This window comes from Cornus florida, unplaced genomic scaffold (assembly GCF_030987335.1).
Source record: "Cornus florida cultivar Cherokee Brave unplaced genomic scaffold, ASM3098733v1 CherokeeBrave_3.0.0_Hap2_Chr03, whole genome shotgun sequence".
Lineage (NCBI taxonomy): Eukaryota > Viridiplantae > Streptophyta > Magnoliopsida > Cornales > Cornaceae > Cornus > Cornus florida.
Window position 1 is genome coordinate 41536278 of NW_026775573.1, and position 68372 is coordinate 41604649.

General features: G+C 34.5%; 4 protein-coding genes and 1 pseudogene across 5 annotated transcripts; all 5 read left to right on the plus strand.

Moving 5' to 3' along the window:
• The first annotated feature begins 2316 nt into the window (after window positions 1-2316).
• Window positions 2317-16952, plus strand: LOC132300361 (tRNase Z TRZ1-like). Of its 2 annotated transcripts, none has more exons than XM_059797399.1 (9): window positions 2317-2661; window positions 8609-8771; window positions 8876-8946; window positions 9064-9159; window positions 9956-10069; window positions 14477-14545; window positions 14680-14754; window positions 15305-16617; window positions 16720-16952. In XM_059797399.1, the coding sequence occupies exons 1-8, from the start codon at window positions 2398-2400 to the stop codon at window positions 15377-15379; spliced, it is 927 nt and encodes a 308-aa protein (XP_059653382.1). In that variant the 5' UTR covers window positions 2317-2397; the 3' UTR covers window positions 15380-16617; window positions 16720-16952. The 2 variants fall into 2 exon arrangements, with proteins under 2 accessions (XP_059653382.1, XP_059653383.1); XM_059797400.1 differs by having other exon boundaries at window positions 16747-16952.
• Window positions 16953-25402: 8450 nt separating this feature from the next.
• LOC132301505 (uncharacterized) lies at window positions 25403-26488 on the plus strand. Its single transcript, XM_059798754.1, has one exon. The coding sequence runs from the start codon at window positions 25403-25405 to the stop codon at window positions 26486-26488; it is 1086 nt and encodes a 361-aa protein (XP_059654737.1).
• A 9-nt stretch (window positions 26489-26497) lies between these two features.
• LOC132301506 (uncharacterized) lies at window positions 26498-27742 on the plus strand. Its single transcript, XM_059798755.1, has one exon. The coding sequence runs from the start codon at window positions 26498-26500 to the stop codon at window positions 27740-27742; it is 1245 nt and encodes a 414-aa protein (XP_059654738.1).
• Window positions 27743-37131: 9389 nt separating this feature from the next.
• On the plus strand, window positions 37132-40591 carry LOC132301507 (WAT1-related protein At1g68170-like). Its single transcript, XM_059798756.1, has 7 exons — window positions 37132-37334; window positions 37918-37980; window positions 38600-38716; window positions 38878-39133; window positions 39224-39382; window positions 39884-40035; window positions 40288-40591. Exons 1-7 carry the CDS (start codon window positions 37132-37134, stop codon window positions 40589-40591), a joined length of 1254 nt encoding a protein of 417 aa, XP_059654739.1.
• A 2913-nt stretch (window positions 40592-43504) lies between these two features.
• Window positions 43505-56948, plus strand: LOC132301508 (WAT1-related protein At1g25270-like; annotated as a pseudogene).
• The last annotated feature ends 11424 nt before the right edge of the window (window positions 56949-68372 follow it).

The window sequence follows — 68372 nt, forward strand, 5'->3', positions numbered from 1 at the left end:
GCTTTCGCATGATTTATACATAATTATTTATTAATTTCTTTTGGAAGAGGAGTTTATCAAATTAATTGGAACTTTGGAAGGCGATCAAATTATGGAGGGTTTTATCTTTCATGATTTGGTTGCAATTTTTTTTGGAAAGATACGCATTAACTTAATTTATTTATGACTGAGAAAAAACATATATATACAAGGGGTAATCAAGAATTAAAGTTTCAACTTTCAAGTTCTTTTATTTATGATGGATCAGGTATGATCTACACCACTTCTAAAATTTATCTTTCATGATTTTTTTGTGTATTAAAATTATGTCATATTTATGATGGATCAAGATAAGATCTACACTACTTCTGAAGTCTATATTTCACAAATTTTGTGTATTAAAATTAAATCCCAATGAAAAAAATTAGAATATTATGTTTTTCATGAATCTAATTGGCATAAGAATAGAATTCTCAATTTTATTATTTCTTTCTTCTTCTTTTTTTTTTTTTTCTTTTTTAAATGTAAGTTCTCAATTTTGATGCCTAAAAGCCATATGAACTTTCTGAGCTTCTCTGTAACTTAATTTGGTGGCTGATTTGTAAAAGCCAACTAGTGATTCATGTTAATGATTATTAATTCCACAATAATTGATTAGTTGATTGATTCACATTATGAATCATTCAAATTAGTCCAAAATGGAGAGTTAATACTTCAAATTGTTGTACCTTTGTGAAATATTAAGCCATATCCAGTGAATTAAGAACAGGATTATCCAACACAGGGTCACCACTATGTATGGTTGAATGAAATGATCGAGATCGATGATTTTCTGTCCAACAGTTATAAACTTTCGTAGGAAATATGTCATAGTTTGTCTTAAATCTTTTGAAAGACATCACTGATTGTTGTTCAGCCCAACTGGAAGATTATAATTGCATTGTCGGTTTGTTACAATGATATGTTGAATCTAATGATTTTATGGTCTCTTAGTGGAGAAAGACCTTCCAGGGATAAGAGACATAGGGCTAAAGAGAGAGCCTAAAAAGGATCTTTCGTGTATAATCCTACATAATCTCGAATATTATCGGTTTCGGTTTATAAACCAAATTCCTAAATTCATGGAGATATAGAACAACACCTGGAAACCTATTACATTTAGTGATTCCTCATCTGGTATTGAGCTCAAAGTGGTTACTTGGGAGCACCCTTATACTTAAGATAATGACAATGAAATATAATGATCCAAGTGGTGTTCGTGAAAATCTTTAAAGTAATTCTTGTTCACTCCATTATGTCTTTTCTTTCGGTGCAATTTACTCCAATAAAAATAAATTATAAGAAAGAGAAGTGGAAGATGAGCGAGGTAATTAAACCTCGGATATATGGGTCGGATATATTCGCACATTTCATTTAAACTCTGGTGTTTTTGTACATAATGAGAATCAACTCAGAACGTTCAAATTTACAATTCGCCCCTTGAGATCCCTTAACCACATGGCACTTGGTTTATACATAGTCATTCTTATTTTAAGTAAGGTTCCATGAGAAAGGTTTGTCCAGGTTTCAGTCTAGAAAACTAAAGGTAAACTCGAATTCTAGATGTTCCACTAAACACTTGATTGTTTGAGTGTCACGAAGGAGGTGTCAATGTTATATAAACATAAATGGTAGAGTTAGTGTGTGTAATTTTTGAAAACACAAGAACATCTTATGTAATTTTAGTTTCGTGAAAAGGTGAGTGTAATTTTTCCATAATATTTTCCCCCAAGTATCTGCTATTTCTCATCCAAATATCGTAAATGTGCCATGTATCACACACTTGTTTAACTATATACCATGTTATGATTTTATCTATAATTTAATTCCAAAAAAAAAAAAAAAAAAAGATGGTGTGGTGTTTGTTTAATCGTTGAATATGATTAATAATTAAATATTCTAAATCATAAGTCATGTAATAATATAGGCGAATCAAAATATATTGGACTATACTACTATGATTTAAGATTATTTAATAATTTTTTTTTTTATTAAATATAGATCTAAAATACTAAGAGAGAAAATTATTTGAGAACATCAACACAAAAAAATATATAAAAAATAAAAAATAAAAGGAGAAGAATATCCAACGAGAGTGTGATGTCACATATGTGAGTTCCAGACTTCCAGAGAGTGCAGTTCCTTTTTAACTTTTTTATGTTTCTCAAAAATAATTTAATAATTTTTCGGTTGCAACAAGTGTCAAAAATATATACTGGGGCCGACTGTGATGCCACCGAGACCCTGGGCCGAGTCGGAATAGAAGGACTCTTGTAAACCGGTCGGTTTACAACTGATAGTAAGACGCCTATTTCTAAGTTTCAATTTTCACAGACCTAAAAATTCTCTGGTTTTGGCACTTGTGGTGGTGGTTCAGACATGGAATCGAAGACGAAGAAGAGTTCCGATTCAGCAGAGAAACGCGATGATTTGAATTCAAAATCAACGGAGGAGGAGGAGAAGAAGAAGCAGCAAAAGGGGATGAAGATTGAAGGGTACCAAATAGAGGGTTTGTCGATTGCTGGGCATGAAACGTGCGTAATCCTCCCAACGCTCAATTTAGCATTCGACATCGGCAAATGCCCCCAACGCGCCATTTCCCAGCAGTTCCTCTTCATCTCTCACGGTCACATGGATCACATTGTGAGTCTCTGCTTACCCTGTTACATTTATATACATTCATATATATATATATATATATATCTATATATATATATATAATGGATTTTTATGGGTTTGTCTAATTATTGCATTCTTGATGTGATATAAAATCTAATCTTTCGGGATTTAGTTTGGTTTTGAAGTAATAGAGAATATGATTATGAGTATTTTTTAAGTTTTTTGAACTGAGTCAAATATATGGAATTAAAGGGTCAATTTTGTTGAGTTGTTTAAATTTGTGCTCCTACATATTTTTTTTACAATAATGAGAATCATTACTTTGTATCTGAATAATTATAAAGACCCTATCACTGCTATTTTTTTTGCGACAACCCATGATGCTCATGGTTTTAATTGGTTGGACTAAAGAGAGAGGCCACTCACTTTGGTGTGTGTTTATTGAGTGTAAATTTGTTGTGGATTTTTTCTAGTGTAAGCTGTAAATAACCCAATTTTCAACACATATAATTCAGAGTATAATATATTGTCAATGCAATGTCTTGAATTAATGTGTAAGAGATATACAAAACCAAGAGGGGCATGCCCCTTTGTACAAGAACAGCAGTCAGCTTAAGGCATATTGGAGATAATAAAAAGCCAAAAATTAAAGAATAACAGTACAAACAGCCCTGAGAACATCAAAATAATACTACAAAATGACAAAATGGCCATATAAAGTGCGGCATGAAACTCACAAGCAACCCACAAATTAAAACTCCAAAGCTGCAAAAACAAACTGAAGCAACGTGAAGAGAGCAACGACAACTAGCATGAAGAAATGCAGAAGGACATAGACAAAAATAAAAATAAAAAATTGTGGGCACTGAACCAGCTTCCATGTAACTTGTGTGAGTGTGTGTTAAGACACCAAAAATGGACTGGGCCGGGCACGATCCAGATTGCTAATAACGGGTCGGGTCAGAGCAACCGCTCCGAACCAAGCCTTCACTAGACAAGCCCAGGACCGGAAAATCATGTTGGAAGCCCGATTTCAGATAAAAGGAATTGGGCCCATAACCAAGAGAAGCCCAGAAGGTTTGCCCAATGCAAGGAGTTAGTTAGGAAGCTTCTAGAAGATTTGTAACAATCTATAAATAGACTGAAAATAGAGGGAAGGGGGGGTTGGAAAATTTCTTGAAGTGTAGAATTATTCTTTCTAAATAGAGAGTATTTTTCCTGCATCTTCAATGGCGCCGTCTGAACGGGAGAGCTGATGGTTTCGTGCGTTCGGAAGAAGAAGAAGCAGCTAATGTAAGGAAGACGTCAATAGTCTCTACGGAGGAGAAGTCCAAAACCAAGATCCGGCAAAAACAAGCTCCACCACAACGTCAGACCTTCTGGAAAGCAGAGAAGAGGCCTAGAGAGGAGGAGTCGGTCACTCCACTTAAAGTCACTCTGGCAAGGTTATATCAGGAGAAAAAAGATAAGTTTCATTCTCCCCTACTAATTAGACAACCTCTCGAATAGAGAGATCAATCTAAACATTGTGCTTTCTATAGTGATTTTGGTCATCAGACTAATGAATGCAGGAACTTAAGGAGGCAAGTGGAAATGCTGATAGCAAAGGGCGAGTTTGCAGGATATATTCAAGGGCCGACAGTGGAGCAGAACCGACCGGCAGAGCAAGTGAAGGGAAATCTAAAGCCAAGCTACCATAACGCTCAGCCTGTTCAGATAATAAATACAATCCATGGCCGACCTGAGCCGACCGAGGAGTCGGAAGAACTACTTTGAACGCGCCTCCAGCAAGCGCAGATGAAAAGAAGGATAGGTAGTGTAAACACTCTACACCAGCCGAGCACATCAGTTCAGATAAAGTTCGCCAGAACGGATCTGTGACGCAAGGATATTTTTGACCGAACATGTCACGAGATGTAGAAGAATTCTCTAGAAGATGCGATAAGTGCCAAAGGTCTGGACCACTAATCCACCAACCACCTGAAGACTTGCACGTAATGACCAAACCATGGCCTTTCGCGCAATAGTGGATGGATGTGGTTGGCCCTCTCCCGACCGCGAGATCGCAGAACAAATACGTTCTGCGTGCAACAGATTATTTCACCAAATGGATAGAGGCATAATAGAACCGTACCCCAGTGTGACCCAGACTCAATAAGCAATTGAGGGAGTTGTTGGAGGAGAATGGAGTCAATCAGAAGTTGGCGGCGGTTAGCCATCCGCAGGCGAACGGTCAAGCTGAAATTACTAACAGAACAATCTTTGCTTGCATCAAAAAGAAGCTTGAGGACGAGAAGGGTAAGTGGTTGGATGAACTTCCGAGCGTCTTGTGGGTTTATAGAACAACCCCTAGACGGCCAACTAAAGAAAGCCCGTTCGCTCAACTAAAGAAAGCCCGTTCGCTCAACTAAAGAAAGCCCGTTTGCTATGGCATGCGGCATTAAAGCAGTAATACCGGTTGAACATTTAGTTCTAACCGTTCGGAGTTCGGCATGGAATAAAGAGCAGAACGATAGTATGTTGAAATTTAATCTCGATTTGCTGGAAGAGAAAAGAGATGTAGCGGCTGTAAGGCTTGCGTCATATCAGCAAACTTTTATGAATAGTCACAACAAAAAGGTGAAGCATAGAGGCTTTACGCCTAGCGATTTAGTTCTAAAAAAGAAGGTGGGAATTGTTAAGAAGATGATGTCACCCTGGGAAGGTCCATACAGAGTTGCAAAGGCCATAGGAAAGGGGGCATACAATTTAGAGGCCATGGCTGGGAGGTTGGTCAACAAACCATAGAATGCCACATCTCTAAAAGGTACTATCAGTAAAGGTTGAATTTCATTCTGAACAATGTTGATTTAGAATTACGCTTTTACAAATGTACGTACTCTCCGAGCCAAGTAAGTGGCAAATAGCACTACGAGCCCAACGCCAAACACTTGCATATAATAAAAGTCAAGTGGCAAGTGACATTCTAGCCGAGCGTCAGACACTTAGCCAAGTAAGTGACAAATGGCACTACGACTCGAACGCCAAACACTTGCACCAAATAAAAGCCAAGTAAGTGGCAAGTGGCATTCTAGCCGAGTGCCAGATGCTTAGCCAAGTAAGTGGCAAGTGGCATTCTAGCCGAGCGCCAGACGCTTAGCCAAGTAAGTGGCAAATGGCACTATGAGTTGAACGCCAAACATTCACACAAAATAAGAGCCAAGTGGCAAGTGGCATTCTAGTCGAGCGCTAGGCACTTAGCCAAGTGAGTAGCAAATGGCACTACGAGCCGAACGCCAAACACTTGCACAAAATAAAAGCCAAGTGGCAAGTGGCAAGTGGCAAGTGGCATTCTAGCTGAGCGCCAAGCACTTAGCCAAGTAAGTGGCAAGTGGCACTATGAGCCGAACGCCAAACACTTGCGAAAAATAAGTGGCAAGTGACATTCTAGCCGGGCGCCAAACACTTAGCCAAGTAAGTGGCAAATGGCACTACGAGCCAAACGCCAAACACGCAGAATAAATAAGCTAGATGACAAGTAGCATTCTAGCCGAGCGCTAGGTACTCAGCCGAGTGAGTAGCAAATGGCACTACTAGCCGAACGCCAAACACTTGCGCAAAATGAAAATCAAATAGAGAAGTTAAACTGTCAGTTCATTTAAGCACAGGTTGGAGTATGGAAGCTTTGCAAAAGAAAGTCATCATTTCATTCATCATCATAAAATATTCCTTGAAGTACAGGAAATGACACAGAAATAAGAAAGTAATACAAAAGACAGCAGAGCATTATTCTATTATATCCTCCCCTGCGCCTGATCCATTGCCTGTTCCATCATCCTTGGCTGCCTCATCATCACCGATTGGCTCATTGCCTCCCTCTTCATCATTGGTTGCTTCATCACTTCTGGAGGGAGAATCAAGATGGATGATCTCCTCAGTTGGTAAAGTTCTGTCAGTAGCAACGGCTGTGAGAGGAACAACGGTGGTGAGGGGAGGAACATTCAGAGGACGGACAGGTGGAATGACCCCAGAAGTTGTAATCTCATTGCACTCAACAAAGATATTTTCAGCAGGAGCAGGGGATGGATCCTTGTACACGCTTGGTGGGACAATGTCCAGAGAGGCATCCAGCTCATCCGGACCTGCGCATGAGCTTGATTTGCCTTCAGGAGGAGAACGGTCAATAAAACCATCTCTATATCCCTCAGCGTATCTGATAGCCCCGATCCTGGAAAAGTGCGCGTGAAGAGCCCTCATGTTCAGCAGAGCGGTGCGCTCGTTCGAGAATCTCTTCACAGAAACAGAATGGGTCAACCGTTCAGCAATAAGAGTGCGTTGAATATCCCCCTTCTCAGCCTTCATAGCATCCCTTCCTGTCTGCGCAACGTTCTTCTTTGTCTTCAGAATGTCTATTTCACCTTGGAGAGAATCCCGCTCGGCCTTTAGAGCGTTCCTCTCAGCCCTCATAGCGTCGATCTCCTTATCTTATTCATTCAGCCTGACCAACAGTGGTGTATTTTTAGCCTTTGCTTCTTGCTCAGCTTTGACGGATCTGTTGAGACCGGTAGAGGGAACTTTAAGCTTTTCTTTCAAAGTTTCAATACCTTTTTGGAAGGTGAACATCCCAAATAGAGTCTGCACAAAGACACAGATGTTCGGATAAGTACAAGTGTCAAATAATCAGAACGGGAAAAACAGAAGGTGAAAAGGAGAGGAAGAATTACCTCAACAGCAGTTGCTAGGAAGCGTTGGTACATCTCATTGAAGGTCATTTTGTTCTGAACCTCTACGTCTGAGCAAGGGACGCCATGGAGTGGCAGAGGTTCTGGCTACTTCACCCTCTGGAATGGTTACCTGAGGGGAAGGAAGAGTCATGGTGATCCTGAAAGACCGAGCCCTTTGGGCCGGAGGAAAAACGCTTTGATCATGGCCACCTTCAGGTTGAGGCCTCTTGCCCAGGCTCTTCTCTGAAACACGAGTTCAGGCAACGGGAGAACTCACAGCACTTGGAGAAGAACCCTCAACGCCCAATAAACCACGGTAGTAATGGTGCAGCAAATCTCAAAGCACCGTTCTCTGAACTAACCGTTCGCTTCCCCACGTCATCACCTCGAGCTGTCACATCATGATTATGTCTTTTCGATAATCTCACCCTAATTAATTAGGGACAGATTATGGGGGCAGATGAAGACACCAAAAATGGATTGGGCCGGGCGCGATCCAGATTGCTAATAACGGGTCGGGCAAGAGCAACCGTTCCAAACCAAGTTTTCACTAGTCAAGTCCAGGACCGGAAAATCATGTTGGAAGCCTGATTTCAGATAAAAGGAATTGGGCCCATAACCAAGAGAAGCCCAAAAGGTCAGCCCAACGCAAGGAGTTAGTTAGGAAGCTTCTAGAAGATTTGTAACAGTCTATAAATAGACTGAAAATAGAGGGAAGGGGGTTGGAAGATTTCTTGAAGTGTAGAATTATTCTTTCTAAATAGAGAGTATTTTTCCTGCATCTTCAGTGTGTGCTTGCGTGTGTATATATGAGGTTAGGAATTGGGTTCAACCATTAAAGTTAGATTTGGATTGCTTAAAGATTGGGTTGGTCTGCCAAGTTGCACCCTTAATTGAAACATTCTAGAATTCTGTTTAAACTAAAAAGTATATCTGGATTGAGTCTTGTCTTATTGGGCTTCCCCACAATTTTTTGTTTTTTTAGCATCACAAATTCACAATCTCATTGTTATATATTTCTCACTTCTCCCCACCAGCTCCTGGTACACAGAGTTCACTCACAATTTTTTTGTTATTTCAGCATCACAATTGTCATTGTTATATAATTTATCACTTTCCCCACCTTGTTGGACATTTTCCCCCACAAATTTTCTACCCACTTAATTCTTCAGTTAACCATGGTATGCAAACCACTTTTCTTATACAGCAAAAATGATATCTTCCTTCCTTGTGGGAATCTATTTGTGACATAAGTTTTCATTCCTTAGGGAGGATTGCCCATGTATGTTGCAACTCGTGGCTTGTATAGAATGACGCCCCCTACTATTTTTGTACCAACAGCTATAAAAGAAAGTGTAGAAAAACTCTTTGAGGTGCACAGGGCAATGGACCAATCAGAGCTGAAGCATCAGCTAATTGGCTTGAATGTGGGTAATGTCCACTTTCTCATTGTATTTTGTCATTAGATTTCTTCTTGTGCTCATTTCTATTGGTATATTGTATTTGCTTAACTTTAGACTTTGTTATATTTTCAGGAGAAGAATTTTATTTAAGAAAGGACCTTAAAGTAAGAGCATTTAGGACCTATCATGTCATACCAAGCCAGGTGATATTATGATGTTATATTTTATTCTGTATCCATAATGACATCTCTGAAAATTGAAATGATATATTCCCAGAGTCCTCTTTTGCATTGACGGATTTTGCAAATATATTATGGCAGGGTTATATAATTTACTCCATCAGACATAAACTTAAGCAGGAGTATATTGGTCTTCCAGGGAATGAGATTAAGAGCTTGAAGTCATCAGGTGTGGAGGTCTGTCTCAGTTGTTGTATCTGTATCCCTGTTAGAAGTACAAGTTCATTTTAGTACACCTATATTGAAAGAATTGAAGGAAAGTACAGGAAAATGATTAATTCCTTTAAAGTGTTTTCCTTTGATTTCCTCTTTCTTTCCTCGATCTAAATGGACCTTAGCGAAAGTTTTAATATTTACTTTCTGTCAATTGTCGGGCCTCTAGAAGTATCACTTCAGGATTTTTTTTTTTTTTTTTGGTAAAAGAGTTTGGTTTTTGTTAGTTAATTCTTTATTAGTTGTCAATTTTATACATCGAAGGTTTTTTGAATTTTTGTTTTAAAGAAATTTTGTGAGGTAGAAGTTGAATTTTAGTACTTGATGAAGCATAATGTTGAATTTCAGAACTTATTTTATTTTATTTTATTAAATGAAAGAGAATGAAGAATGGAATTTGTAAATTTATGCTTTAACAATAGTTCTAAAATGGCAGGACAAGATAAAATATTTTGGGTAAATTATCAACACCATAGATCTCCGTAACTGTATATTTGGTGGATCTTATATGCAGTCAAAATTTGTTTGACTTTTTTCATATCTGTGATTCACCCTTCCTGCTTTCTGAAGTCCTTTTCCGTCATCTCCAAACACCACTGTCCTGTTTAAAGGAATATTTATTTTAATTAATTATACTTGTCAAAAAAAAAAAAATTTTTATTTTAATTAATTAATTATATATTTTTGGGGGAGAGGGGTACATTGTTGTTTTCTTGTTAGTTAGCTTATATGTTACATGCTTGGTTTTTCATATTCGCAGATTACATACCCTATTACCTCGCCTGAAATTGCTTTTACGGGAGACACCATGTCCGACTTCATCACTGATGATTCTAATACTGATGTTTTGAAAGCAAAGATTCTTATTATGGAGGTACAACACGTGAAATGTTACTAATTCTTTGTTATTTGCCTCTCTACCTCTGGTATTCTCTTTTTTAATACAGAAACAATTTACTTACATCTTAGTAACATGGACACAATAGAGTAGAATAAAACAAAGTAGGAACTTCAGCCAAGCACATAGTTACCTTATAAATGTGTACATCTTTGTGATTTTTGTTCTGGAACACAAGTTCGAGGGCACCTTACAGTTTAAAATTTGAAAACTAAATTTACTTTTTTCTTTATAACAGGTAAGTAACAATGAATTAAAATCTAACAAAATTGTTCTTTCTAAAGGAAAAGATTTAAGTAGAATGCCCTAACAATGTGTTCTATGTAACAGAGGATGGTGTGAACCACTTATTGTGTTTGGTTGACTAATAAAGGAAAAGAAAGAAAAGTATGGTAATCATGTTTGGGGAAGTAAAGGAAAGGAAAATATTTTAATGAATTTACCACCATACCCTTTTCCATTGATTTTAACTATTATAAAAATAAGGGCAAAATTGGAAGGATAACAAAAACAACTCATCAAGCTTTAATATATCCCTCCAAACCCTCCAAATCCTTCCATTCCCTTTCTTTTCCTTCCAAAGTTTTAATACCAAACACAAATAACCATGTCCCTCCAATTTCTTTCTTTTCTTTTCCTTCCATTTCTTTCCAACCAAACTGGCCTAAGTTTATGTTTTACCATAACTAATTTTAATATCACAAATTAAAAAATAAAAAATAAAAACGGAGAACTTGTATGTTTTGAGAAAAGTACATATCATTCATCATCACTTGTTAAAAGAAAATCACTCTCATTTGTAAGTAACTTAACGCTTTCAACTATGCGATTTAATAAATGTATCCCTACCTTACTACATGTTTGAATATGTGGCTTAACACTTGCTTGTACTCAGTCCATAAACCAAAACAATGTGTTCTATGTAACAGAGGTTAGCAATTGACAACATGCAAAGTGTTCTTGGATTTAGGACCTTTCTGTTTGCTAAATTTATGATTTGTGGTAATTTTGATCTAATATTTTGGCATTTAATTTTTTTTTTTTTTCACTTGTGTTCTTCAAATATCATGCCCCATGGCAGTGGTGATTGTGGAAGAATGCGACTCTAGTTACATGCTACACATTAAGTTCTCAAGTTCGCAAACTGCATTAGATTATGCAATGATATGCTTAGACGCTGTGAATTATGTTTTCCATTATCTTATGTGATGGGCTAACGCCTAAAAGGATGTATATGGATTCGTGATAGATACAGGAGATCTGATGGTTTTCTAAATTGCTGAAAATGGATTGTTGGATTTTCTCAACAGCTACCGTAGGGTTACCAAAGTGTTTCTAGGAATTATGGAGATTTTTATGTGTATATAGTGTAAAAGGACCACTCAGTCACTTTCGCTAGCATTACCAAGACAAATAACAAATAGATATGATGCAATACAAGTAAAATATGCTTGAATTATTCCTAGAGACAAAATTCCGTCAATAAGAAATTAATCAATCTATAATTGTTGAGAACTTACAACCCATTTCATATCACAGATAAAATATCATCATTTTTATTTTTTTATTTATTTGGGGGGGGGGGGGGGGGGTGCATTCAATTTGCTGTTTACATAATACAAATAGAAAGCTCATAAAAGGAAATAATTTGCTTGCCAGCCGTGGAAAATACATAAAAACTAAGCAGCTTTCAATTAGCTGTTTAAATAATACAAATAGACAGCTCAAAGAGATATCTATATAAGGAAATAATTTGCTTGCCGGCCGTGGAAAATACATAAAAACTAAGCAGCTTTAGCCCACACAGAAAAATATCAGACAGGAACAACAGAAAATAAAGCTAGAAAAAACACAACCCCCCAACCCCCCCCCCCCCCCCCCTCTCTCTCTCTCTCATATTACTGTAAAAAATTTAAATTATACTATTTAAAAGATCTGACAAAATAGATGAACAATCACTAATGACGTTAATTCAGTTATCTGCCCACAGATAATATCACTTATTAGCATGTTTCTTTCAGCCAAGAACCTTTCTAAGGACAATTGCAAGGAAAATAAGCTAACATTCAAAATTTAAACAAAACAAATTCAATCAATAGTATCATAAGAACAATATAACCTAGCCAAAAAAGATCCTATTATCACTACCATGTACTCTCAAACGTCCCATCAGTAACCATCCGCCCATGACAAAACTCATAAGTACCACAATCAAAGATGACGCAAACATCTCCAAATTGGTCAGTCAAATCCAAAATAAATAAAGAATTCTGATGCATATAATATAAAAAAAGTACTAATATGCATTACCTGCAGTTGGAAGCTATGGCGGCGAGGCCCTCTGTGGTGAACCCTTCACAGCAAACCAAAACCAAAGACTTGAAATTTAGGAAGGATCGAGAAAGCAGCTCAAGGCTCTCATTGGAGACCACTATCCCCTTCAACCTAAGCTCCTCCAAATTCAGACCACTCTTGGCCATGGCCTCAATCCATGTATGAAACTTAAAGCACCAAAAAGGGTCTTTCCTTTTGAGCGTAAGCGACCTAACCCTGGAAACCTGGCGATGAACCTCTCCGGACTGACTCTGTAGAAATTCCATATGAATACCTCTTCCCTGCTAAACCTCTTCACTATATACCATGACTTGCATACCAAAGACACCACATTCCGGTCTCAGTGAGACGTCAAGAAATTGAATACATGCTTTAAAACATCCTCAGGAAGGATATTCATCCTTTTACAGAAACAAATAAGAATGATAGATACTAAGGATTGTATGCATGTGTGTTTGTGATTTTATGTTTGTTTGTGTGTTCGGTCACTCACTGTTCAAGTGTCGGTAAATTGGGTAGAGTATGTGTATTTGTTTGGGATTGTATGCGTGTGTGTTTGTGTGTTCACTCACTCAGGTTCAAGTGTCGAGTATCCATCATTATTATTTGTTTATGTAGAAGGATGTATATCCTTCCTGAGGATGTTTTAGAGTACTTACTCAATTTCTTGACATATCACCAAGACCGGAATGTGTTGTCATTAGTATGCAACTTGTGGTATATAGTGAAGAGGTTTAGCACGGAAAAAGTAGTCATAGGAACTTTCTACGTAGTCAGTCCGGACTCCAGAGAGGTTCATCACCAGGTTTCCTCAGGTTAGGTCGCTTACACTCAAAGGAAAGCCCCTTTTTGCTGCTTTAAGTTTCGTACCCAAGGATTGGGGATGGTTTGTTCACCCTTGGATTGAGGCCATGGCCAAGAGTGGTCTGAAGTTGGAGGAGCTTTAGATTGAAGGGGATGGTGGTCTCTGATGAGAGCCTTGAGCTGCTTTCTTGATCCTTCTTAAATTTCTAGTCTTTGATTTTGGTTCGCTGTGAAGGGTTTACCATGGAGGGCCTTGCTGCCATAGCCTCCAACTGCAGGTATACATAATACTACTTTTTTATGTGGATATGTCTTTATTACATGCATCAGAATTCTTTATTTATTTTGCATTTGACTGACCAATTTGGAGATGTTTGCGCCATCTTTGATTGTGGTACTTGTGAGCTTTATCATGATCAGATAGTTACTGATGGGGTTGTTTGACCGTTAGTGTGTACACGGTAGTGATAATAGGATCTTTTTCGGTTGTTATATTGATTTGATGATTTTTTTGATTGAATTTGGTTTGTTTAGATTTTGAGTGTTAGCTTTTCCTTGCAAATGTCTTTTTCGGTTATGTTGTATTGATCTGTAGTTCCTGTTTGATAGTTTCTCTGTGGGCTAAAGATGCTTAATTTTTATGTATTTTCCATGGCTGGCAAGCAAATTATTTCGTTATACATATCTCTTTGAGCTGTCTATTTGTATTATTTAAACAGCTAATTGAATGCTATAAATACTGTCATCAATTCCCTAACCCCGTCTTGTCGTGTCGTCACAGGTATGTTGAGGGGAACAGGAGAGTCTAGGTAACTTAGTTAATCCCATATCCATGTCTGAGTGTAATATGGCAGAGAACGATACTTCACATACTTTTGAAGGGTCTATGTAATATAGCTTCGAGTTAAAGTGAGGTGAGCTTGAACTTGTGCATTTACTTGGCTTGGTTTGGTTTGCTTGCAGCTCTTGATGATGAAAAAATTGTTACATGTGCATATACTGTTTTGAACTTTGGAAGTAAAATGCTTGAGAAACAGATGTTTTTCTGCTTCTGGTGTAAAAATATTAATAAAAAAGGGAATTAAAATAAAAGAAGTCCTAAAAACATGATCGGATCAGTCAGGAATACTCGAACTAATTTTTCTTTTGCTTTGATTTGGCACAAACTAATTTTTATCCATATTATAGCCATGCCACCATGAAGTTTTAAATGCATTATTCATAGTGTAATGTATTTCTTCTCAGAGCACCTATGTTAACAACATGATGACAGTGGAGGATGCAAGAGAATATGGACACACACATTTGTCTGAGGTCAAGTATCTTGAGCTTTTCTGTAATTTTTTTTTTCTTTGTGCCATCTCTTGTCAGTCTAATAGTATATGTATCCTTTTAGACTCCTGACATGTTCTTATTTTCATTGGTTGTATTTCAATGAGCTTTTTCAGATTGTCAGTTATGCAGATAGATTCAAGAATAAAGCAATTCTTCTGATCCACTTTTCAGCTAGGTATCAAGCGGATGTAAGTTGCGTCTTTCCTTCCTATTATTGTCATTACTTTGTTTGTGCCATTTATCCTGTATTAGGGTTTTACTCAAAGAATATGATATGATATAATAATTCAGTAATGATTCTAATGGATTAAGTTACAATATTTACAAAAACTACAAAGCAAGTGTGTGTGTGTGTTTCCCAACTGATATATTGAAGTCTTGTAATGCTAGTTTAGACCAGCTCCTAGTCAAACAACTATTTATCCATCATTTGGGGGAAAAAAAGCTATTTCTCCATTATTATTATTATTATTTTGAACTTCTAATTGTCCGCTATTTCTTATTCTTTTCTTTTCTTATTTTTTATGGGGTGTCACAATCAAAGTCCTTGCTGTGATTTAATCCCAAAGATTTTCCCTGATTCAATAGATTATGCCAGGGTTGGTGAATCATCGAGTGTTATAAATAATATGGGTTGTTGGGTTCGTTTTGTATTGACTGTCTCTGGTCTGTTTATATGCTTCTTTAGTTTCTATTCTGTCATAACTAAGTCATCCTACTCTGCTTATTTTCTATCAGGAAATTCAAGATGCTGTTTCAGCATTGCCACGTCCTTTGGCAGGTCGAGTTTTTATGCTTACAGAAGGTTTCTGATTAGCATTATAGCTCAAAAGTAGGTTAACCACTGATTTTCGTGAAATTTTGCTTTTCCTTTTGGTGAAATATATTATTCCCTTTTCCCAAGTCTTGTTGGGAAGAGAATACATTTTCTTCATGTTGACTTATCTATGGCCACAAAAACTTTTTTTAAGATGGTTTTCATACTAATTGTATACAAATAAGAGTTATTTTGGAAGTGTTGGCCTATACGAACTTGAAAGATATCCAGATGGGTTGCTTTTATAATTTTGTTTTGATTGAAGTCAAGTAGCCTTAGCAGAACATGCTCAAGCTCAGAGGCACCCCATCCAATTGTCTTTTAGGGTTTGAGATTGTCTGCTTCTGTTTATATTTTAGCAGTTTGGCCGTCATTGTCATTCTTGCCATATGCTATGTTACATGGACTTGGGTACCGGTGTCGGACGCGGGTATGTATCCATGCGTTGGACGTATCAAATCTCTAAAAGAAGGACACACGTACACGACTAAATATTCATTTTATTAATTATTTTATTTTATTTTTTAGAATAAAGTAATGTTTTTATTTAATATAATGTTCAATATAGTCGTTTAACTCATTTTAAAGTAATAATATAATGTAATTGAATGATTGAATATACTTTTTAAGTACATGTCCAACTAAAAGTGTCGGACACATATTCCATACTCATGTTCGAGGGATACGTGTTCGACACGGGTACTTCACTATTTTTAAAGAGTCTGTGTAACAGAGTCCATATGAATGGAGCCGGTTACATGAATTCTTTATCTCGGTTCCTTTCTATTACCCTCCGTCATGATGAGATTAATTCAAGGGTCTTAAGAATTATATTTTAAATTTTCACTTTCTAAATTGTTTTTCAATCTATTCATACATTATTAAAATCTATGATAGAAAAATCATTATAATTGCGGTTGAACCCTGGAAAATCTGCTTCCCTATTTCACCGGAGACCATTGGATGGATGTGTATTATATATATATTGGCAGGTGTATGTTATATATAAACAATTGTAGGTGCACAATTTTGAAACTACAGGGATAGTCTTTGAACACTTTAGTGTTATTTGCACACTTTTGAAAACAGATAGGGGTGCAGTTGAAAACTATTCCCAAAGTGAGAGTCAGGAATGGTTTTAGGTGCGGCTTTTCAACATCAAAGTCTGTCACAAGAAAGACAAAGAAATGGGTGCTTGTGACTGGATTCGGTGATTCATTGGCCCTGCGACAAGGTAGAATTTCAACAATGTATTATTACCATATAATTTCCCCAGCCCAATGTGTTTTTTTTTTTTTTTTTAGTTAGTACTAACACACGTATACCTCTTCTGAAGTTTGAACTCCTAATCTCTTCCCTATAGAAAGTTGGAGCCTGGTACTGCTAAGCCATTGGTCTATTGGTTATCCCAATCCAATGTTGAGAGCCTCCAGGGCATTCTTCTCGGGACGGGGATGGGCAGCCAACTGCATTGATTTCGGAGTTTCGGCCGGCAATCACAGCGGTGCGGTGGAAGGAGCTGAACCATCAAGTCCTCTTGTACAAAAGAAAATAAAATAAAATAAAATAGATTCTCTCTCTCTCTTCCCACTGTTGAATTAGGATTTGTTCTCTTTGTGGCTTTATTGGGTTACTGAGAAAATAAAAATTGGGTCAGAAAACATATAATCTGGATTAACCAAAAATTTTCAATCCCGTGATGTTGTAAGATTTTTAAGTTTTGATTTGTTTTCTTTTCTTTTCCTCCCGATTTTGTTCACTATCATAAAATTTAAGCTTAACAAATAATTGTTCAAAGTTTTCAGACAAGTATTTGCTTTCAAACAACCGGTTCTAATTGTTTGTTAATTGAAATTTATAATTTTATCAATTAATGAAGCACCAATTGTTATAAAATTAAAGGAGTGATATTTTTCTAGTCCAAATAGTGTATATACTTCATAGTTCTTACGGTGAATGAGAAGAAAAAAAAATATTGAAAGAGAAATTATACAGAGACAAAGAGCCCTTAGAGAGAGAGAAAATAAAAATAGTTAATTTATAGAAAGAAAATTAATTAAATAAGGGTATTATTATATATATTATAATATATAGATATGAGGGAGAAAATGAGTAAAGGGTAGTTTGGGTATTTCAAAAGGGCATTGTTGGTATTAAAGATTATTTTTGGTCACATGACCTGCACATGTCAATTTTGGGGGTCAGAAGTTCTTATTTGCACACTTTTAAAACTACAGGGTAGGATTTGGACATGATGAGTGTTATTTATATACTTTTGAAATAATAAAGGTATTTTTTGTACTTTACCCTATAAACAAGTGACACTATTGTTGTTGTTATTTTTTGTTTTTCTCACTTTCTATCCTAAATTAATTCAAAATATGTGGTATGAGAGTGATTTCAGGATCCTCTTCTGAATAACTTATGTTGTATGTCAATTGTGCATTTAAATTGACAACGCAACAACTTTAAATCGTTATCAAAATAATTTAGCTTAGCAACGTAATTATTAGGTAAAACATATTGAATTCCTGCATAATATGTTGTAGAGTGTCACAATGTAAATGTATTGTATGAACTTTACTGTTTGAAAGATAACGCCAATATGTGCTCAATGTTATTAGGGTTATATCCATTTTTGTTTAGTCATCTAATCCCCCGGTTGTATCCATTTTTGTTTAGCATTCTCTCTTGTTTTCTTCTCTTTTATTTCTTTAATGCATAAGATAAATGAACTGCAAGAAAAGCTTACCAAAAGATTATTATAATTGAGCACTATGTGTGACTTGTACAAATTGAACACTAAGAAGAGAAAATTTCCCATTAGAGGATTTGTGACAAACTTAGGAATGATAGACAAAAACGTCATTATTATGTCTCTTTGATTGTGCGCAAGAGGCATTGTAGTTGCGTGGTTGATTTTTGGATGGATAGTGATTTTGCATTTTCACCTTTGGAAAAGTTTTTCATAATGGAGATCATAATTATCTGATTTTTTTTTTTTGCATTCCTTGAAAGTGATCAATATATACCTTTGGAAAAGTTTTTCAGATAATTATGATCTCCATCATGAAAAACTTTTTCAAAGGTCAAAATGCAAAATCTACAAAATTGTTCACTTGCTTTTTGATGTGTAAGAAAAATGTATGAACACTTTAAATATTAACCATTAGATTCAATTAAACAGTAAAAAATGTAGTTTATTATTTTATATCTATACCATTCATATGTCATTCTCAGACAAATATTAAATGATAATTAGTAAATGATTCTGGACCGTGTGGTCTGATCAATTCAACTAAGAAAAGGGATTCATCAAAATCTAAAAAATAAAAGTTAATATAAATAAGGAATAATTACACCTTCTTCCCATGTAGATTGCCTAAATAATATGACATCTCATTTACTTTAAAATATAACATTGACTTCAGGTTTGAGTAACACTGTCCCTTGTCATAAAATTTGACGTTCTTATCTACTGATGTCGTGATTAAAATTTATTTAACACCCAAAAATACCTTTTGAAAGTTTGAAAATGTTATTTTGTCCATAGTATAATGGATATAATAATTATTTAGTACCAACGGGTTAGTGATTTAGCGGTATCGGTTTCTTACCTATCAAAGAGAGGTCAAAGGTTAAAGTCTCAAAAAAGACATGTGTGTGTGAGTACCAATTAGAAAAAAATATAATAATTATTTAACAAATTTGGGTCATGGTCAATACTGACCGAGGAGGTCAGTGTTATATTTGAAAGTAGAGGTGAGGTTCCTATTATTTAAACAATCTATAGGGGAGGTAAAGTGTATATATCTTTATTATATTTTTTTGTTGAATTGAATCACCTAGTGACATATGGTTTTTTGTTGAATTATTGTTTATGGAGTTTCTAAGATTTCACTATAATGAAGAAAAACGAAATTACAGAATTTGATCTGTTTACACATAATAAGATTTACAGTATTATCAGACTCTACACTTTTATAATTGTACCTAACTACATGTTTGGACGCATGAAAACGGTCTGTCTGTTTTTTTTTCTTCATGAAAACGGTCTCTTGATGATTCTAGTTCCAACAAGCATAAGTTAAATGCAAGTGATAACATTAAAAGAAGAAGCAATGCGATTTGTATACAAAGTTTTGCATTGTCGGTTGAAAATCATTATGTGATCGTCATTGATTTCTATTTGAACTTGGACAAATCTGAGAAGTAGTACACGCATACAAATTCTATTTTTTTTATAAATTAATTATGAACTTAGGTTGTTCTAGTTATGCCCAAGTGGAACGTACTTGAACTATGGTTATTATTATTAGTATTATTTGTGTGCATATGTGAATGAATGAATAATTAACTAATGCACTTCCATTTTGGGAAAAATTAAGTTTTCAAAGTGGCTATAATTGAAGCAGACCACATCAAATATGTCATAGAAGGTACTCGTCATGTCCCAAAAGCATCAAGTTGTCCACTATCCACATGTTTTATTTTCATACATGCATGCATACATATGCGCACACACAATTTAGTACTAAGGTCAAAATAGTGCAAACCACTAGCCAATTTTTTTTATAGATAAATGCTATTCATTGACAAATGTGTATTATGAGCTCCAACGCTCACTTTCCTTTCACAAATGTCCGTTAGGTGTTCAAACTCCTCACATTCTCTTTAATTAAGAGAAGAGAAACCACCGCTATTCACCTACAAATTTTGTTCTTGTGAAGTGAGTGGGCAAGTATCTAGCCCGACCCATATTCCAGATGTTTTTGTGAGCGACCCAAGTGCAAATTTCATTGAAGTATCAGTCCAATCCTCGTGGATTGTGGACGTGTAAAGGCCAAGATAGGTTTCTCATAATACAAGGCATGGACCCACCACCTCCCGAGCCTTCACTTTCTTAGTCCACTCTTGCTTCACCCTTTGAAAGCTAGTAAAGCTTGGGGACATGAAAAACAAATCGACCATGCTATGGACAAACGCTTCAATAGCCATCTTTGGTGTGATGCAGCGTTGGTGCCTGTTACTTTCATTCCCCATATCTTCTTGTTGTTATTGTGTACTTATGTTGTTTTGTTTCTCTAGTGGTGTTTGTTTGTTTGTTTGTCAAGGAAAAAACCAAAAAAAAAAAAAAAACACACACACACACACAAGAAGAAGAAGTGAGTGACCTAATTGTATTAGCTAAATATTTTACAAACTATGATTCACTATATCAGCAAATACGCACACTGCTTATCGGTCAGTTTGTAACCCATTTTCAAAGGTTCGATACTATTGCATACCTTTATGAATCTACCGATTTATTCGCCCGAGTCTACTACGATTGCAATGCACAAACATATAGATCCCGTTTGGGGAGCTTTCTGGAGCCTCAAAAAGTCCTTCCAAGCTTGAAAAGTCCATTTGAAAAAAATTGTAACTTTGGTTACACATATGTTAAACACTTTCTTGAAAATCAAATGGCCAAGAAACCCATTTCAAACAATTAAGAAAATATTACTTTTGAAAACTCTTTTTAAGAAGCCAATTTTTTTTCAACGATAAATTTATTATTTTACTAATTTGTACATGTACTTTTTATAAATTGACAAGATTATCCTATATTCTATCTTAGTCCTCCGTTCCACCCCACCACCACTAACTTCTACCACCGGCACCATCACCCTTCACTACCACCTTCCACCACCATCACCTTCCACAACCGCCACCATTACCCTTCACTACCACTACCACTACCACCAACCACTACCACCGTGACCTTTACCACAACCATTGCCACCACCGCCACCACCACCTTCCACCACCATCACCATTTTCACCTCCACCATCACCCTCCACTACCATTGCCATCGCCACCTTCTAGGCTTCCACCACTACCATTGCTGCCACCGCAACCCTCAACCGTGACCTTCCACCACCGTCGACGTCATCACATTCCACCACCAACCTCCTCAACCGCCACCTTCCACCACTACCATCGCAATTACTTTCTGCCACCACCACTATATATTAGCATTGTCATCGCCTTTCATTACTGCCGCCTTCACACTTTTTTATTAAAGGGTTGCAATAATTGTTAAGGATAACGGATATTATTGTCAAGAAAAAAATAATTTAAAAGTTAAACTAAATTTAAAAAATGTTTTCGTCAAACGTTTTTTCATATAAATTCATTACAATAAAATTCTTTTCACAAATACCTTTATTAATAAAGGATTTTTAATACGAGGAAGCTCTCCAAACGGGATTACAATCTTTATTTATATAAAATTGTCTGTTTATTTTCAAATCTGGTCAAAGATCATATATTATATTAGTAAAGTGTTGACACGAGGTATAGAATAGAGAGTACGATTGAGAGATCACTTTCAAAAAATAATAATAAATAAAACCGAGGCTGCTGGGCCATCACCCTCAACTTTAATAAGAAAACAGTGAACCTGCAAGCAATATTGTCTATATTACCTGAAACAAAGTTGTCGAAAGTTGGACACAATATCATATAAACACATTGGTTGAAGGCTGCATATACTTAGTGGCCGAAACCAATTGATATTATTGGGTAATGCCTTTTAGTGGCCGAAACCAATTCATTTAATTAGGTATACCTTTTGTAAGGTGTTCCCTTTCTTTGGACTTGCAGTTGTATCAATTTAATTAAGTACACGTTTCTACAAACAATTTGACAACCCACTAGTAGTTGTAGTACCCTTTCCTTGACATTCCTTTTGCTTCAATTCAATCCAAGAAAATTAATTGATACAAATGTAGTACGGGACATGGTGGTTTTCACCCAATTTTGTGTATGTGGCCAAATTCTAAATAAAGAATTTTTCATTAGAAAATTATTTTCATACAATAGAATGTGGTATTTTTTTTTTTTTAATCTTCTTTATTTATTTATTTATTTATTTTGTATACGTAATGATAAAAAGTTTGATGGTCGGATTCAACTAATTTCATATCAATGGTGACACCATCAAAAATATTATTAATATTATGATGACGTCAATTTCTATTCACATAAATTAATAAGGCCTAATTTTGTATGTAGGAATGAAATAAATCTAGAAATGAAATAAGAATGGGAATACAATGGAATAGTCATTTTCATTATATTGTTTAATTGTAAATATGAAATAATATAAGAATGAAATAATACTCCCAATTAAAAAACTGTTGCACTCCACTCATTTAGAAGCTCATGAAATTCTAATGAGTGGTAATATACCGTCCGAATCAAACTGCTTAGTATTTTCCAATTTTAATTATTTGTTTGACATTTTATTTTTCCACTAAGCACAAATGCATATAGGGCATTTCTTTCTTTTTAATGGGCCGCGAAGGTACACCATTAGTATTGGTTGGAAGGAAAAGAAAATTTAGGGTTGCATGTCTTATCAACAGGTGCAGATACAATTCAACTATTGCTGAAGTGATCTAAAATGAATTACGTACACTAGACTTAAGGAATTTATGTAGTTTTAATAATACCATACTTTTTATTTTTTTTATTATTATTTTTTTTGGTGTCACTTTAATGGCGTTCAAAGCTTCTACAATCATCTAATTGCGTTCTAATTGCGTTCTATGTTTTTTGGCGTTCTAATTGCGTTCTATTTTTTGCGTTCAAAGCTTCTAGAATCACTTTAATTGCGTTCTATTTTTTTTGGTGTCACTTTAATTGCGTTCTAATTGCGTTCAAAGCCAATAGAGCGATCTAATTGCGTTCAAAGCTTCTAGAATCATGAAAACATACACTTTTTAAACCTAAAAAGACACACACTTTTTTAACCTAAAAAGCAATATAAACATGAAAAACATTGTTTCTCATCTTAATTTCCCAAATCAATCTAGAAAAAGCTAGAAGCAGCAAAATGTTGGTGCAACAGTCTGCGTAATGTCAATCGTGATTGTGCCACTTTGTTTTGTCGTGAGATTCTTATGAAATGATGCATCTCCTGACGTGGAACTTTCTAAAATAATGATCAATTAAGCCTACGCAGCCACATAAATAAATATTATAAAATAAAGCAAGTAAAGTAAAATTTGAGATATGGTATCTAATATTTAACTAAAAGTCTTAATTGGTAAAAATTAACCAATCATTTATGAAAAATCTTGGTGACTCTACTGTATCGAGCAAAACAATCCATTATATTTGAAGCAAGGTACAATAGATTCTGACTCAAACTCATAGATTTTCGTTCTACCAAAAATCAATTGTTGATTGTCCGTAACTTTGCAACTCCCCTGTTCAACAACTCTCGACCTCAAGCTTACTTTGGATCTCTCTAGAAAGATCACTGGTAGATCAACCAACGCTCCACAAATGTCTTTGATTCATTCAAAGTATAATCGAAACCTCCTCTTCCTTCAAATCTGAATTTTGTAAAGTTTTGCAGAAATTAAATCTGTTGTTTTGATAAACTTGTAATCTAATGTAGACTTTATTAGAAAATATATGCTTCATATGATATTTAAAATATAACCAACCTTATATTAATATGTCATGAGATAATTAATAATATGCTAAAAATAATTAATTAATTAATCAACTCGATATTTAATTAAATATGCAAATTAAATCAATAAAATAACAATAATAAATAAAGAACCTGGACCGAGGCTAGTATTGGATACTATGTTATTAAGACAATCTATGTCCTTAAGATAATTTACGTCACGTAAGGTTGAGTGTCCTCATGGATATTGTGAACTTGTAATGAAAGTTCATGGTGAACTTTCAGAGTCACGGTTCGTTGACTGGTGTGAACTTGCAATGAAGTGAACACAACCAAGTACAGAAAAAACGGCTCTTTTTCTACTCTCTCTCTTAAAAAGTTTTTCCCTCATGAGAGTCTCCTCATCCAACGGTCTCCCTCACCGGAAAACCACACCCAACCACTTAAAACCACTATTTCTCCCACTCAAATTCCCTCCGTAGGCATGTTCCACCTATGTCACTCAAAACCCATCCAACCTCAACCCCAAAAGCCCACCTTCAAATCACCTAAAAACCCCCTTTAAGCCACAGAGATCAACTAAAACCCATCCCCAGCAGCAACCCATCACCATTCTAAAACGACCTGCTAATCAACCACCTATCAAAACCCATACCAAAGCACAACCCAATCCAAAGCAGAAAAGGGTCGTCACGTTTTCTGATCATACAACTAATCACTTCCCAACTAATCATGAGCCACACCAGCAAATCAAGCATATTTATAAAGATGACTATAACCAAATTCTTATTGACCTTGACCCATCAAACACACAGGCCATGATTGATGAAATCTATAGGCTCCGAGTTGAAGTTGTTGAGTTTAGGAGCAATTACAGGTATTCTTATCTTCTTGAAGAGGTTGAATGGCTTAGGGACCTCATTGGGAGAGGTCAAGAATCTCAAAGAGTCCTTAGAGCAAGGGTCACGGAACTGAGTGATCAAATTATTCTCCTTAACCACAACTCAATCACTACTGAGGCTCAGAGCTGTTTCAAGGATTCAGATCCACCTTCAGATGTAGTTGTGCCAGAACCACCCCCATTGACCACTCTATTGACCGGACCATACTATCCCACCAAACCAAACACCAGCCAAACATTTCAAAATTCAAATCCTCTACATCATCACATCACTCTGACATATCACAGCCCATTGAGGATAGCTCCTTACACCAAAATAGCACCCTACCCCCAGTTAAAGTCTCCTTAGTCAAAAACCATTCTGTATGCACTCCTATTGTATCACACACCCCTACTACAGCCAGCACATATCCTATTCCCCAAAACCACCAACCAAACATTACCCCCCCCCTCCAAAACCGCAGCCACAAAACAACCTTAACAATCAAACCACCACTTCCCTTCTAAACAACCCTTCTTCTCCAACCACTCTTCCATACATTCCAATCCCCCCAATCATCCCTCCTACACCACAAACACTCAATCCCCCTAAACAGAGGCCAGAATCACTCACTTGGGCTTCAGTTGTGAGGGATTCCAAAACTAAAATGACATTCAAGCACCATCAAGATTCTGTAACTGGAGATTTAATTCTTTCCTCACCAGAAATTGAACATGCAGGCATTTCAGCACTGAGGTCTAGTCTCATAGGATTCTTTGTACACAAAAGTCTTCATTTTGGCCTTATCCAAACCCTCTCAACTAAGTACTGGAGTGACAAAGGTCTTCTCAAGGTTACAAGCTCTGTCAAAGGTTTTTTTGAATTTCACTTCTCCTCTTCAGCCATGTGTGACCTTATTCTGGCTGAAGGACCATGGTTCTTTGCTGGTAAAGCCATTACACTCAAGAAATGGGACCCCGAATTCAGGTACAACCACCATGTCTCCTCCTTACCTATTTGGGTCAAGATCTTTGGGCTTCCTCTGCATTACTGGACTAGTTCAGGATTTAGTCTTGTTGTAAGTGCCATCGGTAAACCCATTTTTGCTAACATCTACACAGAGGAAAAATCCAAGACCAGGTTTGTAAAGCTTTGTATTGAGATCAACACTAACTCCCACTTCCCTGCTACACTGAACCTACAGCTTAACTCAGGGATAATGGCCTCATTAAGGTTTGAATACCTGCACTGTCCTCCAAGCTGCTCATTATGTCAATGCTTTGGACATAATCTTCAAACCTGCCCTTCCTCACCTTCCAAAACCCCTACCCATTCTCTTCACAATCCCAATGATTGGCAAATTGTACCATTCTCCAGGAATTCCCATGAAAATCACACCCTTCTCACTCAACCACCTCAACCAGCCACCCTTAAAAACACTGTTACTCATTTTTTCAGTGATAATGACAAACTTGTCATTAACTTTACTCCTCTGAGACCTCTTGCTACTTATGATGCCACATATAAGGCCCTCATTATTAAGGATACAACATCTATTCCAAACCCTTTTTCTCCACTTTCTGACACTGAAGAGAGCACATCAGGCTCAGAACCTACTACCACATTACCCACACCTTCTGACCCAAGCTCCAGTTTACATAAACCACAAACACCAAAAAAAAAAAAAGAAGAAATCCATGAACCAATCAGCACCAAACAGAGGGATCATCCTCCCATGTGGAAAGCTCTTTAACAGTGTTAAATGGTCATAGCCATATGGAATATTAGAGGCCTAAATGGCCTTGACAAGCAGGATGAGGTTCGTAACCTCATAAGGGAACATAAGGTTAATGTTATGTTAATCATTGAGACCAAAATCAACCAAGTCAATATTGATTTAGTACACAGACCCTTGGCAAAATCTTGGAGCCTACACCACAACTATCAGCACTCCCCTCTTGGCAGAATTTGGATTCAAAGGAATCACAATTCCATTGATATTAAAGTTTTGCAAGAAACCAGGCAAATGATCCACTGTTCCGCTACATTATTGAGGTGTAGAACATCTTTCTTCATATCCTTTGTTTATGGAGCTAATGCTGCAGATGAAAGAAGAACCCTGTGGAGTGATATCACAAGACTCTCCACCAATCTCAGTTCTTCCCCATGGATTTTAGCAGGTGATTTCAACATTATTAAGTCTTCACATGAGAATTTTGGTGGCTCTAGCAGAACCACTCAAGCTCAAGCCATGGTTGAATTCTGTGAGTGCCTTCATGAGGCCAATCTTGAGGACCTGAGGTTTACAGGCATTTTTTTCACTTGGTCCAACAAAAGCTTGGATGTTGCAAATATATCAAGGAAGCTTGATAGAGTGCTCATCAATGGCTCCTGGAATGCATCATTTTCCCTTTCCCACTGCAATTTTTTGCCCTTTGGAATTTCTGACCATGGCCCTATGATCATCACCCTTGGCACACCCAGTCCAAGAAAGAAGGTTCCTTTTAGGTTTTTCAATTGTTGGAGCTCACATGACAGCTTTATTCCTATTGTCAAGTCAATTTGGGATAACCCTATTAGAGGTTTCACTATGTTCCAAGTCACTTCTAAGCTTAAATGTCTTAAGGGTCCTCTCAAGCAACAACTTGCCAAAGAATTCAGTGAGATTACCATGAAAGTCCAACTGACCAAGGAAAAGCTATCCCTTTGCCAAACTGCTTTGGATAATGTCCCAAATGATCCTGTCCTTCGAACACAAAAGAGAGAGATCCTTGCATCATATAAGAAACTCAAAGAAGTAGAAGAACTCACCTACAGGCAAAAATCTAGGTTTCAATGGCTCAAGGAGGGGGATTCCAACACTGCTTATTTTTTCAAGACCATATCATCAAGATTCAATAGAAATAAAATTACCAGTCTCTTGGATGCCACTGGTCATGTCATTGACACTGAAGTACTTATCAAGCAAGAAGTCCTCTTACATTTCCAAACCGCACTTGGACAGTAACACCACAACTACCCAGGTACTGCATCACTTGCACCATTCATTTCCAATGTGGTTAAACCTGAATGTATACCTGCTCCGGTAGCAATACATTCTAATGAGGACATCTACCATTACATGTTCTCACTAAACAATGATAAGCCCCAGGACCTGATGGCTTTAATGTTCTCTTTTTCAAAAAGCATGGCCTGTAATTGGGTATGATATCACCCAAGCCATTAAAGAATTCTTCATCATAGGGAAGATACTTAAAGAAATTAACAACTCCTCAATCACACTTGTACCCAAAGTCACAAACCCCATATCACTTAATGAGTTTAGACCCATAACATGTTGAACTACCATCTACAAATGTGTCTCAAAACTCATTGCCAACAAACTCAGACCAATCCTCCCATCCATCATAAGCCCATCCCAGTCAGCTTTTATCCATGGTAGGCATATTGAGGATAACATCCTTATGGCACAGGAACTCCTCAATGGCTACCACAGATTCACTGGTTCACCTAGGTGTATAATGAAAATTGACCTAAGAAAGGCCTTTGATACCATCAATTGGGACTTTATCTTGGACACTCTTAGGTTATTGGGTTTCCCTACTATTTTCATAACTTGGGTGGAATCATGTATAACCACTACTTCATTCACCATATCCCTTAATGGCGAATTCCATGGCCATTTCAAAGGAGTCAAGGGGCTAAGACAGGGTGACCCCTTATGTGATACCCCTCGATTCTAGAGCCACGGGTGATCAAGTCCGAGCACAGATCCGAGGGATACCAACTGTCAATATGTAAACAAACAGGAATACAAAACGAAATAAAAGAAAATAAATAATAAGCTGAGTAGAAATCTAAATACGAAAAACCTCCAAATAAAAGTTTAATAAAATTTAAACCTTTAAATTTTCGTACAACTCGGGAATCCAACTAATGGACCCCTAATAATCCCAAATGATAAAACTTTACAGAATTAAAATCCAAAACTAAAGTCAGAAAGAAAATCCTATTTAATCGGAAGAGTGAGTGACTGTATCTGCATCCCCACGAACAAGCTCTAAACCTGGTACTGTCAAACATCTGAAAAATAAGGGTAGGTTAGGCCCACATGCAAGTTTCGTACTACTACAATCCATACATAAACCCGATACGCAGATACATCCTAATATAGCTCAACAATAGCTAAAGTAGTCCATATAGATATAAGTACACACTATAGGACGTTCACCAGCCCACATAATCTGTCTCAACCCAAGTAGAACAACTAGGGAAATATCATCAGGCCTGGTTATCAATCCTAGGCGATATACGTACCCTACCCGTGATCAGGAGACTCAAGCTCATATCACGGTACCATAAGTATATATATAAATTCCTTCTTAGTGCAGAAAGATAAAACAAATATCCATTATGTCGTTCAACTGTTTTAATTGACAGGACATGCATCCATGTAGGATTTAACTGTTTTAGTTAATCCATTCCTTATGTATGAATGGGTTAGAATTAGCGTTTTGATCTAATCCATCCTTCCATATGTCACCGTCCCATACCGGTACATACATGCATATGATCCACAGATGATGCACATTCAAATGGACATCAAATAAATCCAGAAACCAGCATAATAGAAAACAGATATTATTAAGATCCTATACATCCAGTATATGATTATAATCATAGATCCTCCTTTTAAATTGTTAAAGTAATGGCAAACAATTTAAACCGTCCATTTCCATATAATTAACAGAACAAAAATTAAAACAGTTCAGCAATTAACAACCATAGCACGATATAATGCTAAACAGAATTGTAACTAAACACATTATACCAGAATGCCAAAAACAATACGTCCATATTAGTCCATGTACTTTGCTAAAGCAACCCTAGCAATTAAATCCTCCTCAATCCTTGACGACATGCAAATTAATATTCAAATTTCATAACGTCATTTAATCCTCAAATATAAATCCAGAGCATAATATATTGAGACATAGAAGTATAAACTGAACACATTATATTTGAGTGCCAAAACTACCTCCATACTAGTCCATTTAGTTTTCTAAAGCGAGACTAGCAAATACAACTTCCACTATTCCTTACAGTATATAATTTAGTATCTAAATTTCATGATGTCTATAACTATAGTAGAAACCAACATTCCTGGGACTTAATAATGTTATATAAATCATTGATATAAAATCCCAAAATTACCTTTCAATTCAGTCTATTTAATTTGCTAAACAACTAGTAATTAAATCTTCCTCCTTCTTTGACAGCATGAATATTATTTTCTATATTTCATGATGTCCATTCCCATAGCCTACACCAATATGCCTAGGTCTTTAATGTGTTATAAACATCATTTAAGAACCCCCATCAAAGTTCAGACTTGCCTTTTAACCCCTGGAGTAACAAAAATCTCAAAATTCTACGTACTGGGCACTTTATAAAATTGGAGCCGCCTCCAATTTTAGGTTGAGCCGGCTCCACACATATTGGAGCCGCCTCAACACTTTGTGGAGCCGGCTCCACTTCAATGGAGCAGCCTCCATTGAAGTGTAGAGCCGCCTCCACTTCCCCAACCTCCGTTTTTCCTTCTCTACTTCCTCTGTGTTGCCTTCTTCGTGTCCGGCAAAGCCTCAGCCCTCTGTCCCACCTTTTGTTAAAGATTTTTAAGGTTCAAATTAAGTCCTAACAATCCTAGAAACTTATCCAACTCCAGAATGAATTACTTGACACAGGCTTAAACTATGAACGAAACAATTTATGCTTCATCTGTTTATCTTCTTCTTCGCTTCCGGCGAAGTTCAATCCTCTGTTCCAAATGTTCTTAAGGTTCAATATAAGTCTCAATAAGCCTAGAAACTCTTCAAATTTTACTGTGAATTTATTGACAGAAGTTTAAATAAAAAACAACCCCATTTATACAAGAAACGATTTCAGATATTTAAACGTAACAAGTTACAGTCCATTATAACATGCATCAACTATCACTTTTAAAAATTTAATTAATCCCTGGAGTCTATATAGAATGCACAGAACACAAGTTTACAGGAATGAGATAGAATAAAACTTGCCTTTAGGTTTCGGTTTGAAACCTTACAACGCCGTTTATGGAGTTTCTGACGAACTCCTATTGCTCAGTTCTATCTCACAGTAACCATACTTTCCTCCTTGACATGAACTTCAATCCAAAGCCCTTTCCCAGTTCCCTTCATGTTTTCCCCTCAACCTCTCTGTTTTTCCTCTCTCCAGACACTACGTGAATAGGGTTTTCTCCAACCCTTACAGACACATATATTGTTTTATATATAGACTTTTATTTAAACCTACGTCTAATTCCAATATGACTTAAAAGTCGGCTAAACCTAACTTCTTAACCCAACGTGAATACATAAAATATAAAACCCTAATTCAAAGAGGTAAATAAAACAAAGAAAATAAATGAACAAATTTTATAGCTACAAATTAAAAATTACCAAATATAAGCTACTAAATACACGTCAAATAAAACATCAATAATCAATTAACAATTAACTTAGAACAAACTCAATTTAAACAATTAAACTAAAATAAATACACGCTTAATTAATTAAGCAAATAATAAAAGAAAATCACCATTAATCAATTAAAAAAACAAAACACATACGTCATATAAAAACAATGCAATAAAAACCAAAATTTAATTTCCATTCCCATTTCATCCTTTTAAAAACTAAGGGTATTACACCTTATCACCATCACTGTTTGTAATTGCTACGCAAGTCCTATCCTCAATCCTTAGCAAGACAATTTCATCAAATCCCTTCAAATACCATTGGAGATGCAAATAACTTACCCTTACCCATTTGATATTTGTTGATGATGTTATGCTCTTTTGCCATGGAAGTGTTCCCTCTGTACAAACACTACTTAGAGCCATTGAAATTTTCTCAAACCTGTCCGGGCTCCATGTTAACCAAGGCAAGAGTCAAATCTTCCTCTCTGGTATGGCCCCTGAAGTTGAATCTGCCATTCTTAACCTTGTTGGATTTGAACAAGGATGTTTACCCATAAGATACCTAGGGGTTCCTCTGATTTCCACCATGTTGAAAACTGTGGATTGCAAAGCACTCACTGATAAGGTTACAGTAAGAATAAGACATTGGTCCAGTAAGATTCTCTCCATTGCAGGAAGGGTTCAACTCATAAAATCTATCCTCTTCAGCACTCAAACCTACTGGTGTACCAAATTCATCCTCCCCGTGAGGATTATTAATGAACTCACAAGCATATTCAGAGCCTTTTTATGGTCTAGACTCGAGCTTAAGAAGGATGGTGCTAAGGTGAAATGGGCTCTTGTGTGCCTCCCAAAAAGGTCTGGTGGTTTAGGCATTCCTGTCCTGAACTGCACTCATGGAATAGGACTGCTATTTTAAAGCACCTTTGGAACATCATCAAGTCTAAGGAAAACATGCTATGGATCACTTGGATCAATACATACTTGCTGAAAGGGAGGAGTATTTAGGAGGTTGGTACTCCAAGCCAATGTTCTTGGACATGGAGGAAGTTGATCCAGCTCAAACATGCTATCAGACTACTTGTCAAGCTCGAAATTGGAAATGGTATGAACTCCAATTTTTGGTTTGACAGTTGGTCACACCTTGGCCCTTTGCATCTTAGAGTTATTTGTCAACAAATATCCTCATCATCATTTGACAATATGACTAAGGTAAGTGTTTTCATCACTGATTCTTCATAGTCATTCCCAACCACCATCACAAACATCATTCCCCAACTCTCCCTCCACAACTTGTTACCCCAGCCAAATTATCTAATTCCTGACAAACTACACTGGATCCCATCACCAACAGGCAAATTTTCTATTGCCCACACCCTTAAATACTTTACCCAGCATATTCCTTCCCTCCCTTGGACCCATCTAGTTTGGACTAAACCAATGATCCCAAAACATTCATTTATCCTTTGGCTTGCCATCCAATCCAGATTGGCGACACTAGATAGGGGTTGCACCTCCTACCTGAATTTGCCAAACCTGTGCCCACTGTGCAATCTGATACCAGAATCACACAACCATCTATTCTTTCAATGCTCTTTCTATTCACCCATTTGGACATTTTTGCAAGCACGCTGTGGCTTTCACATTCTTCCCTCCTTATGGAATGAATTGATAGCTTGGGCTACTCACCATTGGAAGGGCAAAACATTGGACTCCAGGCCACACATTTCAAGGTTAGCACTTACAGCCCTGGTCTACAACATCTGGACAGAACGTAATCGAAGGGTATTTAAGAGGAAAAGGCTCTTTACGAACTCCATCTTGAACAATTTGGAGGAATCAATTCACCTTAAACTCATTGCTGACCCTCCACTGGACTCTCCAATTAACAGGCGAATTATATCTGATTGGAATATTTTTTGGTCCGTGCTGCGTCCACCACTGCGACCTCCAGACTAGGATTGGAGACAGAAGCCCCATCTTCTTAGATTGCTTCATCTTTTGCCTAAATGGCTGCTCACTGGATTCGCGACTAACTATTATGTTCATGTTTGTATTTGTGGGCTTTTCAGCCTTGTAAGCTATCTCCTTGCTTGGGCCGTCCTATTTGGACTTGGTCTTTGTAATTGCCTATCTCAGGCTTCTTATTTATATAAATTTACTTTAACTTTCAAAAAAAAAAAAAAAATTATGTCACGTATGGTGCTGACGGACTCTGTGGCGTTTGTCTCTTAGGATACAACAGTCTACATCTACCAGTAGTAGCACTACAAACTCGTGGATACGGCAAACTTCCTCCGTGTAATACTCTCTCTGACTAAAAAATGCATCTATACTATATAAATGCTAAATTGGATGCAATCCGAACTAAATGGTTCAGACCAATCTTAATATGATTCGATGAAATTGGATTAGGGTCTAAGTGACTCGAACCACTTGACCTATGGTTTAAACCTACTTGGGTTGGGTTCAAGTCTAGAGAGGGAGAGAGAAGAAATTGAATTGAACAATTTGCAAATGGCAGCCCAAGGGGGTATTTATTGAAATAGAAATGCCTTTTCGGATTAGGTGTGACTCTTTATCGTTGGACACAACCATTTATATGTGTCTCTTCATCACTGGACACAACCATTCCAATTGGCTGTAATGGTTCACATGGTATTTGTTCATCAATAGACACATCCACTGCAATAGGTTACAATGGTTCACATGGTGTCTGTTTACCACTAAACACATCCACTCCAATAGGTTATGTATGTTTGTTTTAAGTTGCATCTTTTCATCCTATAACTAATCAGTAATCACACATGTTCAATCAAAGACATCTAAAACTTTGATTTTTTCAATTGAAGCAATCAATTTCTCGTACCTCTCTACTAGGGTTTGTGAAGGACGTTATATATATAGTATAGAGTCCTTACAACAGGTAAAACGAGCTTTTAAAATCGTGTAAGGATTGCCCTACAAATTTGGGTAAAAATAGGAAACTAAAAAGTTACCAAAATCTGATTTTTCGTACATTCAGGAAAGTGCAATCCGTTGGACTTCAGAGTACAATCAGTTGGAAAAGTGCAACCTGTTCTACTTGAAAATGCAATGGATTGTATTTATCCCGAGTACAATTTTTATATAGGAAATGCAACTAGTTCGGCTTTCAAATGCAACTAGTTGGATTTTGCTGAATGCTATTTCCAACCTCTACTCTTCTACCCAATTTTAAAAATACTCACAAGTGTTCCCCACTCACTTAATTGTTCTAATTGATGTTTTCAACGGATTTAACGGTAAGAAGCACTTGTGCTTCAACTCCATAAGTCCGAGACTCAAGATAAACAAAATTACAACTATATCAGCAAATTTTGACCCTGTAATTCATCACTATTACAAATTTCTATCCACACAAAACATCTTTAAATAACCACTTCTTATAGGATTCAGAGTTAAACATTAATGACACTTTAATCACGATATGAAACCTGTTGGGGATAATTAACTCCCTCCAACCCATTCAACGGTCGACTATTGTTAAGAGTTAAATTTTTTCCTTCATCACATATAGCGGAAGCATCATCACATCATATTAACACAAGCATATATGGAGATAACAATCACACACATCCACGTACAATATAATATTTTACATGGTTCACCAAACTCTAAAATTATGTCTATGGGAGAGAGAGAGATTTCACTATTATGAATTAAGGACGAGAATATACAACCACATGTCAAAACCACACTTACTCACTCATCATCTCTTTTGAGGCTACATGTATACACTCGAAAATTACATATACTCTTTCCTCTCTTCACAACACTCACTCTTAAATCGTAACATATTTTCTCTCTTCTCTCTCTCTCTAAACCTCTCATACCCATTTTTATTTATAGTCGTTAAATCCAATTCTTTGTTGGACAAGTATTCCCCAACTTGTTTACAAGAAATTACCATAATGATCAAAACTCTGAAATAGAAACATAATGGGATATAATTTCCTCTACGAATTGCAACTTTCTAAAACGAAAAAGGAAACTAATTTTCTGCACACGAATTTTGAGTAATAAACCCAACAAAACCGGCTTAAGACAGCTTCAAAGCATTCCTCTGTCAAGTTCATGCCTCCAACCAGTCCTCTCCACCTCAAAAATTATTTTGTAATATATCACTGAAGAGAATAGGAAGAAGACTACTATTTTGAAGAGAAATTTCCAAGCCTTGAAGGTTTAAGCACGTTAGTTAAAGAAACTAGAAAGCTTTCAACTTCAAAGTTTGTTTACTGACACAATGTAGGCTTCATATACCCTCCCTTTCGTATATGCATAATTAGAGCATATTCATTCGAATGTTCAATTCCTAGGTGATGCATTCAACAGATAATTTTAACATAGAAATTTCCTCTGTCCTAGTAGTCAAATGTCTAATTATCATTTGGCATAAAATCATATATGTCATATTTAGCATACAACTTTTTGATTTGCCAAATGAATTATTCCTATTATTTAATATATGAATTCCACATATTATTAAAACTTGATCGAGAAAAAACTTTGACAGATTTTCACCAATAATGATTTTGTTTATAAATTTGAATTTGTCCATAATAAATTTGACATACAAGTAGAGTTCTTTTAGATATGCCAAAAATTCGGGTGGAAATGCTCGATTTTCTTTACTTGCCTCTTTCTCCTAGTAAACTCGGATGTTGCCAAGTCTTACTTGATTCCTTATTATTTTTACTTCAAAGTTATTTTAATGTGTGTGCATTCATAACATTATATATTTTTTTATTTATATGTTAAAAGCATCACAATTAATCAAATCAGTATGTTTAAAACTACAATAATTGTAAGAAAACTTTGCTTAATTAAAATTTAAAATCACTAATTTAATCAATATGGGTAGAACCGTAGAATTTCTATTAGATTTTAGGTATAGTTAATTATTAGCATCATGCACTTTTTAGAAAACATGCATTAGGTTCGGTCTTAAGACACTGCCATTATTTTGCTGAAATTTTGAAGAAACTCAAAAAAATTTACACACTTTTCAAAATTATGTTTTTTTTAGAAAAAGGGGCTTACATGGTATTTTCAGACGAGTTCCATAAATCAGTTGAAAAAAAAAAAAAAAAAAAAAAAAAAAAAAAAAAACATTAGATCATGTTTTAGTAGGTCAATTCATGTCAGTACTTTGCCCGAGCAGACACATAAAAAAAAGTTAATGAAACTACATGCATCCCACCTAATAGGTTTGAATTTAGTTCTTAACAATATGTCTAATCTCATTTCCGAAATGCTTAGAGCTTTCACGGAAACGTTGACAGCTTTCTTGAAAAGTCTTGTTTTGTTCATCTTATTTCCACTAAGCCACATGACGAATGATATCACCCCAGCCCTCGCGACCGTACACGTGTCCATGATCATTTACTCCTCCTCACCACTAATTACTTCTTAACTTCTCTTCAACCACTTTCATTTAGTGGAGTTAAACGTAGGCTGTGACGTGCGGTTAATCTCACAACCCATGCAAAAACTGAGGACGTGTCTGGAACTTGCACGAGTGCGTCCTCGCACGTGTCACCACTGCTGCTTACACGTGCGCACACTAGAACAACTTAGGGAAATAGCACAGCCTCGGAATCTTAATTACATTAAATAGCCTTCCATTCCATTTAATTAACCCTTTCACTTTTCTCACTCAACCTCCTTATTTTAGCTCCAAGAACTCTCTCTCTCTTAATATATTTGTCTATATATACAGTCTAATATACTTGTTTCAAGAACACCACAAGTCTCTCTCTTTCTCAAGAAACAAGCAAGAAGAAGGGTCTTGATCTTCTTGCTAGCTTGTTTTCTCTCTCTAAAAAAAACACACACACACACACACTCTCTGTATGGCTGTAATGGGGAAGATATGCAACTTTATACATGGGTCCAGGCCAACGATAATGATGGTGGTGGTTCAGATAGCATTTGCAGGAATGAATGTTTTCTACAAGCTTGCAGCAAATGATGGAATGAATATGAGGGTTTTAGTTGCTTACCGCTTTATGTTCGCCGCTGCTTTTATAGTCCCTCTTGCTCTCTACGTTGAAAGGTTCTATTAATTATATCATTTCCTAATTTATTTTCCCTTTAATATATATATATATATATATATATACACACACACACACACACACATATTTATGTACGTATATGCTATTCTAGAAATTGTTTTTTAAAGAATTTTTTTTAGTCCATTGATATTCACAGAATTTCAATATCTGGGTATTAATTAAAATCGACATGTACTTCTTAATTACTTTTTTTTATTTAATTTAAATTTTAGTTTACAGTTGAACTGTGGTCTAGCGGTATCAGCCCCTACTTTCTAAAGAAAGGGATTCGAATCTTGTGAAAATATATGTGTGTGAGTACTAACTAAAAAAAAATCTTTTGCGAGTCTGTTGTCTAATTGTGGGCGTGGCTAAATGGTCCTAAAGAATTTAGAAGGTTCTCCACTTTGCTCTATTACTATTGGATCATTCATAACTATATCTTAAAATTAAGAAGTAAAATTCCATTTTAATTACTTGGACAAAAAGGTTTTATACAGTTTATATATATGTGTGTGTGTATATATATATGTATGTATTTAATATTATTATTTTAACATGTTATTGATTTTGTTTTCACAGGAACAGAAGGCCAAAGCTGACATGGATGGTAGTGTTACAAGCATTTCTCTGTGGGTTATTTGGGTAAGTTGCATATATATATGTAGGGTATAGTGGTCATTGTGTCTACATGCACGTATGCATTATCTCTAAGTTAATTACTTAGCAACGTAATATCTATTAATAGCCATATATTTCTTTTTAAATTAATTTCTCTCAATAAACTTGTTTTCTTCTAGCTAGAGTCTTAGACTCATCAAAGCAATCTAGCCAATCTCACTCCACAAAAAGTAACAAAGAGTTGGTAGATTTTCGAAATCACAACAATGCCTGTTCAAACGTTACCACCTAATTAAATGAGCAAAATTCATGCACATAAAAAAACAAAACTGTATTCTGGACGCATTAAATTACCTTTATGCATGTGTTCATCAAATATGATGACATCATTGTAGACGTCATTTCTTAAGTCTCGAGCATCCGAAAAAGTGCTTCCCTACTCGGGTCGAGTAAGTCACTACAGGGATAGCAGAAACTAACCACAAAGAACACCCAACGAAACTCGGACCCCAGACTTAGGTTTGTTAAGTTTCAAAATCAAGCAAGTAAATCGTTGGGTCATATCCAAAATGAATTATTTTCAAGTAGTTACTAATTAATAATTGTCTTTTTTCAAAAGTTACTAATTAATTATACTTTACAGAGGATCGTTGGCTCAAAATTTATACGCCGAGAGCTTAGTCTTAACCTCAGCAACATTTGTTTCTGCTATGATCAATCTCGTCCCTGCCATCACCTTTGTCATGGCGATATCAATTGGGTACGTGTGTATATGTATACATATATATATAGGTCACGTGACTCATGTGCAGTTTATTGAATCATATTCGTTTGATTTGAGTTATATGTGTAACTGCCACCTGACTAACTTGTAGTGTATTTAATGATAGCTGTTTGATTTGGGTTCTATGTTGGGTTCAGGTTGGAGAGGTTGGGATTCGGTACGGCCGCGGGTAAAGCAAAGTTGGTGGGGACAGTGATAGGGATAAGTGGGGCCATGCTTCTGACGTTTTATAAGGGAGTTGAAATCAACTTGTGGTCAACGAATTTTGACCTTTTGCATCATCATGATGGACACGTGGCAGTACAGGGGCACCCAAAGTCTGGTAATCGAGTTTTGGGTGCTTTTTTGGTTGTGTGCAGTTGTTTCTCTATTGCACTGGGGTTGATCATTCAGGTCAGGATCTTGCAAGGAATTCTCTACTGATATTCCCATATTGCCCTTTACTAATATTTTTATTTCCATTTTTGTACATTGGTGGGCCAGGCTAAGATGGTTCAGAAGTATCCCTGTCACTACTCCAGCACCGCTCTGATCTCTGTGATGGGGGCAATCCAGGCCACTATTTTTGCCCTCTGCGTGGAGAAAGATTGGACTCAATGGAAGTTGGGTTGGAACATTAGACTAATGACAATATTTTACTCGGTATGTTTTTCTAATTAGACATGAAACATACGGATTTTGAAGAAACTTTAAATTTAAATTCATATTTTATTTTTGAATTCATATTTGAATTGGAATCGGATCCTATTGACATAATTCACTTTCAATAATGCTTGTCTCATAAATTTATGGTACAAGTGGAGAAAACTTCTTAATTTTTACAGCTAATGTGCCATGATATAACTAATTGAATCACTTTTATATAAGTTGGACGAGCATTTAAAAAAATAAGAAGGTTATTTATTTATTTTTTTTACAAAGGAATAAACACAGTTTGTAAGGAGGTGGTTCCTCCTAATACCTCTCACGAGGCAAGTATGTCGTCCTAGCTGGATTACATCTCTACTTAATTACATAGATTTGAGATATTTATTCAAATTGTACTGGATTAATTTTCAAATCAACCTTGTTCCAATTCATGCCCAAATTAATTAGTTGGTTATTATGATTAAATTTTCATGTGCTTGTGGAATTGTGTTGTAGGGAATTGTGGCCACTGGACTAACGATTACTCTCACTGCATGGTGTGTACGTATGAGGGGTCCACTTTTTGCATCAGTTTTTAGTCCTTTGATGCTTGTGCTCGTAGCAATTGCTTGTTCTTTACTTTTGGATGAGAAGCTACACTTGGGAAGGTAAATGACTCTTGTCACCCTCCAAAGTATAGTTGGTAGTTGGTGATTATATTAATTTATTTTAAACATGTCACCGTAGGTCGTAAAGTATTGTTCCGATTACATGAATTCATTTAAAATGTAATTTTTGTGATTAACTGATTCCTACAGGATAAGATAATTCACTTAACATATGCCATGTACCTAGCCAGGCTCTTAAGTCCTGTTTGGATGACATGAATCCATTTAACATATAATTTTTGTGATTAACAGCGTACTAGGAGCTGTAGTGATAGTGTTTGGATTATACGTTGTGTTATGGGGAAAAGGAAAAGAGATGAAAAGGAACGCTCAACTCATGCCATCCAGAAGCTCCAACGAAGCCGAACGTATCGATATCATCCTCCAATCTTCATCAGAAAACAACAACATTGACAACAAAAATGACAATATTAGTAGCAACGGGATGGAGGTTAATCCCAAAACTCTTCCGATAATGCGTAATAATATTCTACCCGGAAATGTCTTAACGGTAAAGAATAAGGGTGGTGAGGGAGGAGATGAATATCCAAGCTGAATAAGATCGAATGTGTAGACCTGTTTATATATGTGTGTGCGTGCACGCATGAGATACAGATGCAAGAACTTATATATATATATATATATATATATATATATATATATGTATATATATACACGTAATACGTACTTAGTACCATCAATTATAGAAAACTGAGTGTGGCCATTCCAACTACCCATAAAGTCGGGTTTTTTTTTGGTAGGGTTGGAGTTGCATGGCAGGCATTATTGTTTTCTTGTAATGGTGTTCTTTCCATTGTACTAATACTAATGTTATCCTAAAAATGAAATGTATGATAATGACAACTTAATTTCGATGTTTTATTTTATCATATGTTGTTTTACGTTAATGTTGTTTGAAATTAATCTGCAACACATTTTCTTAAAAATGGAATGTATGTTATTTTCAAATTTGGCTGTTAACTATATATTAATTTTATGATGAAGTTACTTAGCTAGATATGATGATAGTTACTTTATTTTATGCCATTGTCCTACCGCCGCTGTCACCTCTACCGCAGCTGCCACCACCTCCCCCACCACATGCACCACTCCACCACCACCACGCGACCACCACCTCCACCACCACTGTTACACCACCACCACTTCCACCAGACAGATGCGTGTGATGGCAACTTTTAGCTAATTAAGAATTCCCAAGTCTTCAAGTTAATTGATACCAGATTGACAACTATAAGCCAAGTGATTAAGACTTTAAGAGAATGCATCTTTAAACTCACAAGAACCTGATAGATCGGAAAAACCTGTCGTGATCGAGAATGTATCTTTAAACTCGGTTCATATATAATTATTTGTGTAGGTGGTGGTGGGTGTGGTGGGGGAAGTGGTTGTCACAGTGGCTAGTGGTGGAAAGGAGTGTAGTTAAAGTTAAATCAGATTAAAAAAATTAATTTTTTTTTTTTTTTTTTTTTTTCAATACAGTATCTATTATAGTCATTTCACTATTAATGGCTAACTAAACTAATGAATTTTTTTAAAAATTAACTAATTTTTCAAATAGCAGTGGGATTAGATTAAAGGTTTACAACTAAAAGTGAGCAATTGATCGATACTCCCTATATTTATATATGTGTGTATTCGTATATATATCTAAAAATAGAGATAAAATTCGGAATGAGAGAGAAACTGGATTTTATAAGTATCTCAGAGAGTGACCAGTATATGTATATATGTATTTTTATAGAGAGAAAACCGGCTTGCAAGCATTTTTTTTTGTAAATCAATTCATTGATGGAGACAAAAACTGTGCAAAGCAAAAATAGGCAACCATCCAACCAACAGGATGAAAACCCATTGTAGACACCCATTTTGTCTCTTCCCGTCTGTAGGGCATTTCGAAAAAAATTCAAATGAAGTTCGTCTTTCAATAACACTAATTAATTTGGAAAAATTAGAAAAATCAAAAAATTCAATCATCATATAGTAGATTAATGAACATTACCATTGGGTCCGGAATTCCCCAAAATATTGGGATACACCTAGAGTGAAGTTAGCACTTGATCGAGAAGGGGTAAAATTGTAATTTCACACTCCTCACCTGGGCCCCAATATTTCGGAACATATTACTTTAAGAGCATAAGAGCATATCTAGCAATGTGTTAAAAGATGCTTTTGTATAAAATATACACAATGGGTAAAAAAATTTTTTTTTTTATCTCCTATGTCAAAATACATCACCAAGAACATTTTTTTTTTTTAATCTTTGGAGGGTGACGAGGAATCTACATAGCCAGAAGCTTCAAACCTTCTCTCAGAAGTAAAGCTTCACCAACCTTGGTACTAGCAACTGTAGAGAAGAAAAAAGAATTAAGCAATACGAACAGAACATCCTCTATGAGTTCTCAACACTACTACATGCAACAACAAATGTTTTAGGTAGATGATGAAAGGCTGCATCAATGTTGAATTTTAGTCTTCCTTCCACTGGAGCAACCCTAGCCGATGTGGGAGGAGCTGAGGAATCTGAATCCAAATAATCTAATAGTCGCATTTGGAATTGCGTATACTCGCAACTTTCATACGCTCGATCTTCTCTAAAAATAAATGGGTCGTATTACTCAGGTAATTAGTTAAAATCAAAATTTACAAAATTAAGTGCTTACTGGCCAAGCATAGCAGCACTATAAATAGGATCTACTTGACACACAAAAGACACATAGACACGCACAAGCCACACACACAGATGCACCAATTAAGCATCAACCCTAGAGCTTGGTGAATCATTCTTAATATTCCGATAAGCCTCCAACAATGTACAAGCATCCAAAAAGAGTCGAAACTCTAGCCGATAACCTTCCAAAAGGTGAAAGGTATCCAAGCGGGTAGGCAGTACGTGGCTCGCGGATGTGTCAAAATTAAGTGCAGATCAGATTTTATTTATTTATTTGGCTGTTCATGTTTATAGTAGCAATACTTTTTTCAATAAGAATTCTGCAGTCACTAGGTTAATCAGCAAACTCTAAACCTCAGAAGAAATACCATAAGTGAATAAGAAGCTTTTAGCTTGATTAGGTATGAGTCCAAAGAGATAGGAGAATGTACTCAGATCATTGGTAAGAACAGAAAGAGAATGAGGGTCACTGTGTCAGAACAACATAAGGTCATTTGTAAATGTAGTGTGAGTGAGACTGTTCTTCTTAGATTTCCAATGGTATCTGAACTGAGAATCATTCTCAGTAACCTTATATATGATTCATTAAATCACATCCGTAACTATCACAAATAGGAAAGGGGACAGAGGGTCTACTTGCCTTAAACCATTAGTGCCTTGGAAATATCTAGTCAATTCCTTATTCAAAGAGATAGCTAGAGAAAGCGCGAGTGGTAATTCAAGCATGGGCTCTCTGAATTAGTTCAACCTTAAGAGTACTTTTGGAATGTGAGAGGAAGAATGGTAGTCCTTCATGAGCTCTTGTACAAGGGAAACACTATCACCAATCCTCCTGTCTTTGATGAAGGTAGCTTGATTCAGAAATAATACTAGGCCACACACATTTAAGTTGTTAGCTAGCAGCTAAGAACTAACTTTGTAGATTGTGTTAAAGCAAGCTATGCGTCTAAACTCATTTACAGTGGAAAGGTTAGGGACTTTAGGAATGAGAGCAAGCTAGGTTGAATTTATTTCTTGCAGCAGCCTCCTATTAACAAAGAAGTCCCTTACGGTTTTAGACACATCCTCACCAATCACTGGCCAAGCTTTCTAAAAAAAAAACGCATTGTAACCATCTATCCCTGAAGATTTGTTGATTTTTAGAAAGAAAAAACAAGTTTTGATTTCCTCAAGAGAATGAATGGCGCTAAGAGATTCATAAAAGTATGAAGGAACAACTTTAGCATTTGAGTTTTGAGAGCATCCATGGCAGGGTAATCACTAGGTCTATTGCCTAATATATTGCTAAACCGATTCACTGTCTCATCTTTGATGACTTGTATGTTGTTAGTAGTTTCCCCATTGGAGAGATTGAGTCTCATAATCTTTTTTTTTTTTTTAGTATTACATTTAAAGGCGTTCATGAAAAATTTAGTGTTTTGGTCACCTTATATACTCATCCAATTGACTCTGGATTTCTGAATGTTGAATTGTTGTTGCCAGATTTTCATAGCTCAATCTGTGACAACACTTTTTCACTTTGCCTGAGTTGCTAATTATTTGAAGGGTTACTATCTAGGTTCTTTTGACAAGGTATACAATGATCCGGTAAATAAGACGTATCAGATGAAAAAAAAAAAAAAAAAAAAAAAGAGGTATGATTGTGTTTCTATTGAGAGAAGTAAGGGTGGAAATGTCTTTGTAACATTTCAAGGGAAAATGTGGTATTCATGTGTTGGGATTTATATGCCTGACATAGCAAATCCTTATTTGAATTATAGCGACATACGTTCCTGACATATCTAAAATATTTATGATTTATATAATTGGTGAATTCAATGTATTATGTTTCAATTCATTATGGAATTGATAGTGTCCACTTGATTACAAGAGATATTTATATATGTATGTGATAGCGATCAATACATGAATATAAATAGTAATCATAAATTGTTCATAGTCGATAATTATGGATGGACTCATTATTAACTAAGACTTGAACTGGATCTGCGTTAGTTTGAGATAAATTACGAGAGCGGTTGTATGCAATTGCTCCCTTTCATTGTCATGGCATTTGACTCTTAAGTATGAGAGAAGTATAGACTTTTTTTTTTTATTAATTAGTAATTACTTTGATTTGTTCGGCGGAATATTCGGAATTCTTAAACTGGTATTTTGGGTAATTATGTAATTAATAGTTAGAGAGTTATATTTTCAATATTTGTATCATTACTACTTGTATTTATTTTGTATTGATTATGCTTGATCATAAAGTAAATTCGAATGCCTTCGTATGTTTTAGACAAAATGTTTTCTATATATTTATTTAGTAAATTATTATTTTTTGTCAAACAAACTTTTATTGTGATCAAGGTGGAAATAGTCAAAGGTAACAAAATAATTATATTAATTATGTTTTCGGATTGATGGTTTTATAATTCGATAAATAATTATGCATAGAGGGGTCAAAGTGCAATATTGACTTAGAGGTTATTTACTATTTAATTGGAGTGCAATTAATTTCTTTTAGTGGAGTAGAAATTAATTTATATTAATTGAATTGGGTCCATAGTTTAATGGACCAGACCAATTATTAATTTATAGTAGGCAAGAAAATAGTAAGCCCAAAGGATTCTCACCCATAGCCCAAGTTGATATTGGAGTCCTATTAGAATGGAGATATGTGAATTAGAAATTGAGAAGGATTTATTATTTCATTTCCTTATCTTTATGTTGCCTATATATACATGGGTCCATATATATTTTAAGATAGATTTTTGAAAGAAAAGAAAGGATATATTATATATTTTATCTCTCTAGTTTTTTAGGGTTTGCTTTCTCTTCTAAAGGAGGCTACCATAAGCCTTGCCTCCAAGATCATTCATCGAGATATATTGGTGATTCCTAAAGTAAAGATTACTATAAAAAAGAAGGAGAAATGATCTTACTAAGGGATCTACAATAAGTGAGAATATTAATTCACTTTAGAGGAAAGATTTAAAGGTTTACTCAAACTTTTGATGTAAGTATTCAATCTATTAATTGAATGATACATCATATTTTATTTTTACATAAAACTTGTCTCTATGTGATGAATCAAGATCTATATATGTAAATCCCTCAAAAAGTTTTTAAACTTGTACGTTTCCCAATAGTAGTATCAGAGCATGATTTGATTCATTACTAGAAATCATGTTTTTATGAAAATCATCATTCATGGATCCAAATTTATATATGTATATGTATATTTTAATATATGATTATGATATATGTATATTTGTGATTGGATGATGTTGATGTATGTTTGGGCTATGGATGAAGCTTATAGGTTAAATAAATGTAATTTTATCTTTGGATGAATGTAATTAAGGCTTTAATTTATCCATTTGAAAGTTCAATGATGTAATTTAATTTTTTTCATTGTATTTCAAATTGTAAAATTTATTTAAAGTTATGTAATCTTCATCAAAGGATGCTATGAAGCTTCAAGAAGATCCAAAAAGGTTAAATTAGGTTTCAGGAATTTTCTGGAATTTTTCAGAATTTTTTAGGAATTTTTTGTGCTTAATTTAATTTTCTGGAAATTTTTAAAAAAATTTCTAAAATTTTCGGCATTTTTTCGGCGGCTGGAGCATTGCTGCCGACGAAGTCGGCACTGGAAAAGAGGACGGCCGATCCCATGCTTTGCGGTGCACCATCATACGATGCAACCGGATTCCCAGCCATAGGATTAGTCAACAGAGGAGAGATGATAGGATATAGCGCAGCCCATAGAGCGCTCAAGGCTCACCCAATCCACAGGCGCGTGAGCTGCACGTGCCAACGCAGCCAATTCCCACCAGCGCATGCAAGCGTGTGGGGGCGTGTGGCACGCGCTGGAAACCTACCCTAGCGCGTGTAGGCGCGTCAGATGCTCGTAGGGACGTCCGATGGTGTCCGATTGTGCATGGGGTCAAGTTACAGCAACTTGCAGGTGTATACAAACCTATAATTGACCATCGCGCAATACTTAGAGCAATTAAATATTAAAAGCTAAATCCATTGGCCATTTATTTTGCTTTATCTGTTATTTATTTATTTATGTAATGTATGTGATGCATGGAATAATTAATTGCTAATTATTATTGTTCATGCATTAGATCCATGATTTTTATCTAAATGACTTGATTTATATTAATTAAATTATGAAAATTAATTGGATTTGATTACTAATTAATTAGAGCATACTTATTGGGAAACGAAAAATTATTTTTGAAAATTATTTTTAAAGTGTGCCTCTAATTAAATATTAGTAAATTATTTAAAAGTTCAGATATTTTCTAAATTTAATTGGATTAAAATTAAAGTATTTTACATGCATTAAATCATGAATTGAAAACCCTAATTATATAAATAATTAAAAATTGAGTAGCAGAGGGGATTTTTATACATTAACCCATTGCCTTTGTTATTATAACCATTGTAATTAGATCTTTAACAATAAGGCCCCACACATGATTTGAAGAGTCTAAAAATTACAAGAATGGTTGTATCATGAAAATAAAAATATAAATGTTTATTATAATTAAATCTTTAAAAATAAGGCCCTATGCATGATTTAAAGAGTCTAGATTATAATGATAAGATATTTAATGTTTTATTTTTCATTGGAACATTAATAACGTTAATATACACTCAATCTAAAATCAATAGTGTTAGTTCCCCTACGGAGTGGTCTACACTAAGTAATTTTAGAAAGTCTAAATATAATCGGGAATCATTTCATATAGATAGACAAGGCATTGTCTTAAGAGATATGGAAATGATAGGATATGCCCATCAATAGTAATAATGAACTTCGCCAACCGAATAAGTTATTGGCGTATTGGTTATTTGATTTTTCATACAGTAGTTAAAGGGACCCACATATTATTTTAATGAAAGTGCTCGCCTAATAGCAAATGAATCTTAACAATAGTAATAATGAACACCTCCATCAGGATAAGTTATTAACGTATTGATTGTGTGATTTATTATGCTACGAAGTTGAGGGACCCACATTAATTAAAAGGGATTTTTTATCAATAGTGATAATGAATTCCTATACTATTGAGATTTATTATACTATGTAGTTGACAAAACTCATTTTAATTTTAAATATGAATGATAGTATTAATAATTCACCTTACATATTGTATGAATACATTTATATATTCAGATTAGTTATGTCTAATTCTTTTAATCTGCTTGCTAAAATATTCAATGTAATTAGACATTTTTAATACGGACTGGAAAAGAAACTTAGATATTTTATTCACAACGTAAGGTTACAAAATATATTTATTACTCCTATACTTAATCCTTTTACTTTAAGATACCCAAGAGAACATTAATACTTTTAATAAGAGAAATAATGTAATACCCCTAATTTTAAAAGGATATTTCTGATATTTAATTTATTATTTATTTGTATCTTGTTTGATTTATTTGTATTTATTTGCATTAATAGTTATTATTTGATTTATTTGATAATTATATGCATTATTTGGATTAATTTTGTAGTTTAGTTTTCGGTGAATTAACAGTTTAAATAATTAATTTTGCAGTAAACTTAGTCGGTAACATATATAGTTTCATGAGCCAACTAGGATTGGAATTAGGGCATAGTCTCTAATTATTCATGGACTAGGGTTATTGATTTACACCTATAAATATAAGCTATACAGTGGTTTAGGGTTTTAGTAAAATAAGCAAACTTCTGAAGGAAACAGAGAACGTGAGATACAGAGTGAGGTTGGAGAGAAACAGAGCAAGTTTGTGAAGTTTCTGACTGAGGCTTTAAGGTCAGACCTAGGAGAAGGGAAAAGCAGAAGTAAGAGGAGGCTAGACAATAACTTAGTGTTACCGAAACAGTGGACACGACGCCGGAATTTCATAACTGAAATCACAGGCAAGTTCTTTTCTTCCTCCTTCCCTTTAGCTTGTGTTCTGTGCACCTAGGTAGCCTTTAGGGTTTAATTAATCATCAACTGAGTTTTACAGTTATATTAGATGCTATATTGATGCTCTATATGTGTTGAAATCTGTTCAAGTATAGTTCGTGCATGTCTGATTTAAATTGTGTTCATAAAGCATGTTTAGTTTGTAAAACTTGTAATCTCTGTATTGGATTTCAACTGCTGTAAACACACCATGGGAATTGTACTGGACATAGTTAAGGCTCTTAGGAACAGTTTAAAACCAGATATAAAGGGTTGGAAGCGGCCGGCGTTGAAAAAGAAGGTCGCAGAAAGCGCAGACGCAAGAGACGGCTCTCAGAGAGGGAGAGAGCCGGCTCTAGGAGGAGGGAGCCGGCTCCCCCCCATTGTAGAGCCGGCTCTAGGAGAGGTAGAGCCGGCTCTACCTACCTAGAGAAGGCTCTAAGAATTTGGAGCTTACTCTTTTGTTTTCTGGAGCCTGCTCTACAAGTTTTAGAGCAGGCTCTCCCACGGGAGTTATTTTCTGAAGTTTTCTGGGCAGTGTTTGGATGGTTTAATGTTTTCTAAACTGCTTTGTGAGTGTACTGGGATTCCTAAGTGAAGTTTTAAGAGTTATTAAAATCTCTTATTGCATGGTTTATGTCCTATGCAAAAGAACGGAACAGTATAAAAGTAAACAATTTAGCATACGGTTAATGGATGGGAGGAACTGAATTGTTTAATTTAATTTTAACAATTTGTTGGATTATAGCATTACTATAAATTTTGTTTAAAATGCATGATTTTTATATTTGACTTTGGTTATCTCTTATCTGTGAAAACGTATTTGCAATAGTTCTATCATGTGTGTTTTTCTCGTCTCTGTTTCGGCATAAAACGTCTCACTGTTTTAAGTTTGTTTTGAAACTCACTGAAACAAACCAAGGTCTGAATTAATACTAGATGTAATTTAAGACCTTTAAGATCAATTTAGAGGAAGAACAGTAAAGTCGAATGTTGCCGGAGATGAAGCAGAAGACGTGTAGTAAGGAAAAGAGAAGGCTCTAGAATTAGAAAGAGATGGCTCTATGGAAAGGAGAAGGCTCTGGAATTAGAAAGAGAAGGCTCTATGGAAAGGAAAAGGCTCTGGATTTAGAAAGAGAAGGCTCCATGCCAAAAGAGAGGGCTCTTTGTTTTAAAAGAGAAGGCTCTCTTTTCAATTTTGATATTCTGTGTTTTTTTGTTATGAGCTGTTGTTATTGTTGGAGCATGGGAATTATTCTGATTATTCTGGGACTTTACAGAGTGATTAAGAATTAATGTAGGATGTTAATAGGACCTTTAATTGGTTAAAGTTTACCTCTGAATTAACAGAACAAACTGTATAAAATCTACACATCTTGTATACGGTTAACGGATGGAAGAAAACTTAAATTGCCTAAGCTTAATTTTGGCAATTTAGTGGGATCTAATATGTCTATAACACTTATTTTAAATGCATGATAGGGTCATCTATGTATTTGTTTTGATCTATTCATGTTTTGGGACGCTAATTGTTGAAATATTAAACCTTTTCTGCAATTACTTGGATTACTGTTGGATTGAAATTGCTAGAATAATGAAACGTTTTCTACAATTATTTGGATAATGGTTTGAACTATAAATTACTAAATTATGATTTATATATTGTAATTTACATGAATATGGAGGATTGTATGCACCGGTATGGGATGGTGGCATATTAGGGACGGTTTAACTTCAAAATGCTAAGACCTAACCTATTGGATTAACGGAATGGATTGTAAACTATTGAATCCTAAATTTGTGTTTAAGTCAGATCAACTGACTAAGTTGAGTGACTTTCTAGATTGGTTGGTTGTAGTTAAGTCATATCAGCTAAATAAGTTGAGTGACTATCTGGACTGCATTTTGTATGCCTCCTCAATGAATAATTGAATGACATACTCTAGTTTTGGAAGGACTTTAGATATATGACTATGATACCACGAGATGAGCTTGAGTCTCAGACTCGTTGGTTAGGGTGCGTATATGCAGTGGATGCGTAGCTGGATATAGTAGGTAGGCGTACCCTGTTAGGTCTAGGTACTCATGCCTACCTTTGGGTGCGTTTTCGCATGATGCCTTCTATTCAGGTTGAGACCCCTATTGTAGTCCAGTGAATGTCCTTAGTGTGGATATATATATATATACTTATGGACTAAATAGATATTGTGAGGTATCTATGGTGTATCTGCGTATCGGGTCTCTGTATGGATTGCAATTAGATTAGAATTTGTTCGTGGGCCTGACCCACTATTATTTTTCAGGTAACAGACGGTTCCAGGTCTTAGAGCTTGTTCGTGCTGAGCAGAGACAACTACTCATTCTACCGACGACGTAGGAGGTTTCTTCATGGTTTAGCATTGGACTTCTTTTCGGTTGTTCGCTTTCCAGTATTGGTTTGATTAGGGGTTCACCAGGTGGATTCCCGAGTTGTATTAGAAATGGAGAAGTTGGATGTATCAGAATAATTCTTTATTTATAAAATTTTAGTTATGAGATTTTCAGTTTTGGATTATCATTCTAGTTTCTTTCCAGCAGTTTTATTTATTCATGTTAATCTTAATTGTATTATGTGTTCATTTATTACTAATTGGTTTAATATTCTCGGGTAATCGGGCGTAGGTCTGGCCAACCCACATTCGGAAATCCGGGGGTATCACAATTAAGGCAAATGATATGACTTGGTGCAATATTCTAGACTTTATCTCGAATACGCTCCAAAGCTAACATTTACATTATTTTATTTTCTTCAAGCATCATGTTAAATGTCAATGAGATATTTTGGTGAGATTAGATAGAGCATATGCCTAAGTACTATGTCAGATTTAAATACCATCAAGATAGCCTAAGGATCTCCAGTAAAAGATCAAATCTTGGAAAATGATTGTTTATTATTTAAAAATTGAACTGGAGGTCAATATGGCTGACTTGTGTCGTAAGTTTCAAGTTGACATAATTATTGCCTTGTTACCAAACTCATTCGACTCTTTTAGAGTGAACTAAGAAATCAGTTTGAGTTCACACTCGCTGATATTCTTATAGAATTGGTAACATATTTAGGGATAAACAAAAGTATGGGCGTTCCCATCAATCTAACCTAGTCTATACCATCTTCTTCTAAGCCCAAGTGGAAGGGTAAAGGAAAGAAGAAGGATGATAATAGGACTAGACTAGCACAAAACATGAGTATCCAAAAGGTTAAAGGAATGAACATTCTCCTTGGAAGTGCTACAGATAACTATACTTGCCATTGACAATAGTTCTACTACATTCTAGTTTATTAAATACTGCCCTAACTATCAGTCAAATGGGGACCAAAGTTAACCATTTCCTCCACATTCCAATGTAATATAGAGGACTAGTAAAATAGAATAGCAAAATGAATCAGAGACCTTCAAAGCTTGATATATCCCAGCTGAGGAACTGTGAGAATAAACCAATCTAAGTCACAGCAGGAACCACGACTGACCACTTACAAAGGAACATCCTTGAATGAAAAGTTACTACATAGCTTCAATGGACCCAATCTTCTTTTGTTCAGAACTATTCTTTAGCTTGATAGATGCAAACCTTGCTCTGATGCATCCTTTGATGAGTTGAATGATGTGTTGTGCTGATGTTGAATTGTTCCTAAAGGTTCTAGCATTTTGCTCTTGCCAAATAAAGTATATGGCACAAACGAGGAACAGCTTATGGGTAATGAAGTGATTATGAGACCATGTAGATGAGCACCAAGTGATAATTAAGGTCCCTTCAATTGTCTAGTTTAATGTAGAAACCAGCTATATGTTGAACAAAATCCCAAATAATGCTACCTGGCATTTGAAGAATATGTGGTCCACTGATTCTCCTTCAGACAGACACAAGTAACATGCATTTGTGTAATGGAATATGATGGAAGGTGATTGGAATATCCTGATTATTGGAAATTAGGCTATCAACTTTGACTTGAGGGTCCAGTTGAAGAATTTTTGACCATATCAGTGAGTCCAATCTATTGAACTGTAGGGCCATTTGGTAGTCAATAGTCAATCCACATACTTGTGCAGTCCCCAATTCCCACTCTATGCCTGACCAACCCCCTAGCCATGTCTCTCAACTTAAGTAGCCTTCTCCAAAATCCTGAGCTAGTAGTTGAAACTTTAACTGTCCAAAATGATTTGGTTTTAATGAAGTACTTGTATGTCCAAGCCACCCAGAGACTATATATCCTTCCTAGAACACAACCTCCAAATATGTTTGAAACTTGACATTTTGTCTGTAAGTTCAAGGTAGGAAAAACCAAGACCTTCAAAGGATTTTAGCCTACAAATAGCAGTCCCAGACTAGAAAAAAACTTCTCAAAATTTGGTTGATTTGATCAATGATTTTCATAGGGAGAATAAGGGCTTGTGTCCAATATGCTTAGATGGAAAAAAGGATAGACTTAATCAATACTACCCTTACTGCATAGGAGAGGAATCTTGATGTCCAAGAACTGATTCTGACTGTGATTCTTTGGACTAGGGTTTGGCAATCAATGGCATTGATAGTTGAGGAGGATAGTGGCAATCCTAAGTAAGTGATTGGCAGTGTACCAATCTCAAATTGTAGTAGAGAAGCAATACTATTCCTAGTGTGACTGTCTACCCCAGCATAGAAAGCTTTACTTTTGGAGCAATTGATGGACAGTGTTGTTCATTGCAGTGTATAACACTTCAACAGAGGCTATGTCCACATGATTGACAGTGTGTTGATTTGATTTCACCATGGCAGCTTACACGTGTGCATACCAGAACAACGTAGGGAAATAGCACAGCCTCGGAATCTTAATTACATTAAATACACCTCCCTTCCTTTAATTAACCCATTACTTATCTCACTCAACTTCCTTGTTTAAGCTACAAGACACACTCTCTCTCTCTCTCTTTATATATATTTATATATATATATATATATTTGTCTTGTATATACATACACTCATAAACTTGCTTCAAGAACACCACAACTCTCTCTCTCTCTCTCTCTAAAGAAACGAGCAAGAAGAAGCGTTTTGATCTTCTTCCTTGTTTTCTCTATTAAGAATTCTATATATATATATATATATATATATATGGCTGTGAAGGGGATCGAAGATATGCAACTTTATACATGGGTTGAAGCCAACGATAATGATGGTGGTGGTTCAGATAGCACTTGCAGGAATGAATGTTTTCTACAAAATTGCAGCAAATGATGGAATGAGCATGAGGGTTTTGGTTGTTTACCGCTTTATATTCGCTGCTGCTGTTATAGTCCCTCTTGTTCTCTACGTTGAAAGGTTTTATTAATTATCATTTCCATAGTTTCTTTTCTTTTTTAACATATACACACACATGTATGCAGTATGTATGTATATGACATTTTTAGAACCTTTTTATTTTATTTTATTTTTTTATTTAAAGTCCATTCATATTAACATAATTTCAACATCTGGGTATTAATTATAATCAACATTTACCCTTCTTAATATATATATATATTTAAATTTAAGTTGTATCCACGGAGAAAATACTACTAGGCTAGCCCAGTACTTTCTCATTGAGTGTATATGACTAAATGGTCCAAAGAATTTAGAAGGCTCATAATTACATATATCTAGCTTAAAAGAAATAAAGTTCTATGCGTGTGGAAGGGACAAAAAGATTTTTATATATGTGTGTCTATATATATGTATATATATATTGTTTTAACAAGTTATTGATTTTGTATAATTATCGGAAAAAAAAAAAAAGTTATTGATTTTGTTTTTCGCAGGAACAGTACGCCAAAGCTGACATGGATGGTAGTATTCCAAGCATTTCTGTGCGGGTTATTTGGGTAAGTTGTGTCTACAATCTAAAGTAACTAATCTCTAGGTTAATTACTTAGCAACGCAATATCTATTAATAGCCATATTATTTGCTGATAAATTAATTTCTCTCATTACACTTTTTTCTTCTACTAGTGACATGTCCTAGACTCATAAAATCAATCTCGAATTCAATTTATAGCTCTGTGACCGAATCTCACTCCACAAAAAGTACCAAGGAGTTGGTAGATTTTTGTAATCACAACAAAGCATGTATATAGGTTATTACTTAATTAAATGAATTAACAGTAGAAATAATCATGCACCGAAACAAAAGATACTCAGTTTTAAAGTTGAATGTATCGGACTAATTAATTATTTTTTACAAAGGAGCATTGGGTCAAAATTTATACACGGAGGGTTTAGTCTTAACCTCAGCAACATTTGGTTCTGCTATGACCAATCTAGTCCCCCATCACCTTTGTCATGGCTATATCATTTGGGTACATATATTTGCACACATACGTGTATATATGTCACGTGACTCCTCATGTAATGCATATATTCATAGCCGTTTGATTTGGGTTAAATGTGAGGTCCAGATTGGAGAGGCTGGGATTGGGTACGACTGCAGGGAAAGCAAAGTTGGTGGGGACAGTAATAGCGATTGGTGGGGCCATGCTGCTCATGTCTTATAAGGGAGTTTAAATCAATATGTGGTCAACGAATCTTGACCTTTTTCATCATCATCATCATCACGATGGATACGTGGCAGCACAAGGGCACCCAGAGTCTAGTAATAGAGTGTTGGGTGCTTTTTTGGTTGTGTGCAGTTGTTTCTCTTGTGCACTATGGTTGATCATTCAGGCCATGATATTTCAAGCAATTCTCTAGTGATATTCCCATATTGCCCTTTACTAATATTTCTATTTCCATTGTTGTACATTATAGGGCAGGCTAAGATGGTTCAAAAGTGTCCTTTCCACTACTCCAACACCGCTCTGATCTCTGTGATGGGGGCAATCCAGGCCACTATTTTTGCCCTCTGCATGGAACGAGACTGGACTCAATGGAAATTGGGTTGGAACATGAGACTGGTCACAATAATTTACTCGGTATTTTTTTTCTGAGTAGGGGAGTTTCAAGAAATTTTAAATTTAAATTCATATTTTATTGACATAATCTATCTTGAATAATACGACTCATAGAGGAACCTCTTTAATTCTTACTGGTCATGTGTTATGATTGAATTGGATCATGTTAGTGAATTTGTTATTAGTTGGATCAAATAAATTTTTTTTAAAAAATTATTTTTCTTCTCTTTTTTATTAACTTAATTTTTAATATTATAAAAGAATTAACACATGATCTAAAAATTAGGAGATTCCTCCTCATGCCTCACGAGGCAAGTATTGATCTTGTCCAAGTAGATCAAATAAATTTTAATTTTAGTAACTCTAATTGGACTAAATCTCTACTTGATTAACTAGATTTGAGAAATCTGTTCGAATTATTTTAAAATTTTTATTTTAAACTACAATTTGCACTCTTAATAAAATGAATTTCAAGTTCAAATCGAATTGGATTAATTTTCGAATCAAACTTATTTCAATTCATGCCCTAATTAGTTGGTTATTGTGGTGATTAAATTTGTAAGCGTTTGTGGAATTGTATTATAGGGAATAGTAGCTTCTGGACTAACGATTATACTCACTGCATGGTGTGTACGAATGAGGGGTCCACTTTTTGCATCAATTTTTAGTCCTTTGATGCTTGTACTTGTAGCAATCGCAAGTTCATTACTATTGGATGAGAAGCTATACTTGGGAAGGTAAATGTCTCTTATCATACTGCAAAGTCGATCATGTTTGGATTACACTAATATATTAATTCACTTAACACAGGCCACCCTAGGACTCTTGAAGTCCTATTTGGATTACATGAAGTCATTTAAGGTGTAATTTTTGTGATTAACTGATTCTTATAGGATAATGTTAATTCACGCAACCTATCCGACTATGTCACCAAGCCTAAAGTTCTGTTTGGATGACATAAATATTCTAATTCACTCAACATATGCCACCCTAGCTCTTAAGTCTTGTTTGAACGACATGAATTCATTTAACATGTAATTTTCGTGATTAACAGCATACTAGGAGCTGTACTGAATGTGTTCGGATTGTACGCTGTGTTATGGGGGAAAGACAGAGAGATGAAAAGGAATGTTCAACTCATGCAATCCAAAATCTCCAAAGAATGTATCAATATCATGCTCGCCTCTTCATCAGAAAACAAAATCGACGACAACAAAAATGACAATATTAGAAGCAACGCGATGGAGGTTAATCCCAAAACCCTTCCAATAACGCGTAATAATCTTCTACCTGGAAATGTCTTAATGGAAAAGAATAAAGGTGGTGAAGGCCGGAGGAGATAATATCTAAGCTAATCAATAAGAATGGGTAGACCTATATATATATATATATATATATATGAGTGTATGAGATATATCCATATATATATATATATATGCATGGACTTTTATATATGTGTGTGTAATACATACTTAGTACCATCAATTATAGGAAATTGAGTTTTGCCATTCCAAGTATGTGTGTGTAATAATTGAGGAACTCTAAAGTTCGCTTGGTTACATGAAAAATTATGATGGAAAGTAAAAATGAAGTAAAAGAAGGAAAATTTAGTTTCTATAATACATTTGGTTAGTAAGAAAATTTTTGAAAAAAATTGTGAAAAAATATTGTTTTGTTAGTTTTGATAGCATTAAAAGGAAACGAAATTGATTATACTTACCAAAATACCCTTCTAATTTCAAATACTTATAAAATAAATAAATTTATGTTATATGAATTCCCTTTATATTTAATGGTTTGTTTTAGTAAATAAATAGTAAAATGTGGATTTTTAATTATTTAATTATTTTTACTTTTTATTTGTTGATCGTGGTTTCAAGTTCAATGTCATGAACTGAACAAGGACTGACATATGTATGTTATTGTCATTGTTCAATATTAATTTATAAGCTGAGAAATGGTTAAGTGTTTGATTTTCAGTGGATGTCATTTATTGAAGATACATTTTTAATTTGATAGCGAAAACTTAACACGTAAACAACAACGTACTCTAATTTAGGGAAAAATAGGAAACTAACATATAAAGAACAATTTTTGAGAGAAAGTAAAATTTTCCTGTGTTTTATGTGAAACATTTCGGAAAAAACCCATGAGATGCAAGAATCCTATATTCTTAAAAAAAAAAAAAAAAAAAAAAAAAAAAAATGAATCCTATATTTCTCAAAATTTTCACTTTTTGTCTAACCAAACTCTCAAAAGAATTTAAATTTTTTTTTTTTTTTTCGTTAGTTCACGCTAACCAAACGAAGCCTTAACTTTATTACCACACATGAATCATGAATAAAATGACATTGCCTTAGTGTTTTTTAGAAAGTTAAGCAAATTGTATTGAGCATAAAAAGATACTGACCTTCAGCTTTGGCTGTAGAAAAGGCTTAAGGCCAAACAAAATACATAGTTTAGAGCAAAACCCATAGCCCATATAGGTAAAATACATAAGCACACTTTATTGTGTGAATAGAAATGATATCCTTCCTCTCTAGCTTCATAGGACACTCGATGAAAACTAGGGCAAGACATGGTGGACCTCAAGTGTTTGTGGGTGGAAGTTTAGAATCAATCAAGAGGACAAGGTAGAGGGTGATTGCCATCACTTCCTTATTCGATTAAGGAAATTGTAGATTCAAATTTTGTCTTCAAAACCCTAAAATGGAGCATCTCTCTAATCGAGTTAGAGATTTTGTTGAGTTAGGAAGAATGTTTTACATTGAAGTGATCGAGAATTGGTCAAGTAATTGCCTTTGTTGTAGGACCATATTTATTTGATGTCTCAAATCATCTCACACATCCCAGGGAACACGTCAAAATGAGTCAAACCAAATAATGAGTTTACACAAAATAAATAAATAAATATATAAATAAATAATTAACGGTAGCCTTGAAGTGACAAGTCATGACTCATCCACTTCCATGGTGTCATATAAGGATGTCAAGTATGCACTACATATAGTAGTTTCTGGAAGACACTTTGGACATCATTAAGAACAAATTGAAGTTTCCTTTTGCATCTTGTCTACTAGCTCATAAAAAAAATTGAGATTGTAAATCAAGGCCTAGGAAAGTTGGTTATTTTTCTTGTTAGATTGTGCTTGGACACTTGGAATTTATTATTGCCTATATTAGAATATGCTTATACTAGTTTAACAAATCAATTTATTGGTAATTGTTCTTTTAAAGTTGTTTGTAATTCATTTCCATGCCAGTCTATTGAAAATGTTCATCCGTCTCCGTATATGTATTCACCTATGTGTTTTTGATACCCTTGTTTAGTTCATTCATGATTTTCTTGGTACGATATGTTAGCTATAATTATTCGTGTTAAACTATTTATCACAAATAAATATGAATTTCATAATCTTAGAACTTCATTATTTTCACATAGTCTATAATACATAAATAAATACTAGTTAGATATAAATACCTCGATTCATGATATCAAACTTTGTTGAGATTAAGTCCAACGTCTATATCCTTTAACCACGAACTAAATTACAACTCTGATCAATAGGTAAAGTGTGAAAACTGGTTTCTCTCTTTTGCCCTTTTACATACATAAAACTTTTACGTGTTGTATCATTAATTGTACATAATTGATGGAGTGTATGCACTTTTATAAAGGCAGAGAAATGATCAGTTTTCCTTTTAGTAATCTAATTCCACTTTCCATCAAAGTAAGGAACAACAAAAGAAAATAGTTTTCCAATAAGTAATTACTAAAAAGGTAATTTATAAGTTGACCAAATAATATAATATTAATCTGATATCTATTTTATTTAACCACCAAATAATATGTCACATGTTCAAATCATGTGGGCCACAATTAAATAAATAATCTTACATTCTCCCACTTGGCACATATGATAACTTCTGTAATGGTTTTGTAAAATAGTCATTAGTGTGCACCATAAATCAGATTGACTCATTAAGTTAGTCATCATAAATACCATGGTAAATAAACTACCAATGCGAGTTATAGCGGTTATATGTCCCAAAATGACACAGTCCCTTCCATGTACTACAGCACTAATAACCTGTTCAACATAGTCTATAAATGAGAAATATCAATAATGATCTAATAATAATATCTTTTTCAAGACTATTCCTATTATCATTTATTAAAGTAATACGTACATGTACATTAATTAATAGGAAATATCATAAACACATTTAATCAGCGCAAAATGTCAAATATATATAAACACTGTTAAGCAATCCACAATTAAAAAATAATCATCATTGACTACATTCAAGACTCATTCTTTTAACATGTTCCATAAATGTCTTGGGTGGTAGTCCATTTGTTAATGGATTGCAATCATAAGTTATGTACTTATATATTCAATAAACATTCGTTATTTCTAAATATCTTCTTTAAAGATAAAGTATTTCAACTTTAGAATACCTATCATTTTTCATACAAGAAGATCAACAATTGCAGCATAAATTTTCAGCAATCTGAAAATGATACCCATAACTGCAAATCCTAAAATAAATTTTGCAATAATAAATTGTAACCTCAAAGCATGCTACAAATTAAAAATTCATAATAGACAAAGTAATAAAAAATTATTTTGTACTTTTTCATAATATTGTTCTTCCAACCAAAAGAAATAAATAACCAATTAAAAAAATATCTTCGTAAGTGTGAGCATATAATTTTTTATCCTTTATTAACTTGTATATACATCAAACTCCACAATATATGTATAAGGAATATTTTTCGTTTCTTTAACTTCTAACTAAATCATTATTTGTGATTGCATTAAGCTGAATTTATCCCCTTTTTTATATGGAACAATACTAGTTGAACAATATTCCACATCAAATCTTTCTAGAACTCTTTCAATAAATGTTTTCTGAGACAATCCTAAAAATCCACGTGATCTATAATGAAATATTTCTATTTCTATCACGTAAGATACCTCATCCATATATTTCATTTTAAAGCTCTTAGAGATAACTTTTAGTTTCATATAATAAACTAAGATCACTATTAACAAACAAAATATCATCAATATATAGAATCAAAAATATAAACTTACTCCCACTAACCTTCTAATATATACACTGATTAATAGTGTTTTTCTTAAAACCAAAAGAAATAATGGTATCATTGAACTTAAAATACCATTGTCAAGAAGGTTATTTAAGTTTATATATTGACATCTTAAGTTTATAGACCATATATTCTTTACCCTCTAATGTGACGCCTTCAGGTTGTTCCATATTGACTTCCTCATCTAAACTCCCATTCATAAAAGTTGTATTCACATCCATTGATGTAATTCTAAATCATAATAAGCTACCAATGTGATGATATTTTAAAAGATTCCTTCTTAGATACTGAGGAAAAGGTTTCTTTATAATCTCTTCATTTATGACATTAATCCATTTAGTAAAATCATTACTGTTAATAGCTTGTGAATATGTAACCGAATCCGTATATATCTCACTATATATCAAAATCAGATTCTTGTAGATATATCACATAGTCATCTGGAATAACAGATCTCCTTTCTCTTTGAGATCGTCTTAATTTTATTCCTTATGCTTCTTTTATAATCTATTCATTGGTGATAATCTCATTATGGAGTTGTTGATCATTCAATTATTCTTCGTTGTTATACGGTTCAACAACTGAAGGAACAATTATTTCCTTATAAGTTATGGGTAAAGAGATTTGTACCCAAACTTCTAGAATGATCAAATTCATATTTTTATTACTCTTACTGATTTCACCATTCTCAATGAATATGACATTTTCGGTTTCAATAATTATCGTACTATATTTAGGATAGTAAAACTTGTACCCTTTAGGTTATTTAACATTCACAACATTATGGGTAACCAGGAATTACTTAATATACTCCTAACCATATCCATAAGAGTACGACTACGCCTTTTAGTTACACGCTTCTGCTGTGGCATGCTTGACATAGTGTATTGAGCACAAATGTCATGCATTTCAAGGAGTTTAGGAAATGGTTAGAGTATTAACCTATTTCATCATACTTTCCATAATATCACCACCTCTCTATGACTTTATGATTTTCACTTTTCTATCTAGTTGTTTTTCAACCTCATTTATGTATACTTCAATAGTACCTACTGTTTGAGATTTTTCATGCAACAAATAGATATATCCATAACATGAAAAATTAAATATAAAATCAATAAAATACTTTTCTCCACCAAAAGATGGAATATCAAAAGGTTTACAAATGTCTATATGAATAATTTCAAGAAGCCCTATATTTATTGTGGCTCATTTCTTTCTGTGTTTGATTTGTTTACTCTTAATACAATTTACACATACACACACACCAAAATTAGTAAAGTTTAGATTCAGAAGAATCACATCATTTACTAATTTTCATAACATTTCACTAGATATTGACTTAGTCTTTTATGCCACAAGAAAGATAAATTTTCTATTAATTGAGCCACGCTTAATTCTAATATTATATATGATGCAAAATCAAAAGATTTTTAATAAATAAATTATCAAGTTTGAATTTACAGAAATCATCAACAATAATACCATAACTCACAAATTAGAATTTCTTGAATAAACATCATTATCAAATTTAAATAAAAAACCATTAACATAAAGTTTTGAAATAAAATCAAATTATGAAAAATTGAATAAACATAAAAAGTTTAAAATAATTTAAATAAAATCCGCTATCTAACATTAAACATAATGTCACAATGGTTTCAACAAAACTTTTCCCAATTATCATAAATAAGAAATACTTATTTGAATTTGTGATTTAAGCCATAAGAAATTCTTACATCTATTAAAAACATAAACATTAGTACTTAAGTCAACCTATCATGTATTAAAAAGAATATCAATAAGTAATTCGAAATATACAAAAGCCAAAAACTTGTCATTCTTTTTCGAATCATTCTTTATATTTTATGTAATCTTTCTAAAAGTGGTCAATACATAAATGACACTTTTTCATTATTACATTTCTTTCTTTTAATAGTTAACCTAAATCATTTAATTTTGGGTCTTGCTCACTTAATGCCTTTTCAAGCTTATTCCCAAATTTCTTTTTAACTTCTTGAGTCATTAGATGAACATATTACCTTACTACTTAAGCCTTGTCCCCTCCTAAATTAACATAATGGTTAATTCTTTCACTTTCCACTTGTCTTATTAGTGTTAATTCGAAATGACCTATACTGAGTAGACAAAAAATTGAGAATAAATTTGAACAAGAAAATTCTCATCCATAATTATCTATAAGGTTCTCAATTTTGTAGCAACATTAGTCATCTAAAAATATGTTTATACATGGTACGAGTACCAAAAAAAAAAAAAAATGCATAGTAGTGATATCAATTAATAATTTTTGTTTTAGATATTTATCTACAATACGAAAACATTATTATAGTCAAATATTCCTTAGCACTATCACTATGGGGAATAATAATTCGTATAATTATAATACTTAACTTATTAATTCCATTATGAGAAGTTAATCCTATTGAGAATCAACACAAATGTAGAATGCGAATTAAGGGATGTAACAAAGAAACATAATAAGATAAAATTCTCACAACAATAATGTTTTGAGTTAACAACATGTATGTATAATTTTAAAATATAAATACAATGTATAACTATAGTGCCCCTTTGGGTGGCAACTATCAAATACTAATAATGATGCTTAAATGTATTTATATGTATATCTTCATTGGTAATGCATTGTTTAATTAAACAAATAAGTTACCTTTAAATATCCTATATCTACTTAATTAAGAAAATACATATAACCTCTTAATTTTTATTTAATCATTTGAAAATCAATTCCCTTTGGAGAATTATTTCTCATAATTAAAGAAAGTCAATATTAATGAAAACCATAAAAAATCATAAGCATCATAATTCATAAAATATTGTAATTATGTTTACTACTAAAATTAATATCTAACAAACATTATGGTTAGGCCACTTTAGTAGCTACCAACCTTTACATAATATGATTATTAAATTAGTTAGTGACTAATTCATCTTTAATTATATTTATTACTAAAATTAATATTCATCAATCATTATGTTTAGGTCACTGTGGTAGCTACTAACCCTCATAAACATGAATATTAAATTAGCTAGTTACTAATTTATCATTAATTTACACATTTAACATTATGCACACATACTCATACTGATCGATCCAAATTTAAGTAGGTTCGATCCCAGAAATTTAATAGTCCAAAATTTTAATAAAATATCATTTTACTTTATATACAAAATAAAACATATATATATATATATATATATATATATATATATATATTTATTTATTTATTTATTTATTTATTTTCGGACTTGAAGATCATAATTGAATCAATCTAAATTTGATTCTCCATCATGTTTGCATGTATGTTTTGGTACAAAATACAATAATTTATTTACATATCCTACAAAATTAAATTTCTAGACACACATCATTCAAGAAATTTAAATTTGTAACAAAATAAATCAATACACATTGATTTTCAAATAATAAAAATAATAATAATTAAATACAGAACCTTTGAATCATAAACTGTTGAGGGTGAAATCCGCACGGTCCGATACGACACCGTTTACCTGCAAGGGAAAGAGGAGAAAATCGATGAACCTTGACAGCACCGGTGTGGTACCTGCCAAGAGCTCTCCGACGATCAAGTTAGTCACCGGAGGTCTAAAAAGGAAGGCAGAGATTTAATAATAGTTTTTTTCGTCGTACCTTATTCCCGAGTCATCGTCCTATTTATCGCCGCTTCCCTTATTTTTAATAAGGGAATTTTATCATCCTTATCCTATGGAGGTCTTATCCCATGGAGATCTTATCCTTGATAAGATTTGTCATTATTTTAATCCATGGAAATCGTTACCTCTAATAATGAAATATTATCATTGATCACCGAAGAGGTCTGGCGGCTGGTGAAAGTAGGTTAGGTTTATTTTTCCCTATCAGTTGCCCCCCATTCCGAAGCTTGCTCGTCTAGCTTTGGGAATGTAATAATAATAATTATTCTTATTATTTATTTATTATTTTTATTTATTTATTTATTTATTTATTTTGGAACAGTAACCCGAGGGTACTATTCCTACAGGTACTGTTCACATGAACAGTACTAGAAACTTCTTCTTTTTTCTTACTTGCCCTGGAACAATACCCTACAGGTACTATTCCCACAGTACTGTTCACATGAACAGTACATGAAACTTTTTTTTTTTTTTTTTTTTTTTTCGCTTGCTTGCCCTGGAATAGTACCCCGCAGGTACTGTTCACATGAACAGTACATGAAACTTCTTTTTTTTTTTTTCCCCCGGCACTATTCCCGGGAACAATGCCACGGGTACCCTTCCCTTGGGTATTCTGCCCCTGGGCACTATTTTTGGTAAGATACTCTGTGTAATACCCCTAATATTTAAAAGGATATAGTTGGAATTTAAATTAAATTTTCTTTGAATTTTGTTTTCATTTTTTTTTAATTATTTGGATTTTGTGTTTTGTGTGAGTATTTGGCTATATGTTTAATTAGCATTGTTTTTGTATTAAATTAATTGCTTATTTGTTTTAATTTAATTGGATGATTAATTGGTATTTTAAAGTAATTGATTATTTGTTTTAATTTAATTGATTGATTAATTGATTTTAACTGACGTGTGTTGTATATGGCTTATATGGTTTATAAATTAAGTTTAGGATTTATGTGGTATAGCCATCATATAATGAGTCATGGAAATTAGGATTAGGGTTTTAATGGAGCCTATATATATATAAGTTGTAGGTCTGGCAAGGGTTTTAAAAAAAACAAACTATGTTCCCGTAACTAGAGAAAAAGAGAAACAGAGAGGCTGAGGGGTAAAACATGAAAGGAAAACTGGGGAAAGGCTTTCAACAATGTAACTGAAGGTCGTATCAAGGAGGAAGGAATGGTTTACTGTGAGATTGAACTGGACCAGTGATTAGATGAATGAACAGTCTTGGAGAAGCTCTGAAACTTAGAGACGATGATGAAGATTTCAAACCGGAATCTTAAGGCAAGTTTCAGTCTATTCCTCTCCTGTAAACTTGTGTTATGTGCATCTTATATAGACTCCAGGAACTTAATTAAACTTTTAAAAACGGACTTTATGCATGCTAGATGTTTTCTGTAATCTATTCTGCGTTTTTTTAAAAGTTTAAACTTATTGTTGCATGAACTGTTCTATTGTGAGTTTACTTTCTAATGATTGATTTACATTGGAGTTTGAGGGGTTCTAGGACTGTAAGAAACTTAAATAGAGTTCTAAAGATGCTACAAAGGTTTGGGGATAGGATAGGAAGCTTCGCCGGAAGTACAGAAGGCAACCGGACGAAGCAGAGATGAGTTTGGAATAGAGGAGAAGGCTCAAAGTGAGAGAGAGAGGGCTCCAAATTGTGGGAGCCGTCTCCCCTTTCTTAGAGTCGGCTCCAAGGGGTTAGGGAGCCGGCTCTAGGTAGAATAGAGCCTGCTCTTTTATTTTAGAGCAGGCTCCCTTGGTTAAGACAAGTTTGGATGCATTTTGGAGTTGTTTGGGCTAAGTTTGAAATTCTAAATGGTTTTAGGGACTGGAATGAGAATTCTAAAAGCATTTTCAAGGGTTTTTAATTCCTCTAATTGTATATTTTGGTTCATAGGGAAAATGGAATAAACAGTGCAAAAATAAGCGACTTTGTACGCTGCTAACGGATAGGAAGGACTAGTGCGCTAAGTTTTGTTTTAAAAATTTAACGGATTATTGCATGGAATCTAAATATGATATTATGTTATATTAGAACTCATCATGAATAATTTATCCTAATATGCTAAGGGTTTTCACAGTGTGGGAGTTTTAAGTAATGACGCACATTGTTGGCGATTGTAAAGTATCTAGTTGTGTAAATTTAATTTAGCAACTTAGATGACTGGAGGATGGTTCTAAAATCTATGTTAGATACAGAATAGGGTCATGTATTTATTAGACCTTATTTGTGCATAGGTTGGATTTTAATTAAGGAACTAATAAATTAGGTTCCATTAATTAAATGGAGATTGTTATTTTAATGTTAAACTGTTCTTTACGTTTCAGCAACTATTGGTTAGTACTATGGATTTTTCTGAGTTATAGTTTGGCATTCTCAGCTTTATAATTGACTCTTACTATTGTTAATATTGTCAACTGCTGGACTGTACTATGGGTTAGGTGAAATTACTCAATGACATCGATGGATACTGGATCTTAACTTGATGAATTATTAAACTTTGTCTCGTTAATTACATGGATGGATTCTGGATTGCAAGTTGATGAACTGTTTAAACTTTGTATATCAACTATTTGGATTACGTGGGTATGATTTGATGAACTGTTGAAAATGTTGCATCATTCAAAGATCATTTGTATTATATGTACCGGTATGGGACGGTGACATATCAGGGATGGATTAGATCAAAAAGCTAAGTCCTACCCCTTCATACATAAGGAATGGATTAACTAAAACAGTTAAATCTTACATGGATGCATGTCTTGTCAACTAAAAAGTTGAACGACATAATGGATATTTGTTTTATCTTGCACTAGGAAGGAATTTATATATATATTTATGGTACCGTGATACGAGCTTGAGTCTCCTGATCATGGTTAGGGTGCGTATATCGCAAAGGTTGAGTAGCTGGATATAGCTAATGTTTCCTGGTAGGTTTAGGTACTTGGCCGCTGGAAAGTGTGTTTTATATGTCACCTTCTACCTAGGCTGAACTATGTTATAGGCTAGTGAGCATCCTATAGTGTGTATTTATATATCTATGGACTATTGTAGATATTGCTGAGTTATCTAGGATGTATCTGCGTATCGGGTTTATGTACGGATTGTAATAGATTGGAACTTACATGTGGGCCTGACCCACTCTTATTTTTCAGGTATTCGCCAGTTCCAGCTTAGAGTTTGATCGTGTTGATGCAGATACAGACACTCACTCTACCGGTTACATAGGATTTCCTTCCTATTATGGTTTTGGATTTTAATTCTGTAAATTTATCTAAAGATTTATATTTAGGGGTCCACCAGGTAGATTCCCGAGTTGTACGGATTTAAATTATATTAAATTATTATTTAAGGTTTGAGAGTTTTCATATTAGTTTTCTTTCTGTTTATTATTATTTAAATCTTACTTCAGTTTTATTCCTGCTTGTTTACATATTGATTGTTTGGTATCCCTCGGATCTGTGCTCGGACTTGATCACCCGTGGCTCTAGAAACGAGGGGTATCACACTCTGCCTCGGAGTACTCTTTTGAATACCTCTGGGTAATCTTCTCCTGAATTGTACGAGCTTCACTCAGGTCGTCACTCCTTTAATAAGGGAATTTAAACTTTATGAGTTTTACTCGTCCCTTTAATAAGGGATTTTTATTTATTATCCCTTATAGTACGAGGATATAGATTACGGGATTCATTCATCCCGGGTCCTGTGTAATACCCCTAATTTTGAAAGGATAGTCTCGGTATTATTTAAATTATTTTAATTGCGTTTTAATTATTTCTTTGATTTCTTGGCTAATTGTTTACTTGTTTAATTAATTTAAGTATTTGTTTATGTGTTAATTGAATTGGTTGTTTAAATTAAATGGTGTGCTAAAAGTATGTGTTGGTTGTTTAAATTAAATGGTGTGCTAAAAGTATGTGTACTTGACTTATT

What these genes read in the sequence shown, in the direction of transcription:
- LOC132301507 (XM_059798756.1), top strand. Translation starts at nt 37,132, where the DNA reads ATGGCTGTAATGGGGAAGATATGCAACTTTATACATGGGTCCAGGCCA. An exon ending in CTTGCTCTCTACGTTGAAAG is followed by an intron (nt 37,335 to 37,917) that starts GTTCTATTAATT and finishes TTGTTTTCACAG; the next exon opens with GAACAGAAGGCCAAAGCTGA. An exon ending in GAGAAGCTACACTTGGGAAG is followed by an intron (nt 40,036 to 40,287) that starts GTAAATGACTCT and finishes TGTGATTAACAG; the next exon opens with CGTACTAGGAGCTGTAGTGA.
- LOC132301506 (XM_059798755.1), top strand. Translation starts at nt 26,498, where the DNA reads ATGGTCATAGCCATATGGAATATTAGAGGCCTAAATGGCCTTGACAAG.
- LOC132300361 (XM_059797399.1), top strand. Translation starts at nt 2,398, where the DNA reads ATGGAATCGAAGACGAAGAAGAGTTCCGATTCAGCAGAGAAACGCGAT. An exon ending in ATCATGTCATACCAAGCCAG is followed by an intron (nt 8,947 to 9,063) that starts GTGATATTATGA and finishes ATATTATGGCAG; the next exon opens with GGTTATATAATTTACTCCAT. An exon ending in CAAAGATTCTTATTATGGAG is followed by an intron (nt 10,070 to 14,476) that starts GTACAACACGTG and finishes ATTTCTTCTCAG; the next exon opens with AGCACCTATGTTAACAACAT.
- LOC132301505 (XM_059798754.1), top strand. Translation starts at nt 25,403, where the DNA reads ATGACATTCAAGCACCATCAAGATTCTGTAACTGGAGATTTAATTCTT.